The sequence below is a fragment of the Leptidea sinapis genome, chromosome 15 (assembly GCF_905404315.1).
Source record: "Leptidea sinapis chromosome 15, ilLepSina1.1, whole genome shotgun sequence".
NCBI lineage: Eukaryota > Metazoa > Arthropoda > Insecta > Lepidoptera > Pieridae > Leptidea > Leptidea sinapis.
The window spans coordinates 12,401,928-12,474,016 of NC_066279.1; the positions used below are offsets into that span (position 1 = coordinate 12,401,928).

The window sequence follows — 72,089 nt, forward strand, 5'->3', positions numbered from 1 at the left end:
AAATCAACAATTACTATCCTTACCTTAAACTTTGTATCTTTATTCATTATTATATCCACTAGTATGTCTGTTTGTGTCTTGATATGTATAATATTGTGTATTCGCCTAAATATTCTATAGTTTACTTTTCTTAACGTTCTGTTGTCATGTCTGTATAATTGTATTCTCAGTGAAACTATTCTAGGATATATCAAATATTATAATTTTAAAATTTTATTTAACCTCATTTTCATATCTGTTTGTTTCTTTAATAAATAAATACATTATAATACTTTGTTGGTCGAAATAAATAATTTTATTATTAAATGAACTTTTCATTTCAGAAAATGTAGGACAATTTAAAAGTACAATAGATAGAAAAGTAGAAGAAAAATAGAAAAGATCCAAGGAGGAAATAATGTGCGGGGTGTAATGAAAAGCTACGACAGATATTAGGGTGCAAACAAGCATATAAATAAATTAAGGCTTTAATACACGCCAGTTACCTTGCTCATACAACGAGGGCCAGTGACCAGAGTGTACGAGTGGTATTTAAGGGTTAAAATGATTATTGATGAATTATCATTGATGACAAAAAAAAACTAAAACAACCACCCGATGTAATTTTCTTTTCTACTCTGTTGGCAACAAAAACAAACGTTTTGTTTAAACTAACAATTACAAGGTCAATTTATGATTTTTTTGTTACAACATTTGATTTGAAAAAAAAGTACAACTATCTTACCTATTAAATGGTACTCTATAATATTTTTTTATAACTGCTTGTTATATTAATTTAGAGAAAAACTGTTAGAATTGGGAATTTTCGGTATTCGAAGTCAATTTAGGCCTTAATTAAATTAAAATATTTTGCAACTACCAGTGGTAAAATGGGTAATTATGACAATGCAATTTAACATCTCCAAAGCATATTTTAAGCTATGTATACACACAATGAAAAGAGATGTTATGACAGGTTTAAGTTTTCGACCTGTATTAAGTAGGTAATCGCATCATGGGTTATTGTTAATAAACTACTACTCTACTTCATATTGAGAATTAACAATATCTATACTAATAAATGGACAGCCGTGTTTTTGTTCGGTTATACTGCGAAAACTATTGAACCATCGGAATAATACTTATACCATAAGTTGCAGCATATTCCGGATCCTATATTTTAATACATTAAGTCTAGTTCACATTGAAAAATAGTTGAAACATACATATGATACATAAATGAAATCGATGGATTAGCGTTAGCGTGTCTGCCTTCAATACCAAGAGAGGTCCTAGAGGACAGCTATGAGTGTGAATGCGTCTGTTTGTTTGTTTTGTATTGCGAGGCGGTAAATCGAAATTTACAACTTGAACTTGACAACTTGAGCGAACGACATTGATGACGTCTATAAACGACATGAAAATAAATTTAAAAAATCTATGCAGAATAATAAAAAATGCTGAAATTGCTCGAAGAAAAAAATTACCCATGATACAATTACCTACTTAATACAGGCCGAAAACTTAAACCTGTCATAAATATCTCTTTTCAGTGTGTATATACGTAGCTATATGAAATAGAGATATTAAATTATATTATCATAATCACCCATAAGTTACCAACAGCATAATATCCATATATTAATAATGCACAATGAAGTTGAAACCATATCATTATCAGACGCAATTTAATTTTGCCTTTTATGCCTTTTTCATGCATTTTTATGCCTTTAATGCCACCGATTTCATCAGTATGTATGTATGTATCATATGCATGTTTCAACTATTTTTCCATGTGAACTAGGCTTAATGTATCTTTTGTATGTTACGTAACTCAAAACATAACACACGTAACGTGTGGGAATAAGCACATGCGTAAATATAACCTTTTCTAAGATTTAAACTTTTAAATACAGCTTAAATGCACAGAAAACTAGGCGATTACACAAAAATCAAAATACTTCACAGTAATTTTGACTCTAACGAATTAAATTTCAACAGTTACCTTGACAAATCAGATCAAAAAACTAGAAATACTAGATGAGCTAATTCTGCTCACAACGACCTCACAATTTGCTTCATACTAAAATGTCTGAGAGATGTTTGATTTTTCTCTAGACCTGTAGAGAATTTTGCCAGCATAAAAAACTTAAAGTGTTGTGACTTAAAAATTAAATTCTACTCAGCATTTCGTGTAATATCACACACGGGAATCAAATTTCGCCCATATTTCTAAACATGTTTTTTTATTTTAAAATAGGCAGATAACAGTTTATTATTTGTTTAAAAAAGGCAATATAAAGTAGGCATAATGTAGAATATATATGATAATTAAACAATAAAATAACTTGATTTGATCAGAAAAAAGTTAAATGGACGAGGTACATTTTGATTTTGTATGGAAGCTGTAATCAACCCAAATTATAAATCGAAAATTAACATAAATAAATAAGATATTTTGTATTTTAATTATGGCGTATTAAAAATAACATACTGTATTTCTTATTTTCTTTATTTTTGTACGGTCCACTTTAAATTTTGGAAATGAACATTTTTTCGTGGCCTAACCCTTATCTAAAAATAAAAATCACTTTTTATAGTCCGTGTTATTGGTGTGTTGCTGAAACCCTTCTAAAACCAAATTGTTTCTGCTATAGTGACGTGGAAAAAACTATGATTTTGAAAATATAAATAATTCTCAAGTTATATTATATATGGTAAAAACACTATAAATAACTTTCATAATTTAATCTTGATAAATGTAACTGACCTATTACTGACCACTGTCACGAATAGACGCTAATGATTACAGTCACTATTAGACCAGTGTCGATAATTAAAAAAAAATAATAGTAGGACGAAACCCATTGGTAATGGAAGAGAATATAACAAAAGTATTACGGGCAATCTGAGGTCGGGAAGTGGAAAAGGGGGGGTGATTAAGGGTAAAAAACGGTTTATCTCGAATTCCGGAAACACTGCAACTCCTATGAAAATAAGTCAAATGGCAAATTTGTAGGTAATAAAAAGATCTACAACTATTGTCTTTACAATTTTTTGACATAACCTCAAAATTTATGTGAAAAATTCAAAAAACCAAGTTTATGATTATTTATTTTTATTTTTTTTCAAAACTATTTTTTTTTTCACGAAGTTCGGTGACAATTTTTATGTCCCAAATACACTGTTATTTATTAGAATTGAAATATTAATTTTTTCACCTTATTTTGACTCAAATATCGAGAAAAATCCCTTATTTTCAATAAAAAATTCACCCGTCAAAATATCAGCTTTTTTCAAAAAATTGGTCTTCTGGATCTTGGTTTTCTGTTTGTCAAAATCTCTGCTTTCCAATAGTGTAAATAATATATAGATTACAATGGTATATGTTCGGAGAATTTAAGCCCATCAAAAGGCGTTTTATAGAGAATCCATACATGTTATTTCGTAACAGCAATAATAAGGATTACAATTCAAATAAGCTAAAATGGTTGGTAAACTTAAATCACTGCTGGCTAAAAAAATATTATTGAAGTAATGTATTTGAGCCATTGCGATTTTATTTTAATTTCATATAGTAAAGAAGTGTATTTAACTGTACATAATTAGGCGCTACTATGAAATTGCCTTAGTAAAATATCGCTACACTAAAGCTAGAAGGAAACGTATCATTATTAGTATATGCCACATAATAAATATCACTCAAAGAATTACGCTCATGCAGAGGTGGATATGCGAGGCCTCGTTTTACGCGGGGCCTCTAGCAATTCAAATTCAGATTCAAATATTTTTATTCAAAATAGGATTTAAAATCACTTATTGAACGTCAAAAACTACCACACATTCAAAATAAACTGCCTCAGACCTGAGAAGAATGGGCGCAAGAAACTCAGCGGGCTTTTTTTAATATAAAATATGGATTACAATATGATATCGTACAATAAACATTTATTATTAAAGAGCCTGAGGGTGTTCGCTTTATTCCCAGTCCGTGGTGTAATTAAGAAAATCGTTTATGCTATAATAACCTTTCCCACACAAACGTTTTTTAAGAATTCTTTTAAATTTCGTAACACATTTGTTTTGTACATTTTCTGGGACCATATTGTAGAAGCATATACATCGCCCAACAAACTCGCCAAACGATTTACTAACTAATCGACCCAACCGAGTAGTAGGCATAACAAGTTTATATTTGTTCCTCGTATTAACATTATGAATGTCACAGTTTTTAGAAAATTCCTCAATGTGCTTATGAACATACAGAACATTATCTAAAATGTATTGAGAAGCAACAGTCAAAATATTTAGTTCTTTAAATGTTTCTCTTAATGATTCTTTAGGACCTAGGTTATAAATCGAGCGAAAAGCCCTCTTCTGCAGCACAAAGATGGTATTAATATCGGCCCCACTGCCCCATAACAATATACCATAGGACACAATACTATGAAAATAACTTAAGTATACTAATCTCATCGTATCTATGTCAGTTAACCGTCTAATTTTCTGAACCGCATATGCTGCAGAACTGAGCCTATTCGCCAATCCTTCAATATGGGGGCCCCACTGCAATTTGGAATCAAGAGGAATGCCAAGAAATACAGCAGATTCCACTGGTTTTACCACCTCTCCATTTAATAAAATATTCGCATCTACATTTTTGACATTTGGCGCGGTGAATTTAATATATTTGGTTTTATGACTATTTAACAATAAGTTATTGGCGCTAAACCAGTACACCATGCCATATAGAGCATTGTTTACTTCGTCATATAAAACTTGGCTTCTTTTCACTTTGAATATAAGTGAAGTGTCAACCGCAAACAATACCAACTTGTGTTTTTCTTCTACAAGGTTAGGTAGATCATTTATATAAATTAGGAAGAGGAAGGGTCCAAGAATTGACCCCTGTGGTACCCCCATACCGAGAGGAGTCCCAGGAGATCTCCTGCCATTCACCTTGACCCTCTGAATCCTATTTTTTAAATATGAGATCAGAATTGCTACTCTTGCTATGTAACTAACCACGCCCAGGCAAATTTATGCGATACTTTATTAAAGAAAAAATGGAGCTCGCTAAGTTTCTTGCGCCCATTCTTCTCAGGTCATATATTTTCATAAGGGAAACAGACTATCAAGAAATTAAACAAATATCTACTATTGATTTAAACATATAATTATTTTTTTAAATGAGTTCCATTACTTCTGGGAATAAAATGGTTTTTTCTCCATAATTGACGCATCTGGTCTTCTGATCCAACGAGTGTTATGCTATGTAAACCGTCCTTACAACATTTCAGTTATCACTTGATACATAATATCAAGCTTAATTTAGTAAACTCCAGTTGTTGCTTCATCTGCAGGCTCTTCTTTGTAGTTGATAGTCTACTCAGTCCCAATAATTGTATATAAGGAAATAGAACTGAGATGTCGTTCTTGAAATTTAAAGTATGTTTATTATTTACAAGTGATTGCTCTCATTTCTAGGAATATAATCTCCAAACTTATATTCTCTAGAGTAGTAGCGTCTACTGCTACCTTCATAAATCTTGATATTTGAACCATAGACTCTTCCTACTCCTCCTATCCTTTTGAGGACATTTAGATAATTTGGTAGCTTATTTTTCATGTTGATCTTCTTGACTTTTTCTCTCATTTAATAAACGTGACTTTACCGTAGAGCTCAGGGAGGATGAAATCAAAATCCAAATTAGAGTTTAGTTTAGTAAGTTCAAAATTAGTTTTAAAATCTGCCGTCTTATTGTATTTCAAAGAATACCGGATTGGTGTAGTCTTTACGACAAAATACGCAAAATCAAAAATAAATTACGTGTTTATCAATTTATTATAATATTTACAGGCTTAATCCTAATAACATGTTAAATTGCCAACATCTAAGCTATTAAAGTAACAATTGAAGCAAGGCCTGAACGACCATGACGACCAATTGCAATAGGCCTGGTAAAAGGCCCCCGCCAATCCCCACCAGAACATCGTCCGCCAAATCTGTAATGGCTGACACAAGACTCGTGAGCAGTCCTTGGATGTTGGTATTACTTGCGGAAGGTGTGTTGGGATTTGCGCCCACTGCATATTCTGGTAATGATCTTAAGAAGTTGACAATAGCCAATGCTTGTGAATATAGTTTTAAAAGTGATGTTTCCAAAGCTCCTAAGTCGACTGGGATGATAGAGCTTATTGATGATGGAAGTGTGTCAAATATAGATAGCAATGATAGAAGGAGATTATATACGTTATTCAGCAGTGGCAAAAGAATGTTGACAAGGGGGTACACAGCTGGTAACTGCACTCCAGTGGCAGCCACTGGACTCTGAAAATAAGTTAATAATTGAATTAGAAAATGTGCATTATAACGTAAATAAATTGACAAGTCCATTTAAAATAGCAAAATTTATCCGCAATATAGACTGGTTCGAGAAGCAGTGAAAAAGTTCAACTTTTAGATTTTTACTAGACTAGATTAAACAAAAAGATACACCAAAAAGACAAGGGGTAATGCATATGAATAAGCATGGTTTAATTTACAGTTGAACTCAAAATAGAGTACAAAATTTTTAGTGAGCTGGTTTTGTAGAACTTCAACTTCAGAAAATATCCGCAAAAAAGACATCTGGTGACCTATGTATATGGTATACATAAAAGTATCGAAATAATCGTCGACTAATAATAATCGCACAGCTTTTTTTGGAAATATCAATCGACACCGTCAGCCATATTCTCTTACAACACCAAAAGAAATACAAAAACCGTTACCAGCTTTTAAAGTTCTCATGATATATCGGTCTAGAATCACTACGAAAGCAATTTTATTCCTCAAATAAGAAGCACAAGGAAAAAAGCTCCTTAAAATTTGGTTTTCCGGAAAATAATTTAGTCAAATATCTCTTTCAAACACTTTACGTGTTAGATTTGGTAGAAAATGTACAATAATGTAGGAAAAGGGCTTATTTAGCAGTGGATTACTCAAGATTCGAGTAGCCCTGCGTTGAAAATGGTCAAACACTTTGAGCCAATTCTGGGGTGCACCACGACTAAAGGTATGGATTAAAATACTAAAAAAAATATAGCTGGACTATATCACTTATGGAAGAGGTGAAAAACGCGCGTTATCGGCGTTTTGAGTAGGTCTACGCGGTTTTCTTGAAGGTATCCATATCATATAGAATTGCGAACATCACATTGGAGTTCATTCTAAATTTTGATAGTACAAGGTAGACAGTTTATTCAAAACCGCTCTGTGGCATTATGCCAAACATCTTCTGAGAATGATAGTTAAGTTGAAAGTTGTTGTAAGTGCGAAGAAGGAATTGGGTTAAAAGGATCTTATCAAACAGTTCAGAATACTCTCCCTAAATGCATCCAATGATGTGATGTGATGTGAAGAAGATACAACTTGCACCGTCAATATAAAGTACACGACAATACTGTCATGTGCCAATGCATGCTGAAGACATCCGAAACATCATGCATATACATAAGGAATAGTTTAGGAGATAGCACACAGCCTTGGGCAACTCCAGCGTTCACGGGCTTCAGGTTCGAGCAATATCCATCGACAGCAACTTATACAAGCTAGATTCAGTGAGACAGCTGGTACTCCACTTGCATAAACTCTCGGGAAGTCTAAATGGTGGCAGTTTCAAGAGAAACCTTGTGAGATACACGATCCATTGCCTTCGTTATTTCCAGACTAATTGCCAGGCCTTCTCCCTTGCTTTTGATAGTTCGTAGAATGGAATAGCCTCTAACAACGACAGCACAAACGAACCATAATTATTTATACCGCACTCGCACAGAAAACTGAATGCCTAGCGCCGCTATTTTTCGCATTTTTTAGTGTCGAGAATTATAAATGGTTCATATGCTTGACTTTAGTTCATATGCTTGACATTAGTATTTAGTAGTAAATTTACGTGCTTGCCGTTAAGATGATTCACCGCCTGGGAACCGCATTATAGTCATATTGTATATATCACAAACTCACCATAAACAAAAACACTGCGATAAACAAAAGCGCAACTGTCAACTTAGACGCCATATTTTTAGGAAATAAAGAAAATATTTACCCAAATATGACCTATACCCGCCACCAAACCTTAATATTTATGCCACATTCTAAATAAATACCTATATATTGATATAAATGTGTTTAATTGCAATATTGTGTCAGTAATATTGCCGATAAGATAATTCGGTTAAGTATTATTATGTTGCTTGATGTTACATAATTCAATTTCTTTTTTTAACCGGGTAATACAGTTTGTTTGTAACAACAAAATGGTTTTATGCCGTTAAAAATCCGTTTACATTTTTGGAAAAGATAAATTTCTCCCTAATTAAGACGGAAAAACATGTATTATTATCAAAATATTTATAATTGATAATTATTTGTTATAAAATATATGCATGTTATCACTTAATTTATAAGATTAAGTAGGCGGTATGGCTACTAGTATATGTAATCAATCAAGTTATATTAGGCACGTGCGAAAAAAACTTGCCATTTCCCATTCGAGGTTCTGAATTAGTTGGTTTGTTTTTTTTTTTTGTGTTTGTTACCTCAGTACTTTCTAGTGGGTTTTAGAATGATCATAATTGGCTATTTTGATAATTCTTTTTTTATTTCAAACCTGGTGCTTCCCGTGTGACCGCTTTGCAATTTGGTTCAGATCTGACAATAGCATCCATGAGAAAATCACAAAAATTCTAAATTTGCTACAAGTAAGTGAGCGACAAATGGACGAATAACTCAATATCGCGGCAACTGATTTCGATAATTCTTTTTTTATTAGAAAGGATATCCTTCAAAGGTAGTTTGGTGAGAGTTTGGTTAGGTGATGGTTATGGGATCCATGACAAAGTAACGGAACTCCTCAAGTCTTAGGAACAAAAAAACGATACTCGGCCTCGGTTTTTTATGCTGTCCGGGTATTTGAGTCACCTACCGTAATATTATGGCAAGTTATTGTCGTAGTCGAATATGATGATCAATGGAACCCCTTAACGTCAAACAGTAAGGGCGCTGTGGCAGAATTTCTAGTAAGAAAAACTGTCTGTAATCAAGTATCTGGTGGATATCTAGCAATGCGCTTACGTTCATGCTTCATTGCAAACTTTAGTAGATCTACACATATTTAGTCAAATTATTAGTTATTGTACTTCAGATTCACTAAAAATAAAAATAAATTAATAAAAAACAACCGACTTCAAAAACACTATTTCAAAACAATAGATGCACTATAATATATAATATGCACCAAAAAGTATAAAAATAATTGCGAGTTTTATACAATCTAATTCATCAAGAAAAACATTTATTTCACAAAACACTCACAGGATACACTTAATATAACAATATAAAAGTACAAAACAAACCAAAAAGAACGTATTTAAATAGTAATAGATTTAATATTGGAGAGTTCCTGTGCAGTGCAGGAAATGGGTCATCGACTCATGATTATCTGTGACACGGCCGTGGCTATGACACAGCACTGATTTTCAGCGGTGCCCGTTTAACTTTGAAGATACAGTGCGCTCGACATATAGTAAATAATTCCTAATAATAACATTTACATAAAACTCAATACAAAATAAGCGGCAATAAAATATTTAGATATTGTAAAATAAAAAGTAGTATTAAAGGAAACCCATAGCAACAAACATATATCTATAATACTGGAGTACACCTATATTTTCACCACCAATGCCGCCAAAGCTGATCTTGTTTTTGTCGTTCCAAGAATCGTGACTTACATTTTCGACGAAAATCTTCGACGATTCGTAATTCACGAAGAGGAGGAGGAGGATTATTCCAGCATTTGGTTGCATTGTTGCTAAAACTTCCTCTAAAAGCAGCACTATGTTTTAAGACAGCTAGTCCATATTGCGAGGCTCTTGTTAAATAAGTGACGTTGAGATCCCTTAAATTATTCTGAATCTAGGTACGATTATTGTTATTTTTGAAGAAAGCTAGTGGGGAAGATGTTCTACGGTTTCGCCACGCGCTGAACCCTCGAGAACCTCGGATAAGATATCCATATTGTTGAAATCATAATTTTGTGCGGCGGCCATCTTGGATTTAAAAAATTATCCCAAATTCTTTCTCTGCACCATCAAGTGCCTCGGATACGATATCCATATTGTTGAAATCATAATTTTGCGCGGTGGCCATCTTGGATTTAAAAAAAGATCCCAAATTCGTTCTCTGCACCGTTGAGAACCTCGTATACGATATCCATATTGTTGAAATCATAAATTTGTGCGGCGACCATCTTGGATTTCAAAAATGATGCCATATTCGTTCTCTGCACCTTCGAGAACCTCGGATACGATATCCATATTGTTGAAATCAAAATTTTGCGAGGCGGCTTGGATTAGAAAAAACAAAATGGCGCGTAACCGAAAACCGTGACGTTTTGCTAAAAATTTTCTCTCATAAGTCGACAAAGAAGTTTCAATTCAAATATAAAATCGATTGCCTTGATCTCAGCCTCAGTAACAATATTCACTAAAGATCGCCGATGGGGTTATTTTTTAATGGAAGAGGAAGAAAAACGAGCAATATGAGCTCACCTGAGGAATCACAAGTGAATTGTCCGAAATTAATTGGAAAACTGAACACACGTTGGTAAGTGGCGGGCGAGGATTGAACTGGAGGCTCCGGAGGTGAGAGTCAACGGTTCATTCATCCTATTGCGCTATCGACGCTTCTATTGTTAAATCTGACTATAATTCATAAACATTACAACAAAAAACTTTAATGAGGTTTTTATTATTCATTAACAGCTGAGAAGAATTAGCTCTTTTATAATTTATAGTTTATCTGATATCTTAGAACTTAAGTACGGCTTTTATTAATTTATCATTTAATATACATATATAATATAGTTTATTAAACTTTACCCCAGAACAATGTTAAAACAATTCATCCGAATTTACTTTTACTTCCGACCTAAATCATCTCCGATCATCTTAATTCTTCTCTACGCAAAGGCGTTTTCTCTGCATCTTCTACCGCATCTATCACGGGGAGTGCTTAGAGGAGCTGTTTGGGTTGATATCAGCAGGTGATTTCACCGCCGGACATTACGTGATACTCATTCTTCCACCCTTCATTCCATCTTGTTGACGTCTGGCATTCTACAACTGTGCGTTTTGCGAGGAAATATTGTCTCGCACAGCCACTAAGTGGAATCAACTACCGATGACGTTTTCCCGAACCGATTTGACTTAGGGCGGCAACGCATATTGACTTGACCTCTGGTGTTGCGGATGTCCATGGACGGTTTCCTCACCATTTCCCACCATGTAAGGCTTACGCTCGATTATTTAAAATAAGGGGTATTTGGAGATGGATATCATAAGAATAATTGTAGTAAAGTATTTTTTTTATGGAAATGGAGGACAAACGAGCGTAGAGAGTGGAGATGGTACCTATGTGAGGTACCATCGTACCATACTCGTTTGTACTCCTCTCATTAAAAAAAGTGTGTGGGTACTTATGTATACAAACAAGAAGTTTAATTCTTTGGCGTAATAAAGAAAAAATCCTTAAAATTATTTATTCCTCGTGCGTTTGTAGAAATAACAATATTGTAAAAATCTTACAACGATGGCTTTGACAATGAATGATTAAATAACAAATACGGCTGTACGGGCTTGAACCCTTTGCCTGTCCTAATAATGGACGAAGAAACCAAAAAACAGAATGAATGACGCAAACGTCACAAAATTTTAGGAACCAACTTCACCCTGCTACTTTTGTGTTACAGTGGTGCGCGCGCATCTTAAAATTTCATTCTCATCATTTTTTCATAGCGCGTCTTAAGAAGTATAACTTAAAAAATCTCAAGAAATATAAAAAATATTACTACAATTGCAATAATATAATTGCACAACACTTTATCGGCATTTCAAATTCTCGAAACGCATATCGGCCTATCTGATTACATTACAGACCTATTTTGTTGCAAAACTTGACTATGCCTGTTTGATAATTTATTATATTGAAATGCAACATGATAAATATGCCTTATATATCATTACATTGTTTTGTATACGACAAATTGAGTTTTTATTTTGTTTTCAATTGTTTCTGGTTTCGTTGCGTTTTCTACAACATTTTTGGTTAGTATTTATATGTATTTAATAATTTAATCTTCTGGCGGGATTTTATCTTTACATATACTTTACGTTACTCGCAAAATACCTTTACTTATTTAAAGTATCTGTGGATTGATGTGGATAAACTGTTCTTAATAACACTTGTTTTTACGTATTAATTTTCATTTTTTTTTACTTACTCGTGTGTGACATTGAGTATTTTTGTTGCATCACTTTAGATAGGTATTATATTGTAACTGAAATTATTTGTAAAAAAATGAAGGTGCAAATGTTGATTTAAAAGACTCGCACTGAGTTTCTTGCCACTTCTTCTCACTAAAGCTCAACCTTTACCGAAGTTGTGGTAAATATAAAAAGAAAAGACATGTGTGACATCACTTATTGAAAGTCAAAAAACTACCATCCATTCCAAAATGAATGCCTCAGACCTGAGAAGAATGGGCGCAACAAACTCAGCGGGCTATTTTTTTTTCATCGACTAAATAAGTTTACAAAGTAATATTGTACAATTAAACTTATTATTTAATAGCCTGAGGGCGGTCACTCCATTCCCAATCTGTGGTATCATTAAGAAAGTCATTTATGTTATAGTAACCTTTACCACACAAACGTTTAACGGTGCAACAAATTGAATTTCACAAATTAATGAACCGGGAAGTGAGTATTGTACAGGGTGGACCAAAAGTCCGTTTATAATTGGAATGATGATTAAAAAAACTAATTACAGTAGATCAAAATTGTTTATTGTTTTCGATAGTAAACAAAAGGGGAATTTATTTCTTAAAAATCACATCATCCATATGCAATCCTTCATTATTCTGGCATTGCTGCAATCTAGAGCGGAAATTTTCGATGACAGCTTTACATGTTTCTGTTGAGATGTTTTGGATTTCTGTGCGAATACGATCCTTTAATTCGTCAAGAGTTACTGGGTTGGTTAGCTGGAATGCAGGGGTTTTTGATCACCATGACATAGTGTCACTCCAATAACGACAATTTTGTCTATTAACATGCCCATTTAGGTGGAAGTGTGCCTTGTTGAGAAAAAAATGTTTGTAAAACTGGTGAATCGCTCTACCATTTCGTTCGCAAACTGCAACCTAGTGGCATGGTCCTGAGGCCTTAATTCCTGCACCATTTGGATTTCATAGGAATGAAGACTTAAATATTTCTTGAGAATGCGGTTTAATTCATCATTATCTTGGCACGTTAAGGACAGCAGACCGCTTTCGAGTTGATAGTCCAGGTTGGTCACATACAGACGATTTTACTCGCTCCACGTTTTCGGAGTCCCTCGACGTTCTAGGCCGGCCAGATCGACGTAAATCCATTGTTGAACCCGTCTTCTCAAACTTGAGTACCCATTTTTTAATTAACACACCTGATGGAGCTTGATTTTTGTGTCGTATCTTGTAATGATTGCAAAACTTTCGTTGAGCTAATGTCGCAGAATCGTTGTTTCGATAGTACTCGCGTACACAAAATGCACGTTGACTACCGCTAAACGACGCCATGGTACTAAATTCCCATTGGCCGCTCTTGCAATGCGTAACCCTTCCACCCCCCTCCGCCGCCGCTGCTAGACGTGGCAACCGATTCAAATGTAAACGGACTTTTGGTCTACCCTGTACATTTTTTTATGGACGAGGAGGACAAACGAGCGTACGGGTCACTTGATGGTAAGTGATCACCGCCGCCAGCCTTTAAGGAAACTGTAAGCGCTTTATTTTGAAGGTACCCATGTCGTATCAACCCCGATACACTGCAAACGGAAGCCCATTCCACAGCTTTGTAGTACGTGGAAAAAAGTTCCTTAAAAACGTGGAAGAAGTTTCCTTTAGTGGAGGAATTTTACAAATCCAGATGGTGGTTATGGAATCCTAATTTACGTTGCACGCGGTCAAATGGTTCGCAATGGCAATACTCCATATGTGGCCGGACCTGCGCTTTTTAGAGAGCTAGAATTTGGACCGAGTTGAAGTATTGCCGTGCTCTATTTATAGGCGTCATCTTCGAAGCCAATCTGGCTTTACCCTCCGGATACCCCCGAATTTGCATTTTTCTAGATGTTTTGTTTTTTTCAGTGCTTAAGCTAGTATAATCAAACAGGTCGCAAATAAAAGGTTAATAGTACAAATTTGTCAAAAATTATTGGAAAAATCGAAACAGTCCAACACAGAATATTTCCTTCCCATTCTGTTTAACAAATTCTTTAGAATTATTGAATTTTCGGAGCTGAAAATTTCCGAGTATGAAATCCTCATGTTTGAGTTTTTAAGTCACGATTTTAAGTCGGAGTTACAAGAGAATGTGGGCGGCGGTGATAACTTAACATCAGGTGCACCCGTAAGCTCGTTTGCCCTTAAAAAAATGTACAATTCTCACTTCCCGGATCATTAATTTGTGAAATTCAATTTGTTGTACCGCCGGAGTTTATTAATAAAAGTTTCTAATCACCCGCTAGATATACCTACATGTAGTAGATAAGTGAATTTATTGGGACGCGCATTCTTATTATTATTATGGCAACCGGCAGCCAAATAATTTTCCAACACTGTTAAAGTAGTATCTCCCTCTAAGATAGTGTGAAGTAATATATCCAAGATATCTTCTTAGCCAGTCAGATCTTAAATACATAACAACTATCTAAAATTAACAGAGTCTTGTATTCGAAATATTTTTAACTTATGTTACGGTCACACGCAGTTCTTCACCTTATCACGAAACGCCTGGACAAGCAATTTTTGGAGTTTTGTACAAATGTTGGAGTGCGTCTTGAAGGTGTACATAAATAAAATCCAGCAACGCTCCTGTGATTCCTCTGGTGTTGTAAGAGAATATAGGTGACGTTGGTCACTTAATACCAGGTGATCCGTGCGCTAGTTTGTCCTCCATTTCAATATAAAAATTAATAAAAAAAATAAGTACACACACATCTTCATCGGCTTCTCTTACTGTCTTTAAATCTATCTCCATCTGGTGTTGTTTTCGAATACTATTAATTCTTGTAGAGTACGTTCAGACGGTTTTATCGCCTAGTAAATAAGCATACTGACAAGTTAGCAGATTCATGTTCGATAAAAGGCATAAAAGGCATTTATTTTCTTAAAATTGATTCTTTGAGAATTCTTTTCGACGTCAATTCAAACACTGCCACCGCAAACAAATGGCAGTCTGAGAGAGAAGAAAAAGCACATGTTACACTCCTAGCTTTCTTTTTTTGCGCTATTCTTAATAAAATATACAAATATTACCAAAACTTACTGCTATAAAATAAGCATAACCTAGTCCCACGCTGTCCGATCACTTAGATATTCAGCGGAGTAGTAGGATTTACGACAGAAGCATTTTTTTAATCAAACATTTAAATTTATTTATAGATAAATGCCTGAACAGTGACTAGGACTGTATTATAAAAGTGTATACATTTACTCATAAAGCTATTATGTATATTATGAAGCCTACTAGAATTAGTCATAAGCAATCCCTTATTTCATGTGTTATAACAATGAAAATCACTTTTTACAGTAAAAAGTTGACGATGTTTGTCAACGTATATTAAATTTTTAGTGTTAACAAAATAAGCAGTAACTCAGTAACTAATGAAAACGCGTAATGTAACAACCAAATCTCTCAATAATAATTTCTGAGCCGTGAAGTTGTTCACTCTGATTGGTTAGTTTGAGTTAAAATAGCGGATTGTTGTATTTTTTACTATACAAATGATTTGAGGTTTATTTAGTGTTAATTCCGCCAATATTTGTCCCTCCTGGCCAATGTCTTTTGCCAGATTTTGGCGACTCAACATGTCCTGAGGATGCCTCGTTTAGAGGCGAAACACGTGTCCAATTGTTTAAAGACAACTATTGGCAGAATTAACACTAAAGAAAACTCAAATCATTTGGATAATAATGGATTTCCGCAAAGTAACGCCTACTTCAATAAATTTTCTAGTATTTTTTACTTTTATTTTATTGATTTTTTAATGAAAATAAGGGATGCGACGAGCAGGACGTTCAGATAATGATTCAATTTTTACTCAGGCAGATCCGCCTCTTATTACGTAGTATTTACATCCTCTTTGTGCATTACTTTATGATATTATATTAGAAAAGGTGAAATCATTTTTCGTTGTTTTTTTTTTATGAAAATAAGGGACGAGACGAACTGGACGTTCAGCTGATGGTCATTGATACGCCTTGCCCATTACAATGCAATTCTGAGCGGCACTACAATTGCACCCCTCACCTTGTGACAAAAGATGTTAAGTCTCATTTGCCCAGTAATTTCACTAGCTACGGCGCCCTTCAGACCGAAACAGAATAATACCTTATTTATGTTAATGTTTAATTTAAAATTTGCTTATTTTATGTAATAAATATACTTAATATTTGATTCTTTAATACTGTCAACATGTTTATTGCAAGATTCATGGGGACCTGAAATGTATATAAAAAACGTATAACACTAAGTCCCTTCGGCAGTAAAGTTTCCTCTAGGGCAATTACACTTCCGAGAGCAAAGGGCAATATTTTTAAAAGGGTTTCGCTACTCATATCCTTTGTGGCACATAAAATTAGTCGACATTTTATATGGGATACGGAAGATTATCTATTTGATGCGTTTCTAACCTTCAATTGCTCTCATTTTTAATAGTAATGCCCTAAAATGTCCGATATTGGCCGGCAGTGGGAGGCTCCTTTGCACAGGATGCTGGCTAGATTATGGGTACCACAACGGCGCCTATTTCCGCCGTGAAGCAGTAATGTGTAAACATTACTGTGATCTATTCAGACCGAAACAATTTTTGGGTTTTTCAAAAATTCTGAGCGGCACTGTATTGTAATGGGCATGGCGTATCAATTACCTTCAGCTGATTGTCCTGCTCGTCTCGTCCCTAATTTTCATAAAAAAAGCCGAAAATATAATAATGAGACTTTATTTTATCGGAAATCTTTAGATGATATAGATGATGATTTGTTTGTGTTAATTCCGCTTTTTTTTTCCTCAATCACTTAATGAGACACTTCTCACGGGAGTTTACTCTCTCTCCAGCAGTTTTCGAGGCAACAGCTCCTGATAAAGCCACGTATTGTACCGAATTAGTTTGTGAATCTTATAAATTCAGTTACTTATATTAATTACTTTAGACCATCATTTATAAAATTCTAAATCTATTGATTTCAAATATATATCCGCGTTCAATTTATAAAATTGATAATTCCAATTTATTTACTTAAATTATTATTAGATATAATAATCATAATAATAGTCCATTTTATTCTGAAACTAAGTAGTTACATAAGTATTTAGGTTAAGAATTATGGTAAGTAACAGAATCCATCTTCTGCCTGCTGATATATTCAGTGACTCTTGGCATAGACCCATTGCTTCCTAAAAATTGGAAAATGAATAATAATAATAAACTTTATTACAATAAGAAAACAATCACTATACAGCTTCTTAATCTATACTTTATTATATATTAACATTATTATTATTATTACTTATATAATTAACTAAACATAATATATAACTAATTATTATTCAATACTAACTTTCATTATTATACAATGACGTTCTATACATAGAACTTCATCGTTATTATAGATAACTTAGTAACTGTCATTAAACTGATTAACCCTATCCTTTCGTACTAGTAAATACTGTGGTTGTTTTCCAATTACAGCACTAGAGCGCATTACGCGGCTTAATGCTCAACGTTGAGTGTTCCAACTACAGCAACGCTTCGCACAATCGAGCACTCTCAAAAGTACTGCTATCGCGTGATGCTTAGAATAGATACATACTCAGTGGCAGAAAATTAACGTGTTTTTTTCTATAAGTTCTACAAATTCTATTTACTATCGGTAGTAATATTGTTTATTGTTGAAAAAGTTTTAAAAGCTTTCGTTGCGTGGTAGTTTTTTTAGAAATAATAAAACTTAATTCAGACTGTGTTAAAAAAATGTATGTATGGATAAGGGTACAAGGGTTTGAGCTGATGGTCTTGTTACCAATGCTCTAAATAAATAAAACTAAAACTAATGAAGGTACAAACATTGACTATTTAATTTTATATAACAAATTTAAAATGTGAATACTATTTCATTTTAGAATTCTAAAGTATACACAAATTTATTGAACAGAAATACACTTTTGTCAACATTGCAATGCCTTGATCGAATCATTTAATGAAGCAAACATCGTAAATATTTTCGTGGAAATTAACATATTTATCAAAATGAAGACGACAACATCTTATTTTCTTATTAGATTGCTAACTCTATGAATATATTTTTCAAAACTGAACTTAGTACATACGCACTCTGCTGGTGCATTTTAAAACTAATTCATGTTCCCATTAAGAAAAAGAAAGAGAAAGAAGAAATAAAAAAAAGTTTATTCATGACGATATAGTACATTAAAACATAAAACAAAATTGAGAAATATTATTTTCTATACGTCACAAAGTGGTCCCAACTCAACATATTTGCTGGTTTTGAAAACCAGCGCTGGTCTTCCGTTGGGCCATTTGGTGACGTCGCCTTAAAGATAATTATATATTAACTAATGCGTAGACTGAGTAAACAAGATAATGTATTAGCTTGTCAATTTCTGAAGTTTCTAACGTTCTGACTGACAAGTTGACAACTCTGTCAAATGTCAATCTGAGTTCGAAACATTAAAGTATTAAGTAATAATATGTCCACTAGAAAGAATAGAATAGAATAGAATATGTGATCACAGATCAGTTCAGTTAAGCATCAGCACACTTCGTGATTATGCTCTGTAATTGGAAAACTACCTGTACCACGAAATGATAGTATTCCACGTCCTTAGATCAGAGATACTTTAGGTGCGTTTTTTGAAATTACCAAACTTATACAAACTATATTTACGTTATGACGGTTATGTGTGGATGGGTATGGTGAACATGTAAGTATGTGTGTGTATGTTTGGGTATATTGTGTGAAGGTAGATGTGTGTACTGTATTTATGCACCCCAAGGGAAGTAATGCCTTTATGCCTACCGCTCAAATAAGATTTTTCAGTAAATTTTTGGTCTCATCAGGTAGTCCAATGATTTTAAATAGATACTGTATAAAAAGAATCCTTGCTGTGTCTACAAATACTACCGAATTCAAAAGAGATACTCTATATAATTTTTGTCTGTGTGTCTGTATGTCCTATCAAAATGCTTAAACTTCTAAATACATTTAATTCTTATTATGCATTAATATTAACAAAGGGATAACATATATATAGGCTATATATTGTTAGGATAGATGCATGTTTGTAGCGTTTACACGTTCGATGTCTGGGGCAACAACTAGTATTTATTTAGTAGGAAACCCAAGATATATTGTTACCTTATGGTAAATCTTACACGTTAAGGCCGCTATGCCAAAAAATCGTCAAAATAGCGCATAATTGTAACCGTTTTTTGAAGCTATATTTTTATTCATATAAGGCTTATATTTTTATAAAAAAAAATAATTATATATCTACAGCATATGAGAAGAAAATAATTCGTGTTTTCTTTATATTTATATTTTTTTTGAGACAGTGCGAAATAAAATCATCAAATTACCCCTAATTTTTACCATTGGAGCCATGCTAATCATTCATTCTAGAAAAAAAATGTACGAAAATTTATTAATTGTACACAAATACTATTCAACGTGACATAGTTTTGTTAGTTTTGTAAAGAAATTGTATTATGTTTGTAATATATTAAGAATGCTTCTTATTCGGCATTAAAACGAGAGAGATAACTTAGCTCCACTCGATTTCTCAAGGCTATCGGCTCGGACCCCAGCCTTAATAATTTATAATATTATCTACTATTATATACGTACTACCATTTACGGGGTTACTCGAATTACAAGTACTTAATAACAGTATTAAAAAAAAACAAATTCCTTGTTTATTTACTACATAATATAGAAATTACTTTAAAATGTACATAAAAATATAAAAACATATTAAACTATAGAAATTATTTATTAGCAAGAAAGATATTATTTATGGGTACCTTCAAAAAAAGCGCGTACACCTTCCTTAAAGGCCGGCAACGCTCCTGTGATTCCTCTGGTGTTGCAAGAGATTATGGACGGCGGTGATCACTTAACAACAGGTGACCCGTACGCTCGTTTGTCTTCCTATTCCATAAAAAAAAATGTTTTTTTTTTATTTTGCACTTGAAGATCGAATCGGAAATTCCAAAATATGTCCAAATCGGCTATTTTAAATATATTGCTCTGGGACATTAGTAATACAATTTAATATTACATATTGTATTACTAAAGCCCCATATACAATTATGATAATTTTCAATATGACCAAATGGTCTCAATTTGTCTAACCAATGCTTATGAATATAACAGATAGTAAAACCTAAAATATTTTTTTTCAGATTCGCAATGATTCCAGCATACTCCGTGTCCGCCTTGCGTCTAGCATTCGACGAAATATCAGCAGTGTTGCCCGTCGCAAATCAACTCGCCTGCCTTTTAATACCATTCCTAATAAACCTCATCAACAATTTAAACAACCTGTCAAATATAGTTCAAAATTTGACACCCGCATTGTTGCCATATTTCGGTTGTACCTTACCCCTTTTGTACGCAACTTTGACAGATTTAGCATCTGTTTTGTTTCTGTATATTAGCGTGTTGATTTCTTTGTTTAGATCGAATGTACTGGCTGCTCCCGGGGTATTAATTGGTCTGGTAACACAGGTTTTAAATCTAGTGTTAGGTTTATTAACCGGTATGTCTGATAGTACGGGACTACTGTCAGGGTTATTAAAGTTGATAACTAATGTTGTAGTTGAGTTGGAAAAACTGTTATTGTAAGAATGTTCTTGTTATTTAAAATAGAATAAATCTAGTTGATATGTTTTTGGTTTTTTCTTTAATGCTCAAGCGTTGACCCAGCAAACGTTGTTTTGCCATATAAATTAAGTACCATTACATAAATATATATATGCAATGAAATGTCATTTACTGATTTTTTTTTTTATGTGAATAAGGGGCGAGACGAGGAGGACGTTCAGCTGATGGTAATATACGTCCTGCCTATTACAATACAGTGTCATTCAGGATTCTTGAAAAATCCAATATTTCTGAGCGGCACTACAACTGCGTTCGTCACCTTGAGACATAGGATGTTAAGTCTCATTTGCCCAGTAATTTCACTAGTATTATTTGTATTGAGGATATATACGTATTTCTAATTGAAAAAGAAAATATGTTCCTGATTATGTAATCACCAATAATTATTTACTAAAACCTTCTCCGAAACACGATGCATTTTATGTTAAAAGTATTATTCTGATCGGTCCATTAGTTTTCGCAGTATAACTCTAAGAAAAAAACGGCTCTACATTTGTAAGTATAGATTATTTATACGGTGATCTCTGGTTGATTAACGATCTTATTTAAAAGTTTCATTCTTCTTTGATTATATCTATATATTATGTAATCTTTGATCGTGATTTATACCCAATTCAGAATGTCCGAATTACTTGAAAAGGCACACACGGATTAAGGAACTATTACCATACATGATTTTCATTACTTTAGCCTTAGATCAGTTATATGCCTAGATAGACAGTGACAGGTATGAAAACGTCGATAAAAATTGAGGTTGACAGTTAACATTTTGACATTTTGAGCAATGCATGCACACTAACACAAAGTGACATACAAATCGTGAGTGTAAGACGTAACTACGTAAGACGCTTGTCACTCACGCTAAAGTAATAAACCTGGCCTGTTTTCATCGGCTGTCTAGCAGCAAGAGGCTCTATCTATCGATACGTATTAATTATTTAAGACTTTAGCCTTCTAATATATCAACACACATGCCTGACATTAGAAAAATGGACAAAAATGGCGTCTTATTAATTATAAGTTTTTTTGGTGTTATTTTACAACATCAAAATACAATGAATTATTGTTGAAAATTCCAAAAAATACGATAAAAAAAACAATTTTTAAGTATCTTCCATACTTTACTCTGATATTTTTTTTAATTATAATAAACTCATTTAAACTGCTTTAATTGTTCTTATCTGAATGTTTTTTAATTCTTATATCTCTATATTTTACAAGCTGATCCAGCAAACGTTGTATTGCCGATATTAAAATCGCGATACAAAAGTAACTGTTGACCGTAGATGGGTAAAAATTTGAAGTTGTTTGTATTTTTTAATGCTGACTCATTATCAAACAAATTTAAAAAAAAATGTCAAAAAAATTAAGAAAAAATTTGGCGTGGACCACCCTTAACATTAAGGGGGATGCAAAATAGATGTTGTCCGATTCTCAGACCTACCCAATATGCACTCAAAATTTCATGAGAATCGGTCAAGCCGTTTCGAAGGAGTTGAACTACAAACACCGCGACATGAGAATTTTATATATTTTATTTCTCAAAGGTTTATTTTTTTGTCAATACGCCATTAGTTACATAATCCCTACTCATATTATAAATTTGAATGTAAGTTTGTTTGTCACGCTTAAACCACCAAACTGATTTTAATAAAATTTAGTACAGAGATAGACTAGAGCTTGATGCCCTTCATAAGGCTAAGGATCGCAGCAGATGGAGGGGAATCGTACGGGAGAAACTGATGCAGCGGGGGAGTCACGACCCTCAGTAATCAGGAAAACGACGCGAGGTGGAGGAGGACGAGACTAGAGCTTGAAAAAGGACATAGGCTACCTTTTATTGCAAAAATAAATAAATGGGAAGGTTGAAATAGGGGATGGCAGCTTATATGAAAATTCATCAGTATCGAAGATAAAACTTGTATTTAGGCACTTGATAAGAAATAATTTATAAACATTTGTTCGAGCATCTTTGAAACTGAGTCCTACATGGAGATGAAATAGGAGATTAAAGTTCACAGGGAAATACTATTAAAGAGACTGTCCACAATGACAAGGGATATCCGCTGTATCATAGAAGAGCGCTGCCAGCAGCGGAAAGAGCAGTTTGTATGTGTATTACTGGAAAGGTGTCCTAAAAGATAAAAAAAACCATAGCAACTATTCAACGTGGATGAAGTCGCGGGTAATAGCTAGTCATATATATATATTTATAATTCATTCTCCTTTATTTATGCGGGTCCGACTCGTTCTAGAACGATTTTCTTTAAGTTTAGGGATAATGTATGTGGATTGATGCATCTACTAACTACAAGAAATAACTTCTTTTTTTTTTTAATTTTTTCTTTTCTTCTTCGTGTAATTCTTACCATTTGGGTATTTGTGTTAAATGATGAATCTGTATATACTAACTTAAAAGAGTGGCAATGAGTTTCTCGTCTACTTCTTCTCATTAAAGCCCAACCTTTTTCAAACTGGTGGTAAATGGTTTGACATTCATAAGTTTAATGTTATGACGTAATTGAATACATCTGATTTTGTTTGATATCGAAACGTGAAAAGAATGAAACAAAAACTCATTACACAACTTTTGCAAATATGCCAAAAAGTACTTGGAAATTTCTTTAATGAAATCACCTGTTGTATTTGATCTTTTCACTGAAATGATACCAGATATAAAAATAGAATATCTTCCGGGAAAATGGTGTTAAGCCCGCCATTAAGCGTAAGGGTGTGTTTATCATGAAAAGTTCCATTGCGACAGTTTCAAATCTATACTTAGACTGGCCATAAATACTATTACAATTAGAAATAAACAAAATAGTACATTTGAATTTGTCATTTTTATTTGAGTGTTCATTGAGTTTCCTCATTTTGGCGCCAATTTTTACAATTGAGCAACATTTTTACAAACAAAATGACTATATTTATGCTCAAAGCTCTAAGGAAGCTTCCCAATTAGCAGACAGAGTGCAACGTGGGCACCATCCGACTTCAGTGATGGTTTGGTAGGGTATTAGATATGAAGGAGTGACTGAGATATACTTTTGTGAAAAAGGTATTAAAACATCGGCACAAGTGTATCAAGATACCATTCTTGAGAAGTTAGTGAAGCCCCTTAACAACACAACGTTCAATAACCAAGAATGTTCCTTCCAGCAAGACTCGGCGCCGGGTCATAAAGCTCGGTCTACGCAGTCTTGGTTGGAAACGAACGTTTCGGACTTCATCAGAGCCGAAGACTGGCCGTCGTCTAGTCCCGATCTAATTCCGCTGGATTATGATTTATGGTCAGTTTTAGAGAGTACGGCTTGCTCTAAACGCCATGATAATTTGGAGTCCCTAAAACAATCCGTACGATTGGCAGTGAAGAATTTTCCCATGGAAATAGTGCGTGCTTCTATTGATAATAATAAGATAACTGGCCTCAACGTTTAAAGGACTGTATTGCAGCTAATGGAGAACACTTTGAATTACCTTTTTATATTTTAAATTGTTTTATATTTATGTATTAAAAAAAACACTAGAAAAGTAATAAATGTTATTTGCAATAGAAAATTTTGTTTTTTCTTTAGTAGATATCAGTATTTATGGCATAACTAATTGTGACCAGGTGATTATTCAGTAACTATTTTAGATATCAAAAAATCTGAAACTGATATCGAAAGTACGTTACCTAATCAGTAAAACGACACCAATAACTTTTTTAAAATCAGACGAGAGAAGTGGGAGGCTCCTTTGCACATGATGCCGGCTAGATTATGGGTACCACAAGGGCGCCTATTCCTGCCGTGAAGCAGTAATGTTTAAGCATTATTTTGTTTTGGTCTGAAGGGCGCCGTAGCTAGTGAAATTACTGGATAAATGAGACATAACATAAGATCTCTTGTTATGTCTCCAGTTGACACGCAAATTGTAGTGCCGCTCAGAATTTTTGGGTTTCCCAAGAATCCTGAGAGGCACTGCATTGTAATGAGTAGAGCGTATCAATTACCATCAGCTGAACGTCCTGCTCGTCTGGTCCCTTACTGTCATTAAAGAAAAGAGAAGTATTTACAATTTTGATATAATTTAACACTCCCATTTATCCCACTTTCATTTATTTTTTTTACATTTGGTATGAAATTAGTTAAATGTTATTGTATCGCACATCAAAGACTTAGCTTCGAAAATCTGCTTCGAATACAAAATGTTGTACTTACTAAGAAATAAATAGTATTCAATTAGCTTGCGCCTATCTCTAGATGTACTAAACTGATTTTGACCCTTTATTTATAGTTAAATACAATATTCATTTATTGTATAAATTTTTCTATTATATTTCGTAAAATTGTTTCAAAGTAGAACTGTCGAACCGTTCGTCAATAAATTCTCTCGTGGAAAGAATATGTCCATACAAAGGAAATATTGGAAATAAAAATAGTTATGGGATTTAAAATTTAAGCTTCCCAAAGATGCTGAAACAATCTAATTTAGAGTGATTAATTATTATTATTATGAAATTACTATTCACTATTTATTTCCTATACTAAGTAGGTCTGAATATGTCGTGGTCTTTCAACGCAAACATTACTATCTCCAACTAATGTAGGTTTGACAACGAACGATACATTACTCATATAAATACGATTACATACATATTTATATTATAGAGAATACTGAGATATTTTTATAAGTTGACCTTATACTAGGTAGATACAGTTTTAGGTAAAGAAGATAACCCTAATATCGTCAGAAGTGGTAAGATACGCGGTATAAACAGGGGCAACTTCTAGGTGAATAAAAATGAAAATAAATGATAGCGCTGTGCGATCTGATATACACCTTATTGTGTTGCCGCAAGAGTCCCTATTTCTTTAAATGATTTTGTGGAGTGACATTTCTGTACTTGTACTATTACATATTCTTAGCCTGCGGCAAAGAGGTCTGATACAGCGGCATGGTATTCCATTGTCGTTATGAGTCGAGTTGTAGACACAAAGAGTTTTCAGTGGCTTTGATTTTTCCGTATGGGCCAGGATTTAATATCTACTTGCAGAAGCGGCAGGGATGACTGATTGAAGTTATCAAAATCAGCTCTTGACAACTTCCAGAACTTGAACGTCCCGTGACGTGCTTAGATTTCGAAACGACAATTTCCCGCTTAAAGATTCTGCTGGCACGACTGTATTTCCACTTAAGAACTTTTGCAGCTTGGATCATTTAAGTCCAGCGTCGACTATTTGCCTGTTGGATAAACATTTAACTGACCTATATAACATATGTATTGATTGTATCTTATGTAATGGTTTAAATATATGGTTAAAAATCCAGGCTACCAGACTATATAAGAAATATAAAACGTTACTTTGAATACTTTTTAAATAAGTAATTCTGCTGGGACATATTTTTACTACAACAATACTGAGTTCTATAATATTTGAAGTATTGCTTTAAGCGTTCCAATGGCTTCCTAAAACTTTATTAAATATTGATTTTTTGAAGTTATAACTTCTTATGGGACGGTAAACCACTTTGTAACGTAACGCGGTACGACGCCTGTCTGTCTGGCGTCCCTTTCTCTCACGCATACGGCAGCCGTAGGCAGGCTCCTTTTCTCTCACTCTAACCAATTGGCACTTTAATGGGATTAAATAATGATGGTAAAGATACTTAAGAATATTAATTAAGAATAAAATATATTTTATAATCAATAAATAAATTAAGTAATATATAAACTTTCCGCAAATTATCATAAGAATATACATAAAATTTAAGTACTAACCTAAGCTTTTCTCAAGTTAAACAATTTCAATATTAAATAGTTCAACTTAGATTAGATTAAGTTTTCTCATCAGTCGGGCGTACCGAGACGCATACGGTTTTTTTTTTGTTATTTGGACAGAACTAATTCTGTCGAGACAAGTTACGACGAAGAAAATCATGGTCTGAAAATCGCAAAGTCGCATTCAGTAATTAGCCAATGTAGTCACATCTTTATTCCATACCATGCGCAGAAGAACTTTCTGTATAGATCCACAGTAGCTGCCTGAAACCCGAGCTGAAAGCACCATGCCACGGTAAGCTTATTTTTTTAATACCACAGACTACGTAGAAGAAATAATTCTTATAGTCAAAGAGTCTGCTAAGAAAGGAGTTTCTAATATTACATTCGAGACTTTTTAGTGGCGATAAGAAAATGGTTTTATATCTACGGATTTTGGTAATTTTTTTATTAGCAATAGATTGAACTTCAGTTCTATATAGAAGAAGTTTATTTCGTGGATTTAATTGGGAAAACGTTTGATATCACAAAACTTACAAATTTTGTACTAAAACCGAATTTGTAGAAAACAAATTGTTTTATTTATTTGAATAGGACAAGATCAAAAAACAATTTCAGTTCCTTTGTTTTGTAAATTAACGTATGGAAAGCCTTAAATCAGAAGCACTTTTAATTTTTCTTATGCGAATAATAAATTATCAGATACTTAATTTTAGTTTTTCTGATATTCATAGTAACGTAGACGAATAGATAATGTTAGACTATAATTAATTTACATTCATTATATTTTTTCGTTACTAATTTGAACAGTTGTATCTTTTAACAATACTCGCGAAGAAACTTAAAAATAATTCCTCTTCATTAATTAAAAAAGATTTTAATTACCAAAAAAAGATCGGGCTGAGTATATAAACTAGGATATTATTACATGTCCAATTTTTCAATAATCCTGTCTACAACAATGGACAAACTGCTTAATGAAAATGTATCAATGTAGGAAGCGATGCGGGGAGTGTTAGCGCGGGGCGAGGAACTATCGATTTATGAATTAAACTGTGAATTGAACAATATTCGTCAATGATTTGCTATTATGGTAGGATTTTATTTTACTAAGATATTTTAACGTTTAGATAGAGCCTCTTGTTTCTAGAAAACCAATGAAAACAGGCCAGGTTTATTACTTAAGTGTGCGTGACACGCTACGTCTTACACTTGCGATATGTACGTCAAATTGTGTAAGTGTGCGTGCTAATAAAAAATAGTTCATTCATTCACCATAACTGAAAAAAAAAACAAACAAAATAATTTACACGTCTAGAATCAAGATAGACTGTGAAGCTGTGAAAACTTTGAAAAAAAATTGAGGTCAAGGGTTTGAGTCCCACATCGTTCATAAATTTTGTTTACAAATTTAATTTGTTTAATACTTGTTATATTAATATTAGAATGTTTCTGTTAACAGTATCAACATGGGTATCAGCGCCTTTCTGTTTTTGGCATGCGTGGGATCTACGGTTGCTTGGGGCGGGTTGTTCAATCGCTTCAGCTCCGATATGCTGACAAACCTTGGCTACGGTCGCTCGCAGTATCGCCACTATCCTTATGGACAGGTAAGAACTACTCCTAAAGGAATCTGTTTTGAAGTTACCAGTGGGGAGCTAGATTATGGGTACCACAACGGTGCCTTTTTCTGCCGGAAGCAGTAATCTCAAATCAGTCTGAAAGAGGCCGTGCTAGTGAAACTAAAGGGAAAATAAGACTTAACATCTTATGTCTCACGGTGACGAGTGCAATTGTAGTGCCGCTCAGAATTTTTGGGTTTTTCAAGAATTCTGAGCGGCACTGCATTGTTATGGGCAGGATGTATCAATTACCATCAGCTGAACGTCCTGCTCATCTCGTACCGTCATAAAAAAAGTTACTTCACATGTCAGTTGTCGTTTCATCGGGGTTTTAACTGTTAGAAGTTAGGCTCTTGTTGATAACTTCCACAGACTCTGGACTCCTTGTGTGTAAAACAAAATCCGATTATATCCAGCTCGTACGAGTGCACTAGGTTTGAGTATATTTGCAAAGTGAGAAACCATTTAATTTACAAAAATAAAATGGCGTCATCTACAAATAATTGGAATGTAAGTAAGTAAGGCTCTCGTTGATAACTTATTCTGACTCTGGACTCGTAATGTGTAATACAGAATCCAATTGTATCTAGCTTGTACGAGTGCACTAGGTTCCAGTATATTCGCACAGTGAGAACCCATTTATTTTACAAAAATAAAATGGCGTCATCTAAATATAATTGGAAAGTATAGTCAGAAGTAAAGCTCTCGATGATAACTTACTCTGACTCTGGACTCTTAGTGTGCGAAATGCAAAACAGGATACGATCGTATCTAGCTCGTGCGAGTGAACTAGGTTTGAGCATATTCGCACAGTGAGAACACATTTAGTCTACAAAAACTGGCGTCATCTAAGAAAAATGTATAGTTAAAAGTACGATTGCACTAAGGTCGAGTATATTCGCCACCCTTTTATTTTACAAAAATAAAATGGCGTCATTTAATTAAAATTTGAAGGTACAGTTAGAAGCTAGGCTCTCGTTCATAACTTACTTGGACTCTGGACTCGTAGTGTGTAAACCAGAACATGATTATATCTAGCCCGTGCGAGTGGAGTAGGTTCCAGTATATTCGCACAGTATATGTTACAAAAATAAAATGGCATCACCTAAGAAAAATTTGAATGTATGGTTAGAAGTAAAACTCTCGCTGATAAATTATTCGGACTCTGGACTCGGGTTGTGTTAACCAGAATCCGATTGCATTCTAGCTCGTACGATTGAACTAGGGTAGAGTATATTTGCAAAATGACGACCCATTTATTTTACAAAAACAAAATGGCGTCATCTAAGAAAAAGTGGAATGAACTGTTAGAATTTCGGCACTTGCGGGTATTTTACTTTTTCTTTTCATTTTATGATGGTATACTTCAACAAATAACCTTTTCGTTACCATTTCAATACACCATTCGCTAGTTAGATCAAAATTGTAATCTAGCGCCGGCATTTGGAACCCGCACGAGGTCGCCTATGTGGTTGTCCTTGAAGAAGTTCAGAAGGTATTTCTGAGGTTCCTTTATAAATGGATATGCGGGTACCTTACCTATAACCAACCAAATTTCTTCCGGGTTCTCTGAACTAATTCTTTGGAAGTCGGTGGAACTACCGCCTGTAAAGTTTTGCATGGTAAGATCGATGTTCCTGAGTTAAATGATAAGTTGTGTCGGTTTTTTGTTCCGAACAAATACCTCCGTAACCGTAGGCATGAACTGCTTGTGGTTCAGCAGAGTCTTCTTGAAAAACACAAAGTTCTGAGCGCCACTACAATAATTGCGCTTGTCACCTTGAGACATAAGTCTCATTTGCCTAGTAATTTCACTAGCTAGCTTTCGACTAAAATGTAGTTTTCTTGTACCCACAGAAGACGCGATGCCTAGTTTGGGGTATGATAATTTGTGTTAAAGTATGTCAATATTATATTATTATTATTATTTAGATCGAAGAGAGATGGAACAGAAATATTTTTCCAATTTGTGTTGTTTACTTTTAATATCAGTTTCGTGTTGATCGCAGCCAGATGCTTGCTCCTCAGGTAAATAAGGCGTTACATTTTCATTTAAGTACGTGACTATGCGAACGAACTTAGGCTGAGATCTATAGAGCGTACTTAAACTTAACTTACATAATTCTTAGCCGAGTCTGATAAAAGGTGAACTTGTCTTTTGCATTGGACTGTGTTAGCTTAAGGCTAGCATAATTTCAGCTGTCATCCCTACTTGTGATATTATAAATGTGAATGTTAGTTTGTTTGTTACGCTTTCACGCCTAAGCCACTGAACCGATTTTGATGAAATTTCGTAAAAAAATGGAGTGAAAAAATAAATAATTTAAATTTGAAAAAAAAATTTCAGCGATGCGTGAGTCGAACTCGCGATCTCTCACGCTCCGTGCTAGCGCTATTCTACTGAGCCTGCGAATGCGAGAGGTCGCGGGTTCTAGCCACGCATCGTTCATAAATTTGTTTTCAAATTTAATTTGTAAAAATAACCAGCCTTGAATTCGGACTGGCCATCATGGTTCCTTCCTTATCGACAACAGATGAAAATTATATAAATTAACAAAAATCTTATTTTGCATCTTGAAAAATGGAATAATTTTATCAAATTAATGTGTCGTCTATGTGATCGGTCTTCGATAAATCTACGAAGATAGAACAAAATCTGGCCGTTTAAAGTGGCTCAAAATAGCGCCCAAATGAGTCGGTTACAAACAAACATACATACAGGTGAAGCTAAAAAAGCGTGTAAAAAATTGTTCAGTCCACTTTAACCTACCGGCTTGGGTGAGTTTAGCTTAATAAAGCTGAGGGAGAAATGGATTCTTTGATCTATTTTTAAGTTTTTCAGGTTCCCAAATAAAAAGGGACAAAGGTCACTTAAAATGGCATTAAACTTGAGCTAAAAATATCGTGTCTATAATTATAACTTAATTTGAATGTCATACGTAAAATGGTTAGATTAAGGATTGGTCTCCGCTGCGCTCCAACTAGATACCGCAGGCGTAGTCGCAAAGTGTGACAACTAATACTGCGCCCAAGTGGACGTACTCGCGCCAGCCTCGAACAATGTGTCACGTTGACGTGCCACATTTAAACTTGGCTAATAATTGAAACTAAGATGTCCGGTTGCGTAGTAAAACTTTGTAAAATAATACTACAAGAAATAAGAAAGATACTGGGATCACATAATACCAGTAAGTATTTGTGTTTTATTAATTTCAATGTAAAATAACACGCACACGTATCTTGCAAACTTTGAAAGATGCCACGCACATAAGCATCTAGTAGTTGCCGTAATAAAAAAGCTATTAAGCTAAGCTATAGGTAGTGCGGTATCTAGTTGGAGCGCAGCGGAGACCAATCTATAATCTAAGGTAAAATGGTTTATTTTTACACGCTATAAAATTATACTATACTTTGATGTGAAGTCAGAAATGAATTTGAATTATGTTAAAATACAATTTTTGAAGTGCTAAGTTTTCGCAAAAATCGCATCCCGCAACCCTTATCAGATCTTCTTCTGAACTCCCTTTGACCAAATAAAGATGAATAACATAGAGATTTTTTTTTAATTAAAATACAGGACGAGACGAGCACGACGTTCAGCTGATGGTAATTGATACGCCCTGCCCATTGCAATGCAGTGGTGCTCAGGATTCTTGAAAAGCCCAAAAATTCTGAGCGGTACAACAATTGCGCTCGTCACCTTGTGACATAAGATGTTAAGTCTCATTTACCCAGTAATTTCATTAGCTACGGCGCACTTCAGACCGAAACACAGTAATGTTTACACATTACTGCTTCAAGGCAGAAATAGGCGCCGTTGAACTACCCATATTCTAGCCGGCATCCTGTGCAAAGACCTCGTACGTACGCGCGCGGCGACATGCACTATTAGCGCAGCCACCTGCACGCACTCAAGCGCATAAGCACACGCCTGTAATACGAGCCATCTGTCTTCTAAACTCTGTACTTGAGGAAGCACCACAGTTTGATCTATTTGCCAGCTCGATGGAATGTTTGGTCAAAGAATGTAAGAAAAGATTTGAGAGTATGATGCATGTAAGCTCTATAAAATAAGATAACTAGCTTATAATTTTCATTGTTTGTTTTTTCTTTTGTATAATATCATTGTAACGCTTTAGATTTAATCTGTAATGTTATATTGTATCTTTAATAATAATAAATAAAATAAAGGAGCCTCCCACTGGTAAGGTGTGTAGATGAAAGTAAAAATTATTAAAATTTCTAATTCAATTTGTGATAGGTGGAGCCTGAAGAAGTATACGCAGAGGCTTTAGAGGGCAATCGCATCGATGATGGTGAAGAGGGCCATTGCTACAGCTCACCATGCATCAGCAACGGTGATTGCTGCCGAGGGCTTATGTGTTTGGAGACAGGTATGTAACTTAGATATTTTGAACACACTTGCTCGTAAAGTGAGCCTTATTACATCAAGGGCCATAGACCGAAATATAACAGGTGTGATATAAATAAAAAAAATTGTGTGTGTACTTATGTATGCACGCAAGAAGTTATACTTCTTTGGCCAAAGCAAAAATCTTTAAAATTATTTATTCCTCGTGCAATTCTACGTTTGTAGAAAGAACAATATTGTAAAAATCTTGCAATGATGGCTTTGACAATTAATTATTACATAACGAATACGGCTGTACGGGCTTGAATCCTTTGCCTGTCCTAATAATGGACGAAAAAACCAAAAAAAAACGAATGTCGCAAACGTCAGAAAATCTTAGGAACCAACTTCACCCTGTTACTTTTATATTACAGTAATGCGCGTGCATCTTAAAATTGAACTTTCATCATTTTTTCCAAGCGCGCCTTAAGAAATATAACTTTAACAAGGTATTTTAATTTTTACTTTATATATAATAATAATAATATTGACACACTTTTACACAAATTATCTTGTCCCAAACTAGGCATAGCCTGTACTATAGTTGCTAGACAACGATATATTTAACACAATATACTTACTTAAACATACATAAATACAAATAAACATCCATGACTCGGAAACAAACATTCATAGCATTCAAAACATTCATAACGACCAGTATAGCCGAGTGGTTAGCGATCCTATCTACTAAGCTAGTGGTCCCGGGTTCGAATCCCGGTAGGTGCAAGCATTTATATGATGAATATGGATGTTTGTTTCCGAGTCATGGGTGTTTATAATATGTATATATGTATGTTTATGTGTAGGTTCACATATATTTATGTATGTTTAAGTAAGTATATTGTATTAAATATATCGTTGTATTGCAACCCATAACACAGGCTTATATGCCTAATTCGGGGCAAGATAATTTGTGTAAAAAGTGTGTCAATATTATTATTATTATTATATTCATCATATAAATGATTGTACCTACCGGGGTTCGAACCCGGGACCTCTAGCTCAGTAGGCAGGGTCATTAACCACTGGGCCATAAGCATAGGGTCGTCATATAGCTTTAGTGTAGCACAACTGAAGGTCTCGTACCAGACTTTTCATCATTTGTTCTTTTCTTTCTTTTCTGGTTGTCTCTTTTGTAATATTGCCTTAAGACCATCATGTCACCTACGAGGATAGAACAGGCGCTTGGGTATGTATAGAGTAGGTACACAATAGATCCAGGGATTAAAGTATTTATGTAACAATTTATTAAAGAGATAATTTATACGTACAGATGTTACAGCTGTTGACACGTCGAAAAAAATAGCGGCAACCTGTTAGCCACTATTTTCAGCAAATGCACGCACACTTACAAAAAGTCACTAACGTATCGCGATAGTAAGACGTCACGCACAGTAAACTAATAAAACTGGCCTATTGTAATGTGTTGCCTAACAGCAATAGGCTCAATCTGGACGTATAAATTATCTAAGGAAAAACATTTGCTTAAATTTAAATTCCTTCAAATTGTGCAGACTAGCTGACTAAATCTGATATCGGATATCAGAATCCACTAATACAAGGAATCCAATTGCAATATTTTTATTTCAACGCGTTTAGCAAAATAGTCACAACGCCTCGTACAACTCTGAAAGAGCGGCATCATTCACTGCACGAATCTATCATAAATCACGTTTATGTTTTACAATAACCAAGCTTTTTTATCTAGCAACCCGTAACAAAAACCGTATAATGATACCTCGAGTATTATAAACACAAGTGGTTCGTTTCAAGTGGCCGTCGCCGGGTTTGGCGCCAAAACAGCTCAGCAAGTGGCTTCTGCGGGCGCGCGGGACGTGTTGACATATCAGAGGTTAAAATCATTGAAAATTATATATCTGTCTGTTCGCGATGAACAAAAGAAAGATTGATTTCTCTTAACGGTGCATATTTCGTCTGTCTTAACTTGGTCTTAACAGGATTAGATATTATTATAGTTTCTTGAGTATAGTTTCTTAAGAACTTTTCACATTATAAAAGAACTCGTAAAGTAACACATAATATGTAAATCTCAAATGGCGCATCAATTCTTTCATTAGAACTTTAACTCTCACAAAATACATTTAAACATTAAAAGCAACTATAAAAACGCTTTTACGCTGAATAAACCTGAAAAAGTGTCATTCGTAATTTGTTATAAGCACACTTTGGTGTTGCTACTTGAAAAGCTTTTTGCGTGAAAGCCTTACGTTTACTTTATAGCCGTGAAGCTTACGTGACTGTTAAGTTAACCTTTAGCTGAATAACTTAATTATAAAGCAAACCTTAAGTTAATCCTCGCTCGATATTAACTACTTCTTTGCTTGATATGAAATTGTTTAATTTATAAACATATACTCTACATGACATTGCATACAATCACGCATATTTTCTAGACGCTTGGGCAAAATTAAATTAGCTGTTACATTTACCAAAATAAGTCCTAACATTTATCACGGGGAGTGTTCCGAAGTGCTGTTTGACCTGATTCCTGCTACCAAATTCCACCTGGAATCAACGACACTCCATAAATTAGGATATCATCCCCACCTTTTGCCAGTGGGAGACTCCTTTGCACAGGATGCCGGCTAGATTATGGGCACCACAACGGCGCCATTTCTGCCGTGAAGCAGTAATATGCAAGCATTATTGTGTTTCGGTCTGAAGGCCGCCGTAGCTAGAGAAATTACCGGGGAAATTAGACTTAACGTCTTATTATACAAATGATTTAAGTTTTCTTTAGTGTTAATTCCGCTAATATTTGTTTTTCACACAATTCGACACGTGTTTCGGCTCTACACGAGGCATCCTCATGACGTGTTGTTTCGCCAAAATCTGACACGAGAGTCTGTTTTTTTTGAGTCTCGAATACCAATCCCTAAATTTTTTGGATTTAACATTAACAAGAGTAAATAATAAATTAGAATTCCAAATCTATAGAAAGCCGTCATATACAGATATTGCTATTCCCGCGTCATCTTGCCACCCCGTACAACATAAACTAGCGGCCTTCCGCTGCTATGTTCACAGATTAATGTCAGTCCCACTGTCCCGTGACAGCTTCGCGAAAGAACTTAATACAATATACCAAATCGCGATTTCCAACGGCTTTTCAAAACAGTTAGTGAACAAATTAATTAAAAATAAACAAAAACATTTAATTGATTCAGAACTTTATCCCGTCCCACCACAATCAAATACCAAATATGTGGGTAGTTTGACATATATTGGTCCAATATCAGATAAAATAGCTAAAATATATAGGAAAAACAAAATTAATGTGTCCTTCCGAACGAATCACAATGTCAGTCGAATATGTAATGGCAAAGATCGATTCGATTGATAATTCCGAAAAATCCGGCGTTTATAAACTAAGTTGTAACGGGGTATATATAGGTCAAACAGATCGAAATTTCGAAATTAGATTAAAACATATTGCCGCATTTAGGAATAATCATCCCGAAAAAGCACACTTCGCGAAACATTTAATTGATACAGGTCACTCACTCGTAAACAATAATAATTTTAATATTTTACATACATGTGAAAAAGGATTTCGCTTAAATTTACAGTGTCTCGTGCCAGAGTTTGGCAACACGTCCTGAGGATGCCTCGTGTAGAGGCGAAACACGTGTCGAATTGTTTGAAAAACAAATATTGGCGGAATTAACACTAAAGAAAACTTAAATCATTTGTATAATTATGGATTTCCGCAAAGTAACGCCTAATTCAATATATTTTCTTAACGTTTTATGTCTCAAGGTGACGAGCGCAATTGTAGTATCACTCAGAATTTTTGTGTTTTTCAAGAATCCTGAGCGGCACTGCATTGTAATGGGCAGGGTGTAACAATTACAATTAACTGAACGTCCTGCTCGTCTCGACTCTTATTTTCATAAAAAAACCAATTGGATATATTTCGTTGTTCCTCCACAATGCGGTTTTCAAGGAACTTGCTTCCACGTACAACTAAGCCGTGAAATGAACTTCCTTCTCCAGTGTTTTCAGAAGGATACGACAAGGGTACCTTCAAAAAAGCGTACACCTCTCCCCGCGTCCCCTCTTTCATAAAAAAGTCATGTAACTAAATCAAAACAAGATGACAGAAAATAAATTTAAGAAAGTTTATAAAAGATTTGTTGTTCGAAGGAATATAGTTTTGTTAATGATATAATAATAGCTTGGTCATGTTTTTGTAAACAAAGTTATTCTATTTGTATATTCCTGATATTAAATATTATATAAATAAACGTACATAAATTATACATCTAGATAGAGCCTTTAACTGCTAGACAACCAATAAAAACTGGCATGATTTATTACTTTAGTGTGCGTGATAAGCTACGTCTTACACTCACGAATTGCATGTCAGTTTGTTTTATTGCTCAAAAAAGAGGTTAACTGTCTGCTTAAATTTTTTTCGATGTCTCAGCTGCCACAGTCTATCTAGATCTATAAATTGATCTAAGTAAATAAAGTACTTTTAGGGATTTACAACTTGTGTAATTGTAGCAGCTGCATTTTTAAATTAGGTTCTTGCGTAAAGTTACATTTTTATTATTCTTTATTTAACCCGATGCCCGGCGCCTGCTCTCGCCCTCACTCGCACCGTACGCCGATTACACCCGAGCTATGACGAATTCCGAATCATCTTTGTACTCGTTTGTCCTGCTTGATTTTCTTGACTACGGCATAAATACTCTTTCATATTATATGTCTACTAGCTGACTCAACAGACGTTGTTCTGTAGCTGTTGTTATAATGAAATTGTTTCACAGCGGAACTGTCAAACCGTGCGTCATTAAATTCTCTCACAGAAAATATGTCCATACAAAACAAATATTGGAAATAAAACTAAACAAAAGAACTAAACTGCACTCCATGAAGTAATCCGCATCTAATTCCGTTCGTTACTTTAGGAGTGCATCGCGGACAAACAACGTGTCACGTAATTTATATATATTAAGATGTTCAATATTGACTACTTCAAGTAAAATAGCAATTCATTTTGTATTTACACCTTTGAACGTTTTTAAACACTCAAAATGCTACTATATTATACTTAACTACTTAGCTTACTCACTTAACTTTTAAAAACACCTGCCTTTAAAAGTACTTCAACTTAACTCGATTGAGCTCTCGTTAGATCTCTCAACTTGAATTGCAAAAGTTTTAAATTAAACCTTATAGCATGGAACATGATTGCGTTTTGAATTAATCGTTTGTTTTAAGTAAAAGTTTCCCGTACAACTTTGTGTAGAAGGGCGTGGTAATCTAAACACACTTAGAACTCACAATAAGTAATGAATACCCGAACTAAGCACTCAAGTTAATATTATACGGAATGACAGCCAACCATATTACTGCTAGCAAATGTTAGTTGGCACCACTGACTTATATATATTTTTTTTATGGAATAGGAGGACAAACGAGCGTACGGGTCACCTGGTGTTAAGTGATCACCGCCGCCCACATTCTCTTGCAACACCAGAGGAATCACAAGAGCGTTGCCGGCCTTTAAGGAAGGTGTACGCGCTTTTTTTGAAGGTACCCATGTGGTATTGTCCCGGAAACACCGCACAAGGAAGCTCATTCCATAGCTTTGTAGTACGAGGGAGAAAGCTCCTTGAAAACCGCACTGTAGTGGACCGCCACACATCCAGATGGTGGGGATGAAATCCTAACTTGTGGCGTGTCGTGCGAAGGTGGAATTCGGAATATAATATGTAATACCACTGGAAAGGCTGTTCCATATGTTTGACAGCAATTTTTTGTGCCTATTTGAAGTGCCACTCGCGAGCGTCCAGAGAACTAATTTTGACGTATCATACAAATGGCGGCGAAGAAAAGAACAACACTCTGAAGTAGTTTTACATTTTGAATTCATTTCGTTCGTTTTCCGTGTTCTTTATAGTTCAAGAATCATCGTAATAAAGTACACAATTTGTTTTTGTAAATAGTTTCCCTCCATCTATCGATGTTTGCTGATGTTGTCATCACTGGTTTTAGTTCCGCAGACTCTCGCTACATGGCCAACAGCGCCAAGTGGTATATAGTAGAGGCAGTGGTTGGCCCGTTATACGTTATGGGTACTATAAAAAGAAGCACGTACGTTTAAAGGCTGTAAAGAGAATGTGAGTGGCGGTGATCACTTAACATCAGGTGTCCCATACGCACCCTTATCCTCCTTTTAAAAAAATTTTTTGGCACTACTCAAGAAATCTCATTCTAATGTAACTGTATGGGAAATGTTAGAACCTGGATAAAATCCCAACCACTTAGGAACCCAATAATTTAATAATGGACAATACCCTATAAATTGATTCCCTTGATAGTTTCGAAATATACGTTGTTGCGACATAAACGGCCGTATCTTTTTTACATTAACTTTAGAAGTTTGATTTTTTACAGTTTCAAGAGACTGTAGACTTGGGTATATCGTGTAATAATATTTTCAGCCACAGACTTAGAATATACTAGCGTATAAACGAACAGACCCGACCCGATAATGCATGTAAAGTTTTGGATTGGCTTTTGAGATTATTTTTTTTTGTGATGAATGGAAAGATCATATTTGTTTTATAATAAAACTATTTTTTCTTCGCAATAATTCAAAAGTTATTTCAAAATAAAAATTAATTATTGAATCCAGCACCGAAGACACGCCGACAACTCCCGAACAAACCCGACGCGTGTGACGTCATGTTAGTTTTCACTCATTGCAGTTTTTAATTGTTTATAATTAATTGAAAAATGTTTTTTTTTTGCTTTAAATATCAATATTACCATTATAATAAAAAAAATCAATATTTTTTTTTTCATAACCCGATTGTCAATGTGTTTGTTAGCTAATTTTATATTCTAAATACCTACTATGGGGCTAATGCCAATCGAGGCTGACTTTTTACGACTTGTCAATCAAAATCGGTTCACAATAGATTCGCTTACCTTTCCTATCTTGCTGTACCTCCGTTATAGATTTTGTTCTCTCTCCACATGCTCTGTTTGTCTATACGCGAATATATAGTAACTCTTTGTGTCAAGTATGTTTTAGGTAGAAATTACTACCAACCGAACAACTTACTATAACCGACCAATAATACATCGCGTTAGGATTGAAGAAGGTACTTATGAATACCGCATGTCGTATTTTTTCATAATAAAGTATAAAATAGTAATAGTATAAATTATACGCATCACCAAATAGCGAGGTATATTTAATTTCACAGCAAATTACCTCTAAATACCATCTTAAATATTCATATTAATTTCGCAGTTCAAAGAACATTCACTTATGAAATAATATGCCCGTTTTAGTTCCGAGCGATGTTGTAAAGGTAAATTTAATTGGAAGCAATCTACGTTCAAACACAGCGGAAAGCCTAGAAAATACTTGGCATATTATTTTGTTGGGTATTTTGTTCATATATTTGTTGGAGAACCGTCATTCTCGTTGGCATCAGCCTAGCTAAACTCAATAAGAAATAAAGGAATGTGTGGTTTTATGAAACCACGTTAAACGTTTTTTTCACGTTATACACGGTCAGCTGCTGCGAACTATAGACGCGCCGCCCGACCGTGACGCGATATGCAACACACAGGCGAAAAAGTTTGAGACGATGTAATAAAAGTTTCACTTTAAAAAGCGATTCTATGAAACATGCAGTCATTGGTAGATTGACAGATGACAGCTATGATCTTGTAAAAAACGGAGGTAGCCGAAATCCACTATGTATTAAGCAACTGTTTGCTTTCAAACCTAACCGGATTATACGTCGCCATAATATTGTAATTACTATTTCAAACTTATGTCAAATGACTGCACGTTTCATACTAAACTAAATAGATAATACCTAGTATTTACATCCTCTTTGGTTGGCATTGTCATTAGTAACTTGGTGTTTAAGCAGTTGACATTAGGGTAAAATGTGACCACAGAACACAATGATCAACGCTTTCCACTATTTTAATTAACTACCCGGTTAAAATATTATCTCTAGATCTGACATCGATGACGTCACATCCTCGCTTTGTTACGACGTGCAAAACTACAATTTAACATTATTATTGTCGCATTTTCTAGCAAATTCCTTAATGTGCTTATGAACATATATTTTTTTATGAAAATAAGGTACGAGACGAGCAGGACGTTCAGCTTAATTCTTGAAAAACCCCAAAAATTCTGAGCGACACTACAATTGCGCTTGTCCCTTGAGACATAAAATGTTAAGTCTCATTTGCCCAACAATTTCACTAGCTACGGTGCCCTTCAGACCGAAACACAGTAATGCTTACACATTACTGCTTCACGGCAGAAATAGGCACCGTTGTGGTACCCATAATCTAGCCGGCATCCCGTGCAAAGCAACCTCCCGCTGGTAATAATATACAACATTTTCAAGAATATTTTGAGATGCAACAGTCAAAATGCTTATTTCTTTAAATTTTTCTTTTTATGATTCTTAAGGACCTAGGTTATAAGTGGCGCAAGTAGTCCTCTTCTGCAGCACAAATATGGTATTAATATCGGCTGCACTGCCCTATAACATTATAAAATAGGACATAATACTGTGAAAATAATAATGTAAACTAGTCGCGCCGTATCTATGTTAGATGATGATGATGAGATAATTTATTTACATTTCTCTCCTTGTGAGTCTGTCGTGAAGTTACAAAGACAGGAATATAATAACACGGAATATATAACAAAACAGATCTCTCTGTTTTGTTTTTTTGACAACAGATATCTCTATAATGATAATATTAATCTTATTTGAAAATAATATTGGACGAGACTTGTAAATCAAGAACAAAATAGCCGAGAACTTTTATTTGGAAGATGGCTGCCTTTTTATGACAATAAGGGACGAGACGAGTAGGACGTTCAGCTGATGTTACCATGGTGTACTTCATAGTATTCTTCATACACCTGAAATTCTGAGCAACACCATAATTACGCTCGTCACTGAGAAATGAGATTTTAAGTCTCATTTGCGAATTAATTTCGCTAGCTACGGCGCACTTCAGACCGAAACACAATAATGCATACACATTACTGCTTCACGGCTGAAAAAGGTCCCATAATCTAGCCGGCATAAGTTCAGTAATGTAAAAGAAATATTTACAGTTAGCTTAGTTTTAGCCTAATTTAATAAAGTTTATTTGACGTTGACTTGTGGGCCTTTAAGTTGGGGAGTAGGTATACTCTATGCATGAAGTTCTAAGGTCATATCGGTTCGGGAATTTGCAGCCTTTTGCAGAATTCAGACTTTTCCTGATTTGATTCCACAAAGTGGGTGTGCGATAGAAGAAGTTTCTGGCAAAACGCGCTGTTCTAGAATTCCTAAGTTCGATATGATGGGGGTGGATTTACTATTAGTTCCCTCCTCCTCCTCGTGTCGTATTCCTCATTGCTGAAGGTCGTGATATCTCTGTGGATTCAACTTTTTGACAATAGTTCGCCATTCGTGTCTATCTTTGGCTACGTGCAGTGCATCATGAAGTCCGGTATCCAGAGATGTGCGGATTTGGTCAGAGCATGTTATAGAGCTGCGACCTATAGGGCGTCGTCCGTCTACCTTCCCACTTACTGTCAGTTGTTCGAGGTTGTGGTCATCTTTTCTGGCGATATGTCCAAAGAACTCTAAGATTCTACGGAGGCAGATGGATCAGATCCTGGATTTTACACCTAGAGTGTTAAGGATGGATTGGTCGGTGCATAATGCTATCCAAGGGATTTGGAGCATCTTCCTCCAGCACCAATCCGATCTCTATCGGCCTTCTTTAGTGTCCATGTCTCAGCCTTAGGAGAAATATTTTTAAAGCAAATAAATGCGTAGGTATACTATATATAAAATAAAATGTCTGGAAAACTTAATCTCGAAGTATATTTTCACTAAAATACCAGCTCATTAATTCATCTTATATTCGCAGTTAAAAAGAACTTTCATTTGTGAATTATTACGCTTAATTAAATTCCGAGCGATGTTGTAAAAGTTAATTGAATTGAGAATAATCTTTGTTCTTGCTTCCACGCGACGGAAATTAATTTGTAAATTACTTTGAATAATAATTTTCTAGTGATGTATTAATTTATTATTAACTAGTTGACCCGACAGACGTTGTTCTGTTCATAATAAAAAAAAACTCTTGCGGATGGAATTTTGGAAAATCCGTTCTTCGTTGACCTCTACTCGTTGAAAAGAATATTCCTACCAAATTTCAAATATTTAGCTCTAGTGGTTCCAGAAATATCGTGATTTTAGATCTTCTGTGATATTATCTGTACTATTATTAAAATATATAAATAAATAAATTAAGAGGTTTGCATTGTCGTTTGTTGTTTTGTCGACGTTCCATTGTGTGTCTTCTATCGTATTTATCACGGGGAGTGTTCCGAAGAGCTGTTTCATCTGATTCCTGCCGTCGAATTCCACCTACGCACGACACGCCACAAATTAGGATATCATCCCCACCATCTGCATGGGTGACGTTCGGTTTTCGAGAAACTTTCTTACACATACCACAAAGCTGTGGAATGAGCTTCCTTGTGCGGTGTTTCCGGGACGATACGACATGGGTACCTTCAAAAACGCGTACACCTTCCTTGAAGGCTGGCAACGCTCATGTGATTCCCCTGGTAGTGCGGCGGTGATCACTTAATAAATTATTATCATCACTTAATTAATACCAGGTGACCCATACGCTCGTTTGACCTCCTTTTACATAAAAAAAATATTAAAGGTAAAGTGTGTAGTCTGGATCTACTGAATCGATTTCTTTCGATTTCGAAATTCAATAACCAATAGAAATATTTTTAAGTGTCATAGGCTATTATTTATAACCCGAAATTAGTTAAAATATTATTACTAACCCGAAAAATGACAAGACTTTTTCGTGGTAGTCGGATTTGAAGTAAGTCATTGAAAAAACGGTAAACAAAAATATTCATAAAAAAAAAACCTTAACAATGAGAGATATATTATGATTGTTTTGTATAATATATGCATGTGATAGCATTAGAACCCCAACTATTATAGTTAAGGCTGGGGACTGAGCCAACGGCCTTGAGAAATCGAGCGGAGCTAGGTAACCTATCTCGCACAAGATCGCCATAGTTTAAATTCAGAATTAGAAGCATTCTTAATTTATTACAAGCATAATACAATTTTCTTTACAAAACTAACAAACCTATATCATGTTAAATAGTATTTGTGTACAATTAATAAATTTTCGTAATTTTTTTTATCTAGATTGAATGAATGGCATAGCTCCAACTGTTAGGGGTTGCAAAGTTATGGGTATTCTGGTGATTTTTTTCACACTGTCTATAAAAAATAGAATTAATGTAAAAAAAAAAGAATTTTCTTGTCATATTCTGTTGGTACACAATTATTTTTTGTAAAATTATAAACTTTATAGAAACCGCCAAGAAATGGTTCAATTATGCGCTATTTTGGCGTTCTTAGGATAGCGGCCTTAACTGGTAAATACAGTCACGGGTAACAACTAGTTACTTATGTATAAATTTTGTTAATAAATGGAAGTGTAAATTAAAGTAACATTACAGCTACTATAAATATTTGCTTTATCTGTTAATCGTATTATTTAATAAAGTTCCTTATTATAAGCTAGGTATATTAGTTAGATAAATATTATTTAGGTTTATGTGATTCATTATTAACATTGTATTGAAATTAAATTACAAAACAAACGGAAATCACTGGTTGGCTCTGCACAGGTTTTCCTAGTTCATTTTAAGATATAAATTGTACAAGTTATTTTAGGCACCAGGAAGAAATGTTTGTAATTAATTATGAATAAAACATGAATGTAATGTCTGAAATGAATGAATACTATAAAAACACCCTTCATTATGGTAGTTCTTTTAAAATTTACGTTATAGGGTTAGCATTTAGAAAAACGATTATTCCTTACCAGACCCAAATATTTAAAATTTCATGCTACTTTAAAACCTTAAGACTTTCAAACAACCGTTTTTACTTATTTTATACCCTTACGGGTGAAAATTTCAATGATCCCTTGTCATTGTTCACTTCATTCTAGAAACCACATATATCCCTCGCCATTTAGTCTCTGCATTGGTGAATCAGTAAGTCTGGCAGAGCAAGAGTCTCACATAGTGAAAAGTGGTGAAGCAACCGCCCATGGACATCAGTAACACCAGTGGTCGAGAGATACGATGCTTGCGTTTAAGTTGGTCGTATTCCCTTATCTTGAAGATACTTATGTGGTATCGGTTCGGGAAACCTGAAAGCAAAAACAAAAGCATTATATAATCATCATAAACATTCCAGCCGGAAGACGTCCACTGCTGGACAAAGGCCTCCCCCAAAGATCGCAATGGCGATCGGTCCTGCGCTGGCCTCATCCAACGTATTCCGGCGATATTGACTAGATCCTCGTTCTATCTTGTATATATATATTACAATATTATAAGTATTACTATGTATCAACCATGTCAATGATATTAGATCAAAATTTACTACGAAATGACGAGAGTAGAGTTTTTAAAACTTCTGCAGTAGATTTACCAGCAAAGTTGATCTAGAATACACAGCTACCCTTATGCAAAAATATCTGAAGAGAAATGCTAAGCTTCAAGATGCAAGATCAATACATTGTGAAAGATGTCATATTTTGCCAAAATCAAAAGAAATTATAAGTTCAGAAATGTAACAGTACGTTTGATATGATAATTCATCATGTCACACGATGAATACCACTTAAATAACTCCTACGTTTATTGAAAATTTTTAACTAAAATGTTACTTACTAATCCTATTATGCTAAATTACAAAGACAGCTCTTTCTAAATTATATAAGAAGTACTATACAGTTTAGGATAAATTATTTTTAGGATTGAGGTAAATTACCTATTCCCCGTCGCGAACGTTTGTGTAACTTTTTTCACGCGAGTAAATAAGAGTTAGTCACATAGTTTGACGGACATATGGCCGTTGGGGCAGTAAAGTCATCGAATGGCGACCACGTACCGAAAGACACAGTGTTGGTAGGGCCCCCACAAGATGGACGATGATCGGGTAAAGATCGCCGGAATACATTGGATGAGGGCAGCACAGGACTGATCGTCGTGGAAATCTTTGGGGGAGGCCTTTGTCCATCAGTGGACGTCTTCCGGCTGATGATGAAATGAGGATTTGATCCTGTTTCGCCCCGAGTTTTTGTCCCACATTCCTGTTTCGTCCCACGCTGATTTTTATTCCTGTTTCGTCCCACTGTTTAAAATATTATTTTTGTACAGCCAGAAAAAAAAATGTGAATTACAACAATATTCTAGATATATATAAGAGCAATAGTTTACCCAAGACCAGACGATGATATATTACAGGATATTATGTTCTTGAAGATTGCGGCACAGCTGTCTTAGGTTGTCTCAAAAATATAACGATAAAACGTGGCACAAAAATATCATAAACGGACCAAGTACATAGTAAAATTATCTTGATTCCGAAGTCCATGGATCAAGATGAAGGTGGAGAAAGCGGGAGATAAAAGTTAGGATTTGAAGCCATAAACTTGCTTGTTTAGCGGGCACACGTTGTATACGTTTTTTTTAAAGATATTGAGTTTTTAAACCAATTTATATAACAATTTGAATAAGTAAAATTTGAATTAATTAAAAGGCTCCTGTTTCCAATATTGATTACTGGTATTGAATACCTACTTGTTGAGTTCATTAAAAATATTTATCGTCAAAAATATGATTTTTAAAATATTTTGTATGCTGTCCGTACAAAACATGTTGTAAAACACATAAATTACTACCCGGGGCGAATAAGGAACAAAAAGTGGGGCAAAACAAGAATAAAATAATAAATTACTCATTATTCTTATTTTAGAGACGAAACAGGAATAAAATCTGGGGCGAAACAAGAATTTTTTGTGAGGGGCGAAACTTTGCGGGTCGAAACAGGAATAAATCGAAATGAGTGTTACAAGATCGAGCATATTATCTTTATTCATTATACGGAGAAAATATTAATAAAAAAATCAACTATCGTATTAAAGCAGTGTAATACTATTTTGTATTTTATACACAAGGATACCTACATCGGTAGGGACAATATGACGTCGTTATATTTTGTTTGTTTTGCTTCTGATTTCATTCTGAGTTTTGAGCTAAGCTACTGTAGTTATAGGTTTTATACTAACCTGAGAAATTATAGTGATCAGTCATACAATATTTCCTGGCAAGATCCATCCGCTGCATGGTCATATCCAGGCATGCAACCAGCTATGAAATTTGCCATAGGAACAGCATTTCTATAAGTGTCACCAATTTCTGTTGTCTCTTCAATGCAGTTATTACCATCTGTAGCATCTTGGTATTCAAACATTATCTCCTCGGTTGTAGTTTTACTAAATTTTGATGGAATATTTTCAAAATCATCACCATAAGAGGTGATAGCACTGATCCCATCATTTCCATCATCCATGTTAGTCTGTGTAGTATTCCTCAACACTCCACATTTAATACTTGTGAAGACACAGAAATATATTATTGAGTTTATCATTTTGTTCGACACATTTGTTGTAAGTGTGGTTGTGAGTTATAATTGATAATAATTGCTTTTATTTATGTTTGCAGACGGAAGTCAGATAAGAATATTGATAGGTACATAAAGTATCAAATGAGTGCAACGTTAAAATAAAAGCTTAGGCCAAAAAATATGTCTCATATTTTCAAAAGAAAGAAAATATAAAATATAGCCTAGTAAAGCATAATCTCGATAAACTAAAATAGAAAGGGATTAGAAAATATTTGTTGTTATATATAACAAATAACTCCCTTTATTAATTGATTTTTATAATATACTAGCTGCCCCGACAGACGTTGTTCTGTAGATAGTAAAAAAACAACTGTTTTATATTTCAAAACATCAAAAATTATTTCGTAAATATGCTCCCTGTTGTTGGAATGAAATTGTTTCACAGCGGAACTGTCAAACCGTGCGTCACTAAATTCTCTCATAGAAAATATGTCCATACAAAACAAATATTGAAAATAAAAATATTTATGGGTCCCAAATCGAAATAAAAACTACCCTATCTCTCAAGTTGGACCAAACTGCACTCCATGAAGTAATCACCATTAAAATCCGTTTATTAGTTTAGGAGTCGATTGAGGACAAACATTGTGACACGAGATTTATATATATTAAGATTAACTAACAATAAGGCTACGATTTTTGATGTTTTGTATGTCACGATCTTGTTGACAATAATTATTGGTGTGCTAGATCATATCACTAGCTAATGGATACATACATAATGAATATATTTTGCCCACAACTTCATTTGTGAATTTTTATCACGCATCTTTGTTATATCATAAAAATTTCTTAATAAAGTGTCCCCTAAGTCCTTTTCTAAACAAGGTACTCGTATCTAAAATTTTATGATTGGCTATGGCGGGAATCGAAACAAACAAACATTAAATAATTTGTGTTCTGTTTTACACTGTTATCGTTTGTACGCGTATTACAAACAGCCTCTTAGTTTTAACAACAAAAGATTTGCTGTGCCCGCCGTTTATCGCGATCACAAGAAATAATAACAGTGTCTGTGAAAAGTTTGACAATCAGAAGTTTATATGAAGTATTGTAAATGTAATGGAAAGTCAATGATAGACGTTATTTTGCATTGTTGGTACTACTTTTGGCAATTCAACGATTTTAAAAATTTCCTTAGGGCTACTTTGGTAGCAATCATCATTTATTTTGATTATTCTATGTGTATGTCGGTTTTTGTTATGTGTAAAGTATTTTTGTCATCATTAAGAAATGGTTATATGATAAACATTTCTAAAAATTGAAATAGTTTTTATTCTGTGATCAGACGAATTCGATATCGAAATTCTTATCGAAATTTCGTGAATATAATATAGCGAGTGTAATTTCAGTGCACATAAGATGGCCAAAATTATACTACGTTTGAAAGTCAAGAGAGAATTTACCGCTTTTTATCCTTTACTATTTTGTTGTATCTCCTATTGATATATTATTACCGAAACACAATAATGCTTACACATAACTACTTCACGGCAGAAATAGGTGCCGTTGTGGTACTCGTAATCTAGCCGGCATCCTGTGCAAAGGAACCTCCCACTGGTATTACTGAAATTCTTCTCTATCGAATGCTTTGTTCGTCTATACGCTATAGTCCGACGACTTCATGTGCGACCGTCAGGGAAGAGAAACGCGTGAGACTTTCGTAACCCGCTCCCCGCTGACTTCTTATTATCCCCGCCACCGTCTGTCACCCAGTGAGACGGTCGCTCATGTAGTTGTCGGACTATATGTATGATATTGTCTAAGCCTGACACTAATTCAATACGTGGTGCACCTAAACACGAGGCATCCTAATGAGCTGTTGACTCGCCGAATTCTAGAATGAAATTTTTCATTTGTATCATTTAAATAATATCGTTATTATATATATATATATTATATATATATATATATATATTTTCCACAATACAACGCCCAATTCAATAAATACATAACGTAACGGACAGATGGGACGATTTTATCAAGTAATGTTATTGGGTGTGGGCAATGACGCACTCGGGGTTAATCTGACATCGAATTTGTGATTTGATGCGCGGTTGTCTATTTCACAGTAGGTCAGGTCAAGGTTGATTATATCTACATAAAAAGCATTTTCTTACAAAGAATGACAATGAAATTAACGATTTTTTTTTTTTATGACTATAAGGAACGAGAAAAACAGGTCGTTCTACTGATGGTAATTATACGCCCGCCAATTACAATGCAGTGCCGCTCAGGGTTCTAGAAAAACCCAAAAATTCGGAGCGGCAGTACAATTGCGCTCGTCTCCTTGAGACATAAGATGTTAATTCTCATTTGTCCAGTAATTTCACTAGCTACACCGCCCTTCAGACCGAAACACAATAATGCTTACACATTACTACTTCACGGCAGAAATAGGTGCCGTTGTGGTACTCGTAATCTAGCCGGCATCCTGTGCAAAGGAACCTCCCACCGGTAGTACTGAAATTGAAATAATTTTACTAAGGCTGGGGTTGCATCAACTAATTTTAGCAATAACAAACATGTTAAGGTACCGGTTAAACAAAAAATTGTGTTGCACCATTTGACAATAATTTGATGACGTCATAACTTTAACTTTTAATCGTAACCGCCGGTTTAAACTTTTGTGAATGTTAAATAAATAAATAGCGACCTGTCAAAAGTTTCAATTAAATATTCTACCTATATTGACTTGATATTTCACTTTTTAACTTTAACTATGCCAAGTAATACGACGGTGCAACACATTCTGCAGTCTATGTTAAAGTCAGCGTTACTGATAACGATAAATATTTAAACCATAACTTCACATTATATAACAGCTAATAAGATGCAACCCTGCCTTAGACTTAACCTAGATACATAATATGTCTATAAAAAATAAAAAATTGTATTTTTAACCAACTTCGAATAGGAGGTGGTTCTCAATTCGATTGGTATATTTTTTTTTGTATGTACACCGATTACGCTGAAATTTATGATCCGATTTTCGTGATTCTTCTTTAGTTTGATGCCGAATGTGTGCCATTTGGTCCCATAAAAATAGTTTGGCCCGGTAGTTTTCATTTTATGAATATTTTTGTTTACGTGGATGATGTAATTAAAGTTTGTATACTGCTTTTTTAGGAGTGTTCATTTAGTTTGTTTATTAATTATTATTATTATTAACCCGTTTTCTGATAAGTGGGTCTTAAGCTACCTGTCATTCATAACTAACTAAAGTTCTTCACGATATTTTAGTGTCTCACAAGAACGTGAAATAGGGGATCTATATTGTGGGTGTGGGTGGGAAATGACGCACTCGGGGTTAATGTGACATCGAATTTGTGATTTGATGCGTGGTTGTCTATTTCACAGTAGGTCAGGTCAAGGCTGTATATATCGATATATACATAAAAAGCATTTTCTTGCAAAAAATTACAATGAAGTTAATTATTTTACTAAAATTTACATAATTTTACAATTATTTAACCTACATACATATGTTTATAACTAGCTGACCCGACAGACGTTGTTCTGTACGTAATAAATATAATAATAATACTTCTTAACATTAAGAATTATTTCGTAAAATATGCTCCCTGTTGTTTGTCACGTTTGTTATAATAAGATTGTTTCTCAACAGAACTGTCAAACCGTGCGTCAATAAATTCTCTCATAGAAAATATGTCCATACAAAACAAATATTGGAAATGAAAATAATTATAGTGCCAAATCATTTCATATTTATTCAACCTTGTAAACCTTCCCTGGACTTCCACAAATAATTCAAGACCAAAATTAGCCAAATCGGCCCAGCCGTTCTCGAGTTTTAGCGAGACTAACGAACAGCAATTGATTTTTATATATATAACTAATAAGAATTTGTATTTTATATTTTAGTTAGTATTTTTAAAAGAATTAGATTTTTTAATGAAAGATGAGATCATATATTAGTCGCGTATATATCTATTGATAGGATCATACTCTCTTGGAGTGATCCAAGTCTCTTGTGAAAGAGCGATGCCACAGTAATGTTATCTAACTACTGTTAGTTATTTATGTTACTGCTGTTCCAACTCGACTCTGTCATTGGAAATAATACCAAAGGCAGGCCTGTCAGCCTAGAGTATTTTATTTTCAATTACTTACTTACTTGAGCTTCTTTCTAGTTTTGTGTCTAGTATTATATATTTTCCAAGTAAAGGAAACACATTACAAAATAAATAAGCAATGGATAAATACCATCATATATCATACTTTTATAATGACGCTCATGTCTTTGAAATATAGTCTAGCCTCTATGGGTATTATAAAAACAGCACTCGCCAGCTACTAGCAAACTTTCAACTAAAATTCTCTACTTTTCTTCATAGCTTGAGAGTGGGAGGCTCCTTTGCACAGGATGTCGGCTAGATTATGGGTACCACAACGGCGCCTATTTCTACCGTGAAGCAGTAATGTGTAAGCATTACTGTGTTTGGGTCTGAAGGGCGCCGTAGTTAGTGAAATTACTGGGCAAATGAGACTTAACATCTTATGTCTCAAGGTGACAACCGCAATTGTAGTGCCGCTCAGAGTTTTTGGGGTTTTCAAGAATCCTGAGCGGCACTGTATTGTAATTGGCAGGGCGTTTCAATTACCATCAGTTGAACGTCCTGCTCGTCTCGTCCCGTATTGGCATAAAAAAAAGAAAATTACCCAATATTAGCTGAAACTTCGAAATAAAAAAAAATATTCTGCGCACCTTACTATTAAAAAAATTGTTTTGAATGAAGTGGAAAGTGCTCATTAATAGTATATTATACACCAAGGGAGTAAGGCACTGTATTACGTCGTGGGCGTCATAATAGATCGTAATAGACCTGAACGATAGAGTTAACTAATGAGCGAAGCGTGGCAGTTATAAAGCTGTGATAGGTTCAATGATGATCTAAGAATGTAGTTAATAATTCTAATATTTATATTCTGAATTATACTTTCCTAAATTCTTTTTTTAAAGAACTTAAGGAACATTTGTTTACAGATGAAGGTGGGAGATGTCTCCCGCCGTTTACTGGTCAAAAAATGGGCGAAATATGCAACCGTGAAAACCAATGCGAGGCTGGACTTGTCTGCGAAGAAGTAGTTCCAGGTACATATTAATTATATAGGTATAATTTATATTAGATAAAAATAATAGTCAATTCAAGAAAAATTGTAATTTGCTGTAATTCAATTTAAGAAGAAAGAATAAACATGTTTATACTTATTCATAATATTGTTTATTATAAAAAAAAATATACATGTAATTGTAGGAAATAAGATTTAATTGTAATAAAAATTATAATAAGAATAAATTTACGTGGATTTAACTCGTAAATGCAGACAAAAAAGCCAAAGGCTGAGAAAAATTATATAATAAAAATTCGAGTTGGACTCCGGGAGTGGCGGCAGAAGTGAAAACTTGAAAATTAACGTTGTGCATTTTTGAATATTTCAGAATAGTTAGGGTATAATAAATTGGCGCTTGAATTGCTTTATTTATCAGTATAAAAATACTAGCATTTATGTGGTTAAGTACAATATTCATTTATTACGCTATCGTACACAAAACTGACAATTTAAATAACATAAAAAATCAAACACTCCAGAACTATTCAAATTATTTTACATAAAAAATTTTTTCACTCAGAAAACTCAACTTTCATCCATAATTTCAACTACTGTCCTACGAACTTTCGCTCAGGTCACGTGCCCTGACGCGAGTTTAAAATTTTATACTCATCCCAAGAAAAGTGCTCAGCGGTACTAAATATGTTTTCACTTCAATAATAATAATAATATGGATATTTAAGACCCTTATTCATTGGCAGGAGAGATGCACGTGTGTCGCCCACCTTCGACCGGCCGCAAGCAATATAACGAGGACTGCACAACATCCAGCGAATGCGATATCAGCCGTGGCCTGTGCTGTGTCATGCAACGTCGTCACCGCCAGAAACCGAGGAAGGTGAGTTAGCATCACATCAGTTGTTGGATAATTACACAGAATTAAAAAAATACTGTTGCATCCCATTAAATTCTTGATAATGTTATCTTTGTATGCTCATAGGCACATTAGTCAATTTACTACAACCTTTGCTTTTTATGACAACCAGTGGGAGGCACCTGCTGCACAGGATGCTAGATTATGGGTACCACAACGGCGCCTATTTCTGCCGTGAAGCAGTAATGTGTAAGCATTTCTGTTTCGATCTGAAGGCCGCCGTAGATAGTGAAATTACTGGGCAAATGAGTCTTGACAACTTATGTCTCAAGTTGACAGTCAGTTATAGTGCCGTTCAGAGTTTTAGGGTTTTTCAATAATCCTGAGCGGCACTGCGTTGTAATGGCAGGGCGTATAAATTACCATTAGGTGATCGTCCTACTCATCTCGTCCCATATTTTCATAAAAAAAGCTTTTGAAATGAACAATTAACTACATTTTCTTAACATTTTCAGAGCTGTGGATACTTCAAAGAGTCCCTCGTATGCATTGGGCCCGTTGCCATTGACCAGATTCGAGACCTGGTCCAGCATACTGCGGGAGAAAAACGCATTGGCGTCTTCAGAATGCATTAAATTCATTTAAATATTTCGAAAATTCCCCTTCTTTCACTATTCCATTAATTTATGAGTAATATAATATGAGCTATAAATTGAAATAAAATTTTTGCTTTGTTGTGACACTTCATTAATTTATGAATAATTCAATCTAATGCATCGCTTTGAAATGAATTCTTTAACATCGATTCCAATTTTCTCTATATGTTTGGTAAAGATATCTTCGTTTTGGTTTTTAATCTATTTATTCATAATATCAATTCAACTAAGAAATGATACAACATAAAATCAATATGCATTTAGAATGAATTTCTAAAGAAGAAATGTCATAAATTAATTTATGGCCTTTTATGTTCGTATCATTTCTGAGTCAAAAATTTAAAATATTATTCATTTTTTAAATTTGAAGATGAATATCGCAACCTTATAGTGTTCCACGGTTCACATTTAACGATATCATAAATAAATGAATTAATATGTTGCATTAAAAACTGAATAATATTATGAAACGGTGACAAAACATATCGATATAACGCTTCGAAAAACGGTTAACCGAGAAACATTTTATTTATAATGAAGTAAAAAAAAACCCTAAAAATTATTGTAGTAAGATATATTTTCCTTTTCAAATATATGTATAGATGTAGTACATATTATTAATAATATTTTAACTTCACTTATGAATGTTGTGTTATAGGATTTAACGTTTAAATTTAAATAAGGTAATGGCTGAGGCATTTATATAGATTTAACAGATAAGGTTATATTTAAATTAATTTTAATTAGTAATTAACATAAATTTGAACGATACATATCATATATTAATGCCATACATATCAATTATACGTGTAAGTGTTAAAAGTACGCAAAATTAATGCATATTTTTGCGGATTTTTGTCTCATAGCTTAAGATGTAATTGCGACTTTTAAAATCTATTTTTCTGCCGGACTTGTTAAAGATATTTAATATCTTCTTAATGTTTGTTGGCCTACAGACGGATGAGTCTTCTTACTAATAGATAAGCGTAGCGTCGTAATTTTAAATATATGTGTTATATTACATAAATTATGTCTGCCGTTTTGTTTTATTTCATACCCTATTGAGAATCCTACGTTGATCAATGACGTTCTATACATCTTATATCTTTTAATGAGCAATTCTTGTATATATATATATATATATATATATATATATATATATATATATAATTGGAATCTCGGAATCGGCTCCAACGATTTTCATAAAATTTAGTATATAGGGGGTTTCGGGGGTTTCAATTTAAAAAAATGTAGTTTTATCCGTTGTAATGAGAAACAGCTACAATAACTTTAGAATACAAAGGTAAATTTCGACACTATATACAAGACTATAGTAGCTCAGATGGGACATTGGGTGATCCGGAAAGCAGAAGACCCGGTTCCTGCATTTACACCAGTTGTTTTAAATATTCTTAGTCAACAAGCAGCAATGTAAAACATTTATTCAGTTTTGGTTACGTATGTTGAATTTAGAACCCGTTTCGAACAGATAATCCGAATAATTTTTGAAGTGAAATCTTCTTTAGCAGCGTTGAGCACTTTTTTGGGATCAGTTTAAAACGTTAAACTCGCGTCAGGACACTTGACCTGATCGAAAATTCGTAAGACAGTCGTTGAAATTATGGATGAAAGTTGATTTTTGTTGACAAATAAACGATGAAGTGTAAATTTTTTTATTTTATATAAATTGTCATTTTTGTGCGTATATATTATTGCGTGCGTAGATAGCGCAATAAATGAATTTTGTACTTAACCACATAAATGCAAGTGTTTTTGTACTGATAAATAAAGCATTTCGTGCGAAATTATTCCGTAAACATTCCAAAATATTAATAAATGTTCCAGTTGCATGTTAAGTTCAAGTTTAACGTTAATTGCACTCCCGGAGTGCAACAGCTTTATTAAGACTTTTACATGTAAAAAGATCTTGATGAGAAAAGCTTAAAACCGTAAAGTTGAGATCAAACAATGCCAAAGCTATTCAGGTTCAAATATTTTTCAGTTTAATACGTTTTAACTTCATTGCATTGCAGGCATGCACGCATAATAAATCTTATGTGCCTTGTTCAACTTTGCTTTCAAATTTAATTTGTTTAAATATAATATATTTAGCAGCATTAAGTTAAGATTTCATGTACCGTTTAGGTATCCCAGACTAAATAAAAGCTGACAATATTTAATTTATGGAATTTTATATAAATCAATACAAGATTATTAACATGTAACATAACATCTGAACATTATATACACAAATTTTATTGCCCGCATACAGCCAGTATTAAGGCTGCTTAAAAAAATAATTTGGAAAGTAATACATTTGAATTAATAATGCATTAGACCCAGTGTAAGACTCTTAAAATAATAAATCACTGATCTGGCAAACATTGTATCGCCTTATAAATTAATTATAAAAATTATTACGACCGTATAAATGAATTATGAATACGCCATATAAATAGTGCGCGCGGAAGCGCTATTCACCTTCTGAGGTATGTTGGGGGGGTGAGACGGAGGAAGCGCGATTGACAAGACACACACGATATATATGGTTGACGGCAGACTGAGTGAGCTAAGAGCTTGACGTTTGCCTACCTCCCCCGCCCTGCCGCTCACATAGCTCAGGCGGTGACTTCCGCTTCCGCGCACACTACAATTTATAGGTATATGGGTATGGTAAATATTCATATAAAATTTCATAATAATCGATCAAGCCGTTTCGAAAGAGAAAAGCAACTAACATGAATTTTACATTTCAAACCTTAATAATTTATTTTTATTTATTAAATCAAATTAAGTCAGTAAGATAAGATAAATCATATTGAGTATTGTAAGTACAGTAATAAGCTTTGTTTTGTTTTGAATGAATATCAATAACATACAAAATACATATATGATTAGAGTATAAATAATATAATTTCTCAAAATCAACAAATTCTTCGAATTTGCCTCACTCTTGTTTGTTTCTGGTCTAGTCCTTAGCCAAGTGCACGGTAGTCATGTTGCTTCACTAAGACAATGTTAACCAAAAAATGGGGGTGGGGGAGGCGGAAAGAAGAGCGGTGGGGGAGGAGGGTAGAAACCAAACCCACCAAACCCACCAAATCCACCATATCTGCCATATAATCCTCGAGGTCGGCCATACCCATATCCATAACCTGGGAGCCAATGAGCGCTGATAACCTTAAAAGAGACGAAGATATAATAAGCTAACATACTCCTAATAAATAGAACGGTGTATCCATATTATGACTACACGACAGAAGTGAGAACTTCTCATGATTAAGTTTATAAGATTGCGTAGAGACGTCGCTTCATTGTGTGTCTTCTACCGCATTTATCACGGGGAGTGTTCTGAATAGCTGTTTGACCTGATTCCTGCCGCTGAATTAGACCTTCGCACGACACACCACAAATTAATATATCATGCCCACCTTCTGGATATGTGGCGTTCACAGTGCGGTCTTCAAAGAACTTTCTTCCACGCACAACCAAGCTGTAGATTGAGCTCCCTTGTTTCTGAGACGATACGACATTATACACCTTCATTAAAGGCCGGTAACGGTCCTGTGATTTACCTAATGATGCAAGAGAATGTGGCGGTGGTGATCACTTATCATCAGGTGACATGTACGCTAGTTTGTCCTCCTTTTTTGATAAAAAGAAAGACATTCCGCCGGGCATCGCGTGACAGTACAAAATATCACCACCTTAATGTCTGGAGTTCCACTTTTGTCATCTATTCATCACAATTCATACATCTTTGTGTCGTTTGGAGTCGAGACACTTGGCCCATGGGGCCCAGAGGCGCGGAGAATGTATAAATGAATATACTGTCTTCGTGCCTCAATAAGGCTTCTGGAAACCCAAGCGCTGGCAGCTATTTCGGTCAACGGATCAGCCTAGCTATCCAACGTGGAAATGCTGCCAGTATTCCTGGTACGCTTCCCCGTAATAATTGTTTAAGACAGTGTTGACAGGTGCTGGAGTAGTTATATGACAGCCTGACACTCCGAAATCATGAAATTCTTAGCTAACTCTTGCGACACTCAGATTTCCATTCGAGATTGCGATTTCTCAGCTCGTTAATACATGCCAGTAACTTTTCTTATAGGGCGAGGACGTACGAATCGTATTTAATAATATTAGGGATTGGAATAAATATTAATTATTATAATTTGGTGACTAATAAAATTAAGACAACCGATATAATGTTCATTTCTGCATTATTGGAAATAAAATTATGTTATTTGGAGTAATATAAACCGAACGTTTAGATTTAAATTGAATATTAAGAGGTTAATTTATGATTTCTCAGTTACAACATGTCATTTGAAAAAATGTACCAGATCCATCCGACGTTTTATAGTATTTTTTTATGAAAATAAGGTACGAGACGAGCAGGACGTTCAGCTTAATTCTTGAAAAACCCAAAAATTCTGAGCGGCACTACACCTGCACTCGTCACCTTGAGTCAAAAGATGTTAAGTCTCATTTGCCCTGTAATTTCACTAGCTACAGCGCCCGTCAGACCGAAATAAATATATATATTTATTTTGTTTTAGGACTGCCATCTATATTAATTTCGACAGATCGCACCGTTACTGTAAGTCGTTAAGGAGTTCCTCATATTCGACTACGACAATTACTTGACCATAACTATGTTATGGTAGATGACTTAAATATCCGGATAGCATAAAAAAGATTCGGTCGAGTATCGTTAATTTGCTCCTAAGAATTGAAGAGATCCGTTACTTTGTCATGGATTCCGTAATCAGAACCTATCAAAAGTCTCACCAAACTATCTTTGAAGTATATCCTTTCCAATAAAAAAAGAATCATCGAAATCTGTTGGCGCGATATTGAGTTTTTCGTAAATTTATCATCCAATTTGCTATACGTATACAGCAAATTTAAGACTTTTATGGTTTTATCATGGATTCCACTGTCAGATCTGGACCAAATTACAATGGAATCACACGGGAAGGAACAGCTTTCAAATAAAAAAAGAATTATCAAAATCGGTTCACCTAGTCGAAAGTTTGAGGTAACAAACATTAAAAAAAAATACCAACGAATTGGAAAATCCTCTTTTCTTGAAGGCGGTTAAAACAGTTATAACATGAGTGAATTTTCGGTATTCAAAGTCAATTCAGGCCTTAATGTCAGTCCTTTTGTCAGTCAGGCCTTAACAACCAATGCTTTCCACTTATTTGTTTGTTGTCACGAACTATGACGTCACGATATACAATACCACAGCGTGTCTGCGTCGAAATGCTATTTGTAACAACTTTTCGGAAGAGGCCAAGTCTACTTCTTCTACTTTTTCAACGTTAAACAAATTTATTATTATTGTAAAGCCATTTAAACTATCGAATAAAGATATTGATAATGTCTACTCACATCCAATAACATAACAATCACTAGAAATAAAACCACAATATTCGCGGCCATTTTGGATTTTGTGAAACACAATTCAATTCAATATCACACAATACAATAACATAATATTATCTAACATTACTTTTATATAGCATTCGTGTAACATTTTATACAAATATGTATTTTACCATGATGACGAAGTTATAATTTTCTAATGTAGGTACCTATTCGCAAAATCACAAGTTGGTGTGAATTAGTCGGCAATGAACTTTGTTATTGGTTGCCCCTTTTGCATTGGTTATTTCCATTTCTTTTTATTGACATGCTAAGAGTAAACTTAAATTAAATACATTTTTAAACTCATACAAGTGACAATATTGTCATTAAATACTAATAGCTCAAATAAATTGAAAACTTGCCCATTATTATGATATTTAAAGTTTAAATCTCATTTGCTTGTTAATTAAACAACATATAAAATATATAGCACTGACACCCACATCCTCCGAGCCGGAACACTACCACATTAGTAAATAAAATGGTACAGAGACTAAGCTTCATACAACCACGTGAAATAGGTGCACTACTACAATGATCCGGGCCATATGTGAGTGTCCACTGGATGCTAATGCGTACGCGGTGAAACTGGATATAACCGGTTGACGATCTCATGGACAGTTGACAATCTCAGGGTTAGCGAGACACACTTATGATTTTATTAATTGCTAGCTGGAATATTTTCTGAATATTTTATATTATTTACTGTAACTTTTGTATAAAATATTGTGTCTAGGGATATTTACGATGATCAAACCCAATAAAAATACATGATACTGTGTTTTTTGGTTTTTTCGTTGCTCCCATTCAATTCGTAACCGAACAACTAAAGTCGCTCAGTGTGAACGTGTCATAATGTTTTTCCCAGCGCGCCATGACAAGTAAAGTTTCAATAATCTATATTAATTTATTATTCAAACACAGTATTCAATGAATCACTCATGCGCAAAGTATCGATACAGCCATAAATGTTAACCTAACATAATTTCATACAAACTTTACACTTAAAACTATCGTCATCAATAATAAACATCTGGTAATGAAAATTATACCTTAACTACGCAATATAAGGTTCATTTGTGAAACCAAAAAAAAAGCGCGAAGTCAATAGTCATTGAATTCACGCTCTTGCAAATACAAATGATTTAAGTTTTCTTTAGTGTTAATTCCGCCAATATTTGTTTTTAAAACAATTCGACACGTGTTTCGCCTCTACACGAGGCATCCTCAGGACGTGTTGTCTCGCCAAAATCTGGCACGAGACTCACTGAGTCTCGTAGCGAAACACGTGTCGAATTGTTTTAAAAACAAATATTGGCGGAATTAACACTAAAGAAAACTTCAATCATTTGTATAATTATGGATTTCCGCAAAGTAACGCCTAATTCAATAAATTTTCATAAAAGGATAAATGCCTTTTATGAAAATTTATTTCTCAAAATTGATTCCTTTAGAATTTTTTTTGATGTCATTTCTAATATACTAGACACTACTACCGCTTCGGAAACAAATGGCGCTCTGAGAGAAAAAAAAGCAGCGCAAGAAACTGTCCCAGAATTTTTTTTTGCGCTTCAATAAAAATATACAATATTGTACAGTCATTTCTATCGCTATAAAATAATCATAATCTAGTCCCAGGCTGTCCGATCACTTAGATATTCAGTTGTGGAGTAATAGGATTTACGATAGAGCCATTTTTATAAAACATTTAAATTTATTTATAGATAATGCCTGAACAGTGGCTGGGACTTTATTATAAAAGTGTATACATTTACCCTTAACGCTATTATGTATCTTATGAAGCTTACTAGAATTATTAACAAGCAATCCCTTATTTCTAGTGTTATTATAATGAAAATCACTATTAAGAGCAAAAAGGTGACGATTTTTGTGAACGTATATTAAATCTTCTAAATGTACTGACAATGAACAGTCATAATATTTATTTCTTTAATTTTTTCTTTGAGAGACTGTCTATAACCAAGCCGATATATAGCACGAACAGCTCTCTTTTGCAGTGCAAACACTATATCAATGTCAGCAACATGACCCCATAGTAATATACCGTACGTCATGATGCTGTGAAAATAAATAAAGTACACTAATCTAGCGGTCGCAACATTCGTGTACTCTCTAATCTTTCTAACTGCATATGCCGCAGAGCTGAGTCTATCTGCTAGATGGGTAATATGTGGACCCCACTGAAGCTTTTTATCAAGTATCAAGTGGGGTCATGCCCACAGTAAAATACCGTACGTCATGATGCTGTGAAAATAACTGAAGTACACTAATCTAGCGGTCGCAATATTAATAAATACAGAAATCAGGAGCAGAACAGAAGCGTAATTCAGAGGTCTTCTTGAAATTTATACCTACGAGAGTCTAGATTGTGTCTCTTGCTGTTAGACAACCGACAGGCCAGGAATATTAGTTTAGTGTGCGTGACAAGCTATTTCTTACACTCGCGATTTGTAAGACTTTGTGTTAGTGTGCGTGAATTGCTCAAAATGGAGTTAAGTTGTAAAGTCTATTTTATTTCACAGCTGTCATAGTCTATCATAGATGTGTAAATGATTTAATTCAGACAGCGACCAGTCTCGGTGGCGTACGGCGTGGCACTCATTAGTTTTGTATTCCCAAGATTGCTTATTGGCCATGTAAATTGTGTGTATGTGTGCGTGCGTCGATTCGGGCGCTCTAGTATGAAGAAGTACTGTTCTATTTTTGTATTGTGCCTTCACCAACGGAACGTGTGAGAAGCCATTTAAAATTTATATATAGTAGACAGATAGTGGGTTGATTTTTACTTGGATATAAATCAAATCAAAATCACTTCATCATCTACATGCTATGTCAATGAAATTATACTTATGAATATCAAAACTTTAAATATTTTATGTCTAGATATAAGCCAGGTTTATTAGTTTAGTGTCATGACAGTTGTTATAGTGTGCGTGCTGAAAATAGAGGCTAACAGTACGCCGCTATTATTGCGGATAACAATGGGCGGTCGCCTCACTAATTCGTTAGCCTGTTGCCCATTTACTTCCTCTTATATAAATAAAAAACAAATCAAAATTGTTGTTTTATACAATATATTACACATTGCCATATATTTGATCGAAAGCATCTACCATACGCGCAAAACTTCACACAATAGCTATTGGTATACATTTTAGATTAGCATATTGGTGACGAGAACATGAATGTAATTCCCCGACCGAGGCACATTGCTAACTCTTTGGTACGACGATTTTAGGGTACCCTACTGTCTTTAAGAAATAGTTTGTGCTGCTGAAATAAATATAAAATTACTCTCGGTTGAAAAGTTTTTCAATGAACTTTTTTCCACGTACAACCAAGCTGTGGAATCAGCTTCCTTGTGCGATTTTTCCAGGACGATACGACACGGGTACCTACAAAAAAACACGTATGCTTTTCTAAAAGGCTGGCAACGCTCCTGTGATTCCTCTGGTGTTGCAAGAGAATGTCGGCGGCGGTGATCACTTAACATCAGGTGACCCGAACGCTCGTTTGTCTTTTTTTATATAAACATAAAGAACGAGACGAGCAGGACGATCAGCTGATGGTAATTGATACGCTCTGCCCATTATAATGCAGTGCCGCTCAGGATTCTTGAAAAACCCCAAAAATTCTGAGCGGCACTACAATTGCGCTCGTTACCGTGAGACATAAGATGTGAAGTCTTATTTGCCAAGTAATTTCACTAGCTACGGCGCCCTTCAGACCGAAACACAAAAATTTTTACACATTACTGCTTCACGGCAGCAATAGGCGACGTTGTGGTACCCATAATCTAGCCAGCATCCTGTGCAAAGAAGCCTTCCACTGGTGAGTCCTACACACTCTTTCGCTTCCATAAAAAGATACCAATCGTGGAGGGACCATTTTGTACTGTTTTACTATTAAACAATAAAATATTTGATGTTATAATTCAATTTGTTACACTTTAATGCTTCTACTTTACGTGAAAATATTTACACTTTATTGATTTACTAGTGACGAAACTCATTGAAACCTCATTTTCAATGTAACTCTATGGCAAATGTTTAAAATACCTTTATATTTGGCAACGATATATTATCGCTTATAAAATGCTCACAGATTACCTTTATTTATTTATGGTGTATGTGGATGATGCAGCTACTGTACTCAATAACTTTTGTATTAATTTACATTTAGTTTTTTGACTTACTCTTGTAAGACATTGACTATTTGACGTTTGAGTGTGTCTGTTGCATCATTTTACATATTATATTGTAATTTGAAATGATTTATAAATCGATGTACTTAAATGTAAATCGTGATATAAAAGAGTGGCAATGAGTTTCTTGCTACTTCTTCTCATTAGCTCAACCCTTTACGAAGTAGCGGTAGATTCAATAAGAAAATTAGGTAGTTTTTGTTTTTGACATTCATAAGTGTCATTTCCGTTACCTACGTGAATAAACTGATTTTGATTTGATTTGATTTGGGGGTATGTACCTATTGTGGTTACTGAAGAATAAATAAGCCACACATTTTTTTTTCATCTTTATAATGTACTAGCTGACCCGGCAAACGTTGTTTTGCCATATAAATTATTTTTAGAGTTAGACCGTTTCTTGGACATTGTAACATTATTTTTTTTTCTACAATGAAAGATTTTTTTTGAAATAAACGCAGCCTAAGTTACTCCTTATTACATCAGCTAGCTGCCAATAAAGTCCCGTCAAAATCGGTCCGGCCATTTCAGAGTTAAGCCGGAACAGACAGACGTTTGGTGTATATATTCATAGAAATGTTGTAAAAGACGGTTATTTACATATTACAAACAGACACTCCAATACATTCAAGTGGATTCGAGGATGGTTTAGATTCGCAATTGAACTACCTCCTAAATGGCTTGACCGATTTTGATGATTTTATAGAGTGTTCCAGTGAATTTGTGATTGGTTTAGATAATTCTCCTACGTATGTCCTCCTAACGTCAGGACCGATTTTTCAAATTTAACACGTGTGTATAGGACAACGTCTGTCGAGTCCTCTAGTGTATATATATATAAAAATGAATTGCTGTTCGTAAGTCCTTCTAAAACTCGAGAAAGGCTGGACCGATTTGGCTATTTTGGGTCTTGAATTATTTGTGGAAGTCCAGGGAAGGTTTAAAAGGTAAATAAATATGGAAATGCTCGGAATTAATTAGAACCAACAATTTTGTTTTTCCTGTGATGTGTGAAAAAATAGTTTGAAATGAATAACTTATTAGAATTTTTATATATTTCTAACTTTCTCAGGAGGTAAATACAGTTGTTAACTATCTATCAGATTATGTTTATGTAGATTGAGATATCTTAAGTTTTGTCACAAATTAAATTTCTGAACGCAAACAATACTATTTGATATACATACAAAAGTTTAGGTCTTTTATTTATCGATTGAGGCAATACGAAGTCTGTCGGGTCAGCTAGTATTATATAGATACTAGGTGACCCCGCAAACGTTGTATTGCCGATATTAAAATCGCGATACAAAAGTAACTGTTGATCGTAGATGGGTGAGAATTTGAAGTTGTAAGTATTTTTTAATGCTGACTCATAATCAAATAAATTTAAAGAAAAATGTCAAAAAAAATAATAAAAATATCGTGTGGACCATCCTTAACCTTTAGGGGGATGAAAAATAGATGTTGTCCGATTCTCAGACCTACTCAATATGCACTCAAAATTTCATGAGAATGGGTCAAGCCGTTTCGAAGGAGTTTAACTACAAACCCCGTGACATGAGAATTTTATATATTAGATAAGATTGACACAAATTGAAAAACATTTCATTCTAAGGCGTTCTCATATCTTACTAACACTTTTTGTTACTCGCATTTGCTCACTACTTTAACCTTAGATTATTTATACGTCTAGATAGACTGCGACAGCTGTGAAACGTCGAAAAAATTTGCGATTGACTATTAACCTCTATTTTGAGCAATACATAGTACACTAACACAAAGTGACATACAAATCGCGCGTGCAAAACGTAGCTTGTCACGCACACTAAAGTAATAAACCTGGCCTGTTTTCATCGGTCGTCTAGCAGCAAGAGGTTCTATCTAAACGTATAAATAAGCAAAGGCTTTAACACATTTTGAAAATATGCATTTAAGTTGAAATCACCCGAAGTGCAGAACGCGCTCAAATAAGGTTTTATTTACAAAGAAGTCAAACTTACATTATTTAGTCCCAGGATTTAGTCATGATCATTTTAATTTGTTAATTAAAGGCACCGGATATTAATATTACTGAAAGGTTTAATGTTATAAGCAATCTGTTTAATTATTCCATTAACAAAATGAAACACTCTAATAGCCTAAACACATGATCGGATTTGGTATGGTCGAACCTGCGGACGTGGTCCCCTAGCGGACGATGGTTTGTCGCATTATCCATCGCACAAAATTAATATTATTACCGTCTGAACCGTACCGAGTACGACGCCTGACCAATCCCACAAGACAGTCTGATGGTCCGACCGCACCAAATTCGACCATGTGTTTGGGCTATACCTCTTGTGTGGGTGACCGTAACGTATTAGCCAAGCTTATTAATTGGTTCGCCTTTTTTCGTATGTGTTCTTGCATTGAGATGTATTATAATATAACTACTGCCTACAACAGTTTTGGTGAGAGGATATCCATGACCGCATTTGGCTGAAGGGCAGTCGCAAGAGTGGCAATGGGCCAGCCACTTGGATTGCTGAGCCCCACCTTGTAATTTCACTTCATCGTTTCCCAATGAACTGCTGTATCTATTGATCAAATCCGATTAACGCTTGTCAACTTCTAATAACGCCACGTACTAAAAAACTTAACGCCTTACACATATCACTAGCAAACATCACGACATGCAATATTGCCACGTTGAAAATGGTAGTAAATATCCTCACTATGTCACGTATTTATATTTCTAATCTTCAAATAAATTATTAACTGTGTTGACCTACAGCATAGAGCTTTGGGGTCAGCAAATTTCAAATAAAAAATGAATCGTTGTTTCTGTTGCTGAATGATTTTGTGTTCTATTAAGTTGAATTGTACTAAAGAACTTGAAAGAATTGGACTGAAAAATTAATATTTTAAAGTAAAATATATTTATTTCATGAAAGTATTTTCCTTCCTCATCTATTTTTGCCAACCCACGGGTAAATTTCTATTTTTCTTCCTGAAAAGAACTCATTCAAATTGCCAAAAAAAATATAGTCGATTGGGCCAGGTCTCACGAATACGATGGTTGTAGAAGTTTACAGTTTCCTGGTCTTCCGTTTTGGAAGAAGAAACTAATCCCAGAAATGAGTGATGCGCGGTACACGAACCCGCGCCCCTCGGGATTTTGGTTACAAATTTAATTTGTATTACTAACTTAAAAAAAAGGAAAATATTGTCAGTCTTCAAAAGAATTAGACTACAACAGGACAGTAGGTACTTTAATATATTATGTCATAATAGCTGCTCTAGTTTCTTTATAGGAAATATATTAATCTGTAAAGCTTAGAGTTGTCAAATTTTGGCAAAAATCAATGGCAGCTGATTTAGCAAGCCCGTCATGAGGTAATCGGCAGGCAAGCTGGTTATCTACGTCAGCATATAGTATGTACGTTATATTATCCTTTGCAAGCTTTAATACAATTCATAGCATATCCTAGAAGCTGTGTGACCTGTAACCTATATCTAAATTGTGCCCGGGGCTTGATCGACCCGCTGCAACATTGCAGATGCGCTCTCCAACCTTTGTGTAGGGCTGGACTTCTATCGATGAATGTTACGCTTATCGATAAATACATTTATAAATTAGATGACAATTTACAAACTATACCCACAATTATAAATTTTCTTTGTGTTTCTCTATTGTTTTATCTCATGCGATCAATTCAATTAATACGATTAAGAGAGAGAATATAGGATTGTCGTTAGAATGATTATTATATCGACAAGTGTGGCAAAAAACATATCTGTACTAAATAAATAAATATATTTGATGACACACGCGACACAACATACAGGACTAAATTTTATTTATCATATAAAAAGAATAAAAAATTAAAACACTACATTCAAAAACATTCATTGTTACGCTTTTAAGCCATTACTACTCAACTGATCGTCATAAATTTTTCACACATGTTGTCAGGTTATAGAAAATAACAGATTTATTTCCGAAAATTTAAAGAGTTCACGAAGAAGTGCGACATGAGTTCTATTATTTTATTATTAGCAGCAAAGAAAATTACAAGAGAAACCATTTCATGGTTCTTGGAATAACATAGACTTAATTTGGGATTATTGGTGAAATACATTACTAATAATATAATTATCATTGTTGCAATATGGATATCATTCCAACGCTCTCGGGGTAAGAGAGAATGAATTTGGGATTGTTATTGAAATCCGAGATTCCTGCCACGTTATTTTACTATTTGTAAAGTTGTTGTGGTGGCTGAGATTGAATTTAAATATATTATATTGAACAATTTGCTCAACGACAATTTTAAATTCAAATGCATAATTGAATAAATGAAGCGTACAATTTGTAAACAGACGAGTATCGGCAAGCCTGACATAAATTGATGCCCTATTGCTGATTGTTACCCTTGACAGATTGCAAAATATCATAGTAAAATAACAATACTTTCGTGCATTCCTAAACTTAAGCTTTAGGTATCAGTAGGTACATCCGAGTAAAAGAGTCCGAAAGCAGAACTCGTATAGGATCGCTCGTGTGTATGTCTATCTGTCCGCCTGTCGAGGTACATATAATTCGATACCAATTATAGGAGCAATATTTGATCTTTAAATTTCAAATTTGTTATTGGTTTTTATTTATGTTATTAAAAAAATTTGACATGCGTTGAGATAATAGAAAAATGAAAAAGTCGAGGGCAAATGTTAATTAGACATAAAAGAAAGAATGATGAGATAAAAAGTAAGACTTCGACTCTGGTCACTTCGAAAAAAGGTTTTCTAAATAATGTCTGTGATATCGTGTATTGTTCAATGTCTAAAAGTTAGAGCAAAAAAAGCAATAAAGGTACAATAGGGATGTTTAAAAAAAATTAAGTATCGAGTCGAACTTGAAAGATAAACAATATATAGGATGTATGAAATTAGGTTATGATATATTGTGAAATGTATTTTTTCTCAAATTAAATACGATTAACACTTATTAAAAGATAATTATTTTCGTCGCAGCTTTTCTTTTTATTATTATTATTTAACTATAACACTTCATAATATTATAGGCAGATTCATATCTCAAGGACGCATATCCTTAATAATAAAAACTTTTATCGACAAATCAATACTTCGATGCACAACACTAAACATCCTGGTTCGCACTTACGTCACCATCGTACTTGACCTCTGGTATCTAAAACTACGCATTGTAAAAACAGCTCTATATCGTTAGGTTATGATACACTTTGTATTCGTAAGCCTCGTGAACTATTATTAGGTGACATTTTATCAGCTTGGAAATGTGTACTAAAAGGATAGAGGTAGTTACTTTTTATCACCTGGAAAATAAACTGGAAAATGGTAGTTTAATTCTTTACGTCTTATTTAATCAGTTTAAATCAGTAATTGGGCATCCCGCAGTCTGTGAACGACTCTATCATTTAACGTTAGGTAGAGACGTCTCTTTATTGTGTGCCTTCTATTAAATTTATCATGGGGTACACTCCTTTCCACCGTTGATTACAATCAATGAGAAGCATGGGGAGACGCATGTCAAGACAAATGTCATCAATACCAATAGCATTGGACTTGAGGTTGAGTTCTTATAAAGCCGAACGGGCATGACCATGGGCGGTTGTCTAACCTCTCCCCATCCCGTGAGCCTCTTGCCCGTTTGCCCCCCCTCATATAAAAAAAAGCCTTATGGCTTTTATGAGTAACATTTTCGTCAAAAGTCATAAAGTCAAAATTAGAGTTATCGAAACGGTGAAACTCAAATTACTTAAAAGTGGACAATTATGCTAGATTAGTTCCAGGGATATTCAAGAAATGAGACTTGATTTTATTTGGATCATTAAAGTTATGAGAAAAATATAGAAATAAACATTTTAACTGTTTCATCTCAATATATTCTTAATAATACGAGTACTATAATTATCATAGCTGGCAAAGTTTTAATTGGGTATCATTTATTTGTTCTTAAATTTAAATTTAAATATCTTTATTCGAAATAGGATATGATATCATTTATTGAAAATGAAAAACTACCATTCATTCGAAAATGTATGCCTCAGACCTGAGAAGAACGGGCGCGAGAAACACAGCGAGCTTCTTTTTTTTTCATAGAAATATGTTTACAATATTATATCGTGCAATAAAACTTATAATTTAATAGCCTGAGGGTGGTCGCTCCACTCCCAATCTGACTTTGATTAACAATTAACTATCAACGACTGAATTTTTTTTATAACATAGTTTGATTTTGTAAATGTTGATTTAAAAGAGTGGCAATGAGTATGTTGCCACTTCTTCTCATTAGCTCAACCCTTTACGAACTGGCGATAAATTCAATAACGTAAAATAATGTTTTTTACTACATAAGTGTCAATTCCGTGACCTAGGTACATGAATAAAGTGATTTTGATTTGATTTATTGTTTCATACAATAATTGACGAATATAATTTATTAACATAAATCATTACTATTAACAATTTACATTATTAACCGACTTCAAAAAGGAGGAGGTTCTCAATTCGTCGGTATGTTTTTTTTTATTTTTATGTTTGTTACCTCAAAACTTTCGACTGGGTGAACCGATTTTGATATTTCTTTTTTTATTTGAAAGTTGGTGCTACCCGTGTGGTCCCATTGTAATTTGGTCTAGATCTGACAATGGCATCCATGAGAAAAACATAAAAGTCTTCAATTTGCTATACATACGTATAGCAAAGTGGATGATAAATTTACGAATAACTCAATATCGCGTCAACCGATTTCGATGATTCTTTTTTTATTGGATATACTTCAAAGATAGTTTGGTGAGAGTTTGGTTAGGTTCTGATTACGGAATCCATGACAAAGTAACGGAACTCTTCAGGAGCAAATTAACGATACTCGGCTGAATCTTTTTTATGCTATCCGGATATTTAAGTCATCTACCATAACATAGTTATGATCAAGTAATTATCGTAGTCGAATATGATGATCAATGGGACTCCTTAACGACTAGCCGTAAGGGTGCGATCTGTGGCAGAATTTCTAACTGTCTGTAATCAAATTGCAAAGCGTTTACGTTCATTGCTGCATTGAAAAATTTTGTATATCTACTCATATTTAGATAAATTGTTAGTTAGTGTACTTCAAATTCACAATAAATAAAAAATATTTTAACAAAAAAACAACCGACTTCAAAAACACTATTCCAAGACAATAGATATAATATGCACTAAAAAGTATTAAAATAATTGCGTATTTTTATGCAATCTAATTAATTAATCTAATTCTAGTTACGATTATTGTAATTTTTGGAGTTGGTGTCATCCAAGTATGTCAGACATATGTATTTACAAACCTATCCTGAACACATCTCACCTATAACTATGTAGTTATAGGTGAGATGTGCTTGAGTCGTGAGGAGGCGAGAGGCAAGAGCGGGTCGCGGCGGAAGGACACCGATTCCAATAACAATAATCGTAACTAGAATTAATTAATTAGACTCTTTAAAAATACGCAATTATTTTAATACTTTTTAGTGCATATTATATATATCTTGGAATAGTGTTTTTGAAGACTGTTGTTTTTTTGTTAAAATATTTTTAATTTTTTTATTTTTAGTAAACTAACTAACAATTTATCTAAACGTATGTAGATATTCATTTTTTTTAACATAATTGTACCTACCTTCGTGCAAGATTAATCAATATCATATGTTATTAATACTAACAATTACTATTGAACATTATTTCTTTTACAAGAATTTTACTTGGTCAGGTATAAGCAGAGGATGATAAAATAATTTAATTATATTTTAATAATCGTTATTTAACTAACTTTATAGCTATATTTTTCTTTCTGTAAACGTAATATAGCAAGAAGAATAAATTTATTTATGGATAATAGAAAACCACATAATCTTATACACAGGAATGATAATCTACTATCGATTGAACCCGAACTCGTCTCATCTTCTCAACCATCAGACAACAGGTAGACATTAAACTTGCCAAATGAGATTGAGAAATGAGATAATAAACAGTTTTGCAGAGTTCATCGACTTAAACCGGTTACACGAATCATTTCCTTCGAAGATTAATTGCCAAATTTCGGCCTTATTTGAGTCTGTGCTCAAGCTGCTGTTACTAAATGACTTAAAATTATACATCATGTTGATTTTATCACAGCGCTTCCAATTTCTACTGAATTTCAGCCACCGTCCACGTGTATTTTGAGGTTATTTTCAACAAAAATTCATAAAATCGTATCTGTTGGGGCGTTTCGTGTGGGCAGGTATATTTTACCGCCAGTTCTTGGTATACAGAGAGGTGTACCGTTGATCAACGGCTGACAGTACGACTTTCGCCAAATGATATGGTGGATGCCTCCAACATAC

At 34.2% G+C, this 72,089-nt stretch overlaps 1 protein-coding gene and 1 long non-coding RNA gene across 2 annotated transcripts; one reads left to right on the forward strand and one right to left on the reverse strand.

Annotated features, from left to right (window-relative positions):
- Window positions 1–27,020: 27,020 nt before the first annotated feature.
- Window positions 27,021–55,078, forward strand: LOC126968353 (ITG-like peptide). Its single transcript, XM_050813338.1, has 6 exons — window positions 27,021–27,082; window positions 28,250–28,397; window positions 32,671–32,803; window positions 52,444–52,551; window positions 53,273–53,409; window positions 53,901–55,078. Exons 1-6 carry the CDS (start codon window positions 27,075–27,077, stop codon window positions 54,018–54,020), a joined length of 654 nt encoding a protein of 217 aa, XP_050669295.1. The 5' UTR covers window positions 27,021–27,074; the 3' UTR covers window positions 54,021–55,078.
- A 1,138-nt stretch (window positions 55,079–56,216) lies between these two features.
- Window positions 56,217–59,573, reverse strand: LOC126968361 (uncharacterized). The gene is made up of 2 exons (XR_007730187.1): window positions 59,442–59,573; window positions 56,217–57,221 (listed from the first exon to the last, which is right to left on the reverse strand). It is a non-coding gene; the product is annotated as an uncharacterized LOC126968361 (long non-coding RNA).
- Between the last annotated feature and the right edge of the window lie 12,516 nt (window positions 59,574–72,089).

Bases quoted from the DNA above. Each gene is read 5' to 3' on its own strand.
- LOC126968353 (XM_050813338.1), top strand. The intron at 28,398-32,670 runs GTAAGAACTACT...AATTTGTGATAG, and splicing joins GCCACTATCCTTATGGACAG to GTGGAGCCTGAAGAAGTATA. The intron at 52,552-53,272 runs GTACATATTAAT...ATTCATTGGCAG, and splicing joins CTGCGAAGAAGTAGTTCCAG to GAGAGATGCACGTGTGTCGC.